General features: G+C 37.3%; 1 protein-coding gene across 2 annotated transcripts; it reads left to right on the forward strand.

The window, feature by feature from the left end:
• The first annotated feature begins 7,479 nt into the window (after positions 1-7,479).
• SLC27A6 (solute carrier family 27 member 6) lies at positions 7,480-50,874 on the forward strand. 2 transcript variants are annotated; one of them, XM_074855580.1, is made up of 10 exons: positions 7,480-8,269; positions 16,988-17,194; positions 19,396-19,554; positions 20,588-20,712; positions 34,811-35,005; positions 43,232-43,322; positions 44,936-45,134; positions 45,719-45,816; positions 47,764-47,894; positions 49,976-50,874. In XM_074855580.1, the coding sequence occupies exons 1-10, from the start codon at positions 7,756-7,758 to the stop codon at positions 50,150-50,152; spliced, it is 1,896 nt and encodes a 631-aa protein (XP_074711681.1). In that variant the 5' UTR covers positions 7,480-7,755; the 3' UTR covers positions 50,153-50,874. The 2 variants fall into 2 exon arrangements, with proteins under 2 accessions (XP_074711681.1, XP_074711682.1); XM_074855581.1 differs by lacking the exon at positions 34,811-35,005.
• Positions 50,875-72,089: the final 21,215 nt, after the last annotated feature.

The raw sequence follows: 72,089 nt of genomic DNA on the forward strand, positions 1-72,089 counted from the left end.
GAACAGAGATTATATTTCTCTACATCCTTGAAAGGTTGACACAAGTCTGTAGTGTTGACATGCTGTAATAAATGACTTGAGACAAGACACTTTATGTAATGTAAGCATTTTAAATGAATGTCCTCACAGAACTACAGAATAAAGAAGCATTCCAAAATATTATAAAAATGATTTTTTGTTTCCTATGGATTTGAGTCCTAAATGCTTTCCAGTGATCAAAAACTTCCATAATGTCCTGCGTCTCTCACCACAACAAATTTAGTCTTTACCTCCTCAGGTCCCTGCAATAACTCTAGTATGTATGACTACACTACTCATTCCCCAAATCCCCCCTGTGACATTATTAATCAAGAGTTAGCTTTGTGTGGCTCTTTCGGTGCTGACTTGCTGACTGGCCACTCAGCCATCCATTCCTGGTTTGCTTATTACTTGTCTAGTTTTAGATTTAAGATTTTAGACTTTGCTAGACATAAATTTCACAGATAAACTGTGGAAATTAATAGACACAATTATTTAGATATAATTATTTTACTTTAAGGGGGATGTAGTTGAATAGTGAGATACAAAGAGCTGGGAACTGCATTTTTAAGGTATGTTTAATTTATAGAGATTTTCTAGATTATATGTTTCTGTTTTTTAAAATATAGAAAGGGATTCAGCACATACTAAGGAATAATTCAATAGTGGGGGACAATCTGCAAGATAATCTTCAGACTGTGAAGCTGTTTTCTTCCTTTTCCATATTACAGCATTCTGACAATCTGAAAAGCTAGCTGTCTATTTTTAGGTCATAGACACTATTTTCTTCTAGGAATTTCTATTTCACCTTTTTCTGCTGTAAAATTCAAAACTTCTATTCCAGAAGAAAAGTCACTACTTTAAAATTACTTTAATAAAAAATGGAAATAAATAGCTGACACTTCAAAATTTTTGCTATTCTTTTGCCTGGGGAAAAAAAAAACTTCATACATATAAAATACCTTATTTAAAACAACTTCCCCCCCCGCCCCTGAACTTGAAGTATCTCACCTTGTTGATGCTTATGGTACTAAAATAGCACAAGCTAATTCCTTTATGCATATTACAAATATACATGCAGCACTATATCGTGTATCTGGATATTAAAAGGCATAATGTATCAAAATGATAATATCAAAACTAATTGTTTTTACACTACAGAAGCATTTTGGTAATTTGTGTATATTTTCTTTCTACACTGAGGTGTTTCAGGGAAATGTTTATCTAATCACATTTTTCAAAAAGAAATTTTTCTTCCATCTGAGTTCCATCAGAATAAAATTAAACTCCTTTAGATTTCATTATTGGGTCATACCATACTCTTGGGCATCAAAACGGTTTCTGTTGAAGGGAAATTGAGCAGAATAATTACAGCTTACTAAATAATTCAGGGCTCAGTGTTTTGTCTGTAGTATGAGTTTATGAGTTCTACATAGCATCAAGAGTAAAACAGATTCTAGCTCATGACAATATAACAAAAAGCCGATCAATGGGTAAATTTTTTGCAATATTTCTAGGGTTTATTTACTTAAAAATAAATATCACTACATTTAAAATATAAGTATTTTTGGAGGTTTTTTTTAGAGTTAAACTTTGGAATAGCCTTAATTAAGGTTTCTTCACGACATTAATTTACCACTGCAAGTATGTGTTGTGTTAGTAATTTTAATCTCATACAATTTTTTCCAGACAATTGCTTTATTCAGGGCACATGGCAGCTTGTATTTACTTAACAGTTCAGTGGTTTATGTCACACTCATTGACCCATGCATACAGAAAATTTCATCTTCACTGCTGATATTAACTAGTTAACATGAAATAAAATTCTTTTCTTTGTGAGCCTTTCAAATAAATACAATGCTATTTCCTTTAAAGAATATTAATAAGTGTGTATACAGCTCCATTAGATAAAAAGCTGAAACTGTAGAGAGCAAAAATACTAAAGGTGAATTTAGCTCTCCTAAGTTTAGGGGCTAGATCAGCTACCTAAACTGAGAATATAAGTGCCACTTGGGATGCATGAGACTGGCAACTATGACTCAAAAGCTTCTGCATAGGCACATTTATTGTCAGGGAATCTAGAACAGCACTAAATCCCTAATCATGATTCAAGCCCAAGGTATAGACAATGCCTGCGTATAAAACCACATTCTTACACTGCTGTTACAGTTAAGTTGAGACCTTGTCAGGATAGACAAGCAAGCAATCCAACTCATCCCAAATTAGACATCAGCATTTGGTCAGACAAGTGACTCTGAATTCCCTTAGTCATACTCAGTCTTCTTTGGTGCAAGCTCCCATTATAACCAATGTAGATACCCATCTACTTCACAGGTACCTATGAGCTGAATCCACCTTAGAAATATTAGTCAACTTTGTCTGATAATTTCTAAAGGTTCAATTTTCCATCATTCCATTTAGCAGAGCATACAAAGAATGACACCCCATGTCTTCACCTATAGTTGAATAACCACCAAATCAAGAGTCTAAGAGGGTCTTAAAGTCTACGGTTAGGCATATAGCTTGGCTAAATCACCCAGTTTGGGGAGGGTGTAAGTGATTAATCCGGTATCACACAGGAATTCTGGCACTGGCAGGGATCAGATCCAATTCCAGTATTGCTTCACCTAAATTCTGTGACTCTTTCACTGTCTACTGAAATTTCTTGCCTCAGCTTATCCATTTTTACAAGAAATAAGAAAATTACTGAAAAACAACTAATACACTATAGAAACTTCTCCTTTCCCTTGGGAAGGATGACAAGGAGTAAATTAATGTTAACTTTACAAAGAAACTTGGATAATGAGTAATGAATAATTGATACAATTTCTGTGCAAAATAGAGAGGAACAGGGACAATTCAGAGATCACATGGCCACAATTTTGCTTTGAAACTAAGTATTTCAGGGTATCAGAGTCTTTATATTAGAAACTTGCTCATCATTTCTGTTCTTTGGGATTAGCAGCACTGATAACATCTAAAGCAAAAAATTCTTCCTCTCTGTTCTCCTGACTAATGTGATTCATGATGTGCTAGTCATTAGTTACCTCAGTAAATGCAATCTCCTGCTCACTTGCCTGTGTGATTTTCAGCTCACAGCACAGTATATCTAAAATACATTTCTCACATTCACAGGCCATTCTGTCTTTATCTTCCTTTTGTTCTCTATCAATTACTTATCACCTATTGCTCTTCCTTTCACTCTCATCAGTATACCCAGAGCTTTTCATAGACCTCTGAGTATTTTTGTTCTCATTTCTTGTACATCTGCACTACACAGCAGAATGCCTCCCTTCTGCTTTCCTTCTGCCTTCTTCAAAGTAAGCTTTGCAAAAAAAATCTTTCAACCTCCACCTTCTTTCAAATCAGCATGTAAGTATATGTCTTCTGTAAAACTCACAGTCTTTCCATTTATTAATTATTTATGCACATTTACGTAGCAGTTAACAACGCTGATCTCTAGTCAATCAAATAAGTGTACAGTGGTTATTTTACATTACTTTAAGCAGAGGTTATTGTAGCATTTAATTTACTTATTATTTATTTTTAAAAAATTTGAAACAGTGACCCATTAAGTCACCTTCATCTACGAAAAGCAAGCTAAAATTCTGTCTCCTCACCAAACATCTTCCTAGAAGAAGTGATGCTCACCAGCTGAAAAACTAAAGACTTCTGTCTTCCTGTAGGTGTACACCTATATAAGATACAACATAGACAGATACCTTCATTACACCTCACAGATAAGAAACTCTACCGTATCAATAAAATACTATGAGCCTACTGCCACTGTCACCTTTAAAGAGCCATGAAATCTATCTGTAATCTAGTTTTGCACTAATTAAATTTGCTTGAATTTATTTCCAATGGATGTCCAGACAGCACTCATATAACAAAGCTGTGTCTGTATATTCTTAATCTAATCAGCTTTCACTCTTAGTAGTAAACCAGAAAATAACAGTACTAGAGCCAGCTGGGAACACAACTCAACTCAAGTGTCTATTCTCCTCCATTCCTTCGGGGCAAAGCCAAATGAGTTAGCCTAGATTAAAAACTTTATGATAAAAATTAGTCAAAACCATGGAGTTTTGAGCTAAACTGACTGTCTCTGCAGTTGGAGCTGACAAAGACCACTCATAATTTAGCATAATTTGACTATGCAACAACTTAAAGGAGAGATGTCCCAGTAGTAAGGAGTATTCTTAGCAATCAAAAGCAGTGTAAGAAGCTGCTGCCTGCCACTTCTGAATGTGTTGCTGCCTCAGTCCACCTTTTTTCCCTGATCCTCTCATTCAATTCTCAGTGCATACAGGACCACAGGAAAGACAGTTCATACGGTTTCCAGGGTTTTAAGGGAAGAGCCAAAAACGTTTTTCAAATTACACAAAGAAATGAGCAAGAAGCTGAGCTTTGGCTTGAGTCAAATGGCCAGAATTAAATTTCCATTATTCCTTGTCTTCCTCAGTTTCAAGGGCAGAAAAAAATCAGAATAAACCAAACTTTTCCTGTCAGGATTACTGGGGCATTGGTACAAATCTAGTTTCAAAAGATCTGGTTGAATCAAGTCTTTTCTCTCAGCAATAAAGTATCGATTCTACAACTGCATGATGCAGAATATATGCCAAAAAGCCTGAGAAACAGATGATCTATTGTTTCTGTTATTACCCTTCCGTAGCCATTTTTTCAAACTCTGAGGAAGGCAGTGTGTGTGCACTGTGATTTAGAGTGATTTACAAATTTTTGAGTTTGTAGAACAGAAGTGTGTATCACATTTACTGTGGACGAAAAGTCTTCTTGTAATAACACGATAATTTGAGGAATGTATTTGCAGCATTTGAATTCCATCTCTTGAGTTCCTCGTTGTTTTCCTGCCACCTATTGGGTAGCAGGAAAGCAATGGCATATGTGATATGCGGCAGCCTTGTTGTGCTGCGACCTTGTTGTCACCCTCCTCTGGTGAGAGGGCAGGTTTGTCCTTTAATGAGTCATTTGTGCTGTGGTTTCATGAGAGTGCAGGCCTCCTGGGTTTGCTGGAAACAATGCATTCCTCAATCTGATTGCCTGGAAGCTGTGTTCTTCATTATCAGTACAGATCATCCTTTCAGCTATTTTGTAGCTGTTGCTTCCTCACCCATAAACATTTCCATTCACACTTCATTGATACCAATTTTCTTGGTTTTGTCACAAGGCTCCAAAAGAGGTTAAGACGATCCTTAGACATAAAGAGGAAGGCTTAGGCAGAAGAGGGGAAGAAGCTGACAGGAGTTTCTTTCTGAGATGACATGGGTTAGCTAAGAAACCCACCAAAGTTAGACAAAACAAGCTTTGCAGGAAAAATGCCATGGTTCAAAATAAAAGTTTTGGTTCAAAAATAAAGTTTTGTAAGGAGGACTTGACAAATTTAGGCCATTTGCTTAATGTATGAAATGTTTAACTGTCACATGTATTTCCAACATTTAAATATTATAAATTGCTATATGCAAACTGCCTCTGCCCTAGAAAGAAAAGCTGTATAGGATGGTTTACAGGCTGAAAGAGTAACTGATACTCAGAGCAGGAGAGAAAAGAAGGGAAAAGAAAGGAAATAAAAAAGAAGAGACACTGTAGACTCATAGCAAAGGAGAATGGCTTAGGGTTTAGCAGAATAGGAGACAGGCCAACAGGCTAGATTTAGGCTGATGAATGGGTTATCAGGTAAGTGTTTTAGAGAAGCAAAGGTCTATCAGGACTGTTACACTCTTGAGTGTGGAAGTGCAAGCAGTGGCCAGAAGACCTGCAGAGCAGAAATGCTGAGACATTGTCTGGATGTAGTAAGGGAGAATTTTAGAAAGAACTAAGTGATGAGTTGCTTTTTCTGTTCAGACTTCACTACTCTGTTCAGGGCTTCTACTAACACTTGTGCTAGACAGTCTCAAGAAGAAGGTCAGTGTATCTTTTCAGATATGGGATTCCCTCCACGCTATTCATAAAACTCAAGATGAGTCTGGAAGAAGTATTCTCTGGTATATAAATTTCTTCCTTGTCCAGAGAAGGAAAACATCCCTCACTGACTCCAAAGTGTACAAATGACACAGCAGGCTGGCTTGGTTTCTGAAGAAGAAAATGGAAACATGGGCTACACTGTCAGCTTTCAGAGCTCACAATTAAGATGCACCATTTTGGGGAGGAAAATGATTTGAATATCAAGTGCCAACTGGATGGATGAGAAGTACTTGAAGATACTGCAGCAACATTCTGGAGCACTAGCCCAGCACATGAGGCAAACAGTAGGACTGGGAGTGGAACATGACAAGAGGCTAGATTATTCTGGTGTGATATTAGCAACAGGCAGACAGAGGAGTTCATACCGTAAACTACCAGTTACTGTCTTATGACTTTAGAAAATTCAGAATTATTCAAAAGCACATTCATATCCTGTAAAAAATTGCATTTGTTGTAGGCTACAGTTTTGAAATAAGTAAGTACTTCCTGATTTTTTGTCACGATGCACTAGTCAGAAATTCAAATTGTGGCCAACACAAGGGCAGAAAATGTGTCACTCAAATTGACCTCAGCTTCCCACAGTCCACATAACTCCAGACTCAGCTGCACTAAAATACTCAAACACCACGTTTGTGTCTGACTAAGGGCAGCGGCAGTGGATGCCTTTGGATGGCAGGGAGCCATTGGTGTGTTGAAGTGCTTGGGGTGACAGACCTCACCAGCAGCAGGAACAGCACCACGCCCAGGTGTGACCGCTTCTTGCCAGCAGTGTCCCTTCAGCACAAAGAAGATATTCGCACAGTGGCCTTGGCCCAGCCCCCAGTTTCCAGGTAGACTGAACTGGTCCTGAAGATATTTCCCGGATCCAGGCTAGTTGCAACGCTGGTCTTCGCTGTCTAAAACCGCTCCTGAGGCCGAGGTGGTGCGTGAGCACGGGCAGCGGGCTGGCCAGGGCCTCTGTGGTGACAGGGCTTGGACGCGGAGCCCTGCTCGAGGCCTCAGCGTGGAGCCGAGCGCCAGGGACCAGCGGTGGTAACTGACTTCCCGGGGCCGAACTGCTCCAACCGCTACAGCAGCTCGGCGGGGAGCGCCTGCCCGCCCCGGCGCGTCCCACCGTCCTCCCAGGAATAGGAGCCCCGGCCCTCGTTCTGCCGCCGTCCGCCGCGGCGAGGGCTATCGCAGGGCGACGCTTCGTCCGCTCGGTCGCCGCTGTACCCAGGAGCCGCCTCCCGGGCTTCCCCCGCCGGGGTGGGGGGATGCCCCAGATCGCGCCTTATGCAACCGGCGCAGGGAGCAGCCGCCGCCGCCCCGCAGCAGCTCGGCGCTGTCCGGGAGTCCGGGGGGCGGGGTGGGGAGTGTCTCTCGCCTCAGCCGTGCGTGGTGAGGGCAGCAGCTCCCGCCCTGCCTGCCCGCGCCTCTCTCGCCGGAGCTTGCCCTCCCGCAGATGCGGAGTCCGACGCAGCGCGGGGAGGCTGGGGCGGGCGGGCGGCTCCGGGCGGCAGCTGTGCCGGGGCTGAGGCGGGTGGCGGGACCGAGGTGTGCGGCGGGCGGCCGCTGTCAGCAGCTCGGCTCCCCCTGCCCTGCTGCTGCCTGACCGGGAGTTGGTGCGGGCTTCCCAGGGCGGCGGCGCACCTCTCTGGTGGAGGAGAGGGCAGGAGAAGCATCAGCCCTTACCGGCTTTCTCTTCGGACTCCGCACCCGTCCTGGCTGCTCGCCACGTCCCGACCCCCCTGTGTCAGGCCGCCTGGCTGTAGGTAAATGAGTGGCTGGGACGACCTCTACCGAATCCCAATGCTGCCCTCCTGGGTGCCGGGCGCTGCCGCCGGGATTTTCTCCTTGCACCTCCTCCAGAAACTCCTCTTCCCCTACTTCTGGGATGACTTGAGATACCTGCTGAAAGTATTGATGTACGGGCTGAGAGTGGAGATGTACCGACTGCAAGGGAAGATTGTCACCGTCCTGGACAAGTTTGTGAAGCTGGCTGAGAAGCAGCCCCACAAGCCGTTCCTCATCTATGAAGGGAAAGTGCACACCTACCAGGACGTGGACAGAAGGAGTAACAGGGTAGCGCAGGTCTTCCTGCGCCACGGGGCGCTGAAGAAGGGTGACACGGTGGCCTTGCTGATGGGCAACGAGCCAGACTTCATCCACGTGTGGTTCGGGCTGGCCAAGCTGGGCTGCGTGGTGGCTTTCCTCAACTTCAATGTCCGCTCCAGATCTCTCCTGCACTGTGTCAGTAGCTGTGAGCCCAAGATACTGGTGGTGGGAGCAGGTAGAGTATACGCCTGATTCGCACATCCAAAGATTTTAATGCCAAATCTCCAGCTCCTTTATTGAAAACCTGATTTTCAGATGTTCACAGAATGAAAGAAACCTTGGGCTAGAAGGGGCTTCAAGAAACCATAAAACTTAAGCCTCTCAGGCAGCATCAAGTACATCCATGCTTTGGGGACATCCATTTAACCTTTTCTTTAAAAATGTGCGTTGTAGGAAAGTTTGGAATATCTAGCATTTAATCGCTTCAGTAGTTGTTTATTGTTTCAGAAAAGGTTAAAATGATCTATTAAGAATAATTTCCCATTCCTTTTTAAATAGTCAATTTTAATCTTAACTCATGTACCTTCTTCTCCTGTACTATCTCCCCATCTTTCTAGTGATCAAAACCACTGCAAACTAAAAGGTCTAAGCTCAGACTGTACAACCTCAGCTGTACAACTATTTGCAGAGGTACAATAGTCTTCCAGGGACTAAAAGTGAGAGGGTTTTTTTATAGGTGAAGCACATAGAGGGTTGATTTGTAATAACCAACTTAGGGTTGGCATTGGATTGTAGAAGAAATTTCTGTATTTGTATAGGAGATAATGGTGTGTGTTGTGTCAGTTTCCAAAGTATTACATTTTTATTAAGTGCTTCAAAAGAATTTAAAATCTTGATGGAGGCATACTGTGCATTTTATATTCAAACTGAGCTTCAATTAGAGAGTTGTATAAACTGAAGACAGATCCAAAACCTCAATTTGCCTCAGCATTTATGATCAGTGCAAGTGAACCTGCAATGCTGAAAGATCACACAGAACCTTGACATTTGGTTGGAGGAGGATATTTCCAAATATTAAAGTTACCCTTCCTCTCCAAAATTATTACTTCACGTCTACTCTGCCATATTTCTGTTTCACAACTTACTGCCTTATTCCTATTACACAGGTTGTGGGGTTTTGCATCCATGACACCTAAATGGTGGAATTTCCTTCCATCTGTTCTCTGCTGCTGCAAATTTGTGCTTTCAAAATGTATTTAAGATTTCTCCCTCGCAAATTTTGTCATTCTGATTGTATATAGTATGCTGGTTTAAGAATGCTTGGTAATTAAAACAAGCTAATGAAACAAAAGCCAATTTAACTATAATCCCAAAACACATCATTCTGAACTGACAGGTTTTAATTTTGCCTTCTTACTTAGTAGAAAAAAAATCTCATTTAACAGTCTCTTGTGAATACGTGCTTTTGAGTTTATGGAACGGAATTAATGTTCAGGAAATTCTTGCTCATCAACTGTGGTGAAGGAGAACTTTGGATCAAAACTTGTATCTAAGAGTAGTCTTTATTAAAATGAGAGGTTAATTAATGAATGAAAAAAGCATTTGCAAATCAGGAACAGGGTCCGTGTTTCTCCACTCTTAAATTTGTTACTAGCAGCTGATAGTGAGAGTGACTGTGTTAAACTAACTTGTTCTAGCAGTCTGCCTCTGCTCACAAAAGAGCTATGTGCAGACAGATAATGCAACAGAGGTACTAACACATTAAGTCTTCTAAGCTGGTCTTTTATGTGTTGGTGTTATTCATGGGTTTTAGTCTCTGAATTAAGTTTGTCAGTCCCTTGAACCTGTAAGGCTTCACAGTATTCCTCTTAGGGACTTAGATGCTTTTTTTTTTTTTTTTTCCCATCAGTATCTATGAAAGAAGTTGAAGTTCTGTTATGTCCTTGTTTGTTTTCCATAATATGGAAAAGGAGCCTCTCTAAAAGAGCCCAGGTTTTGCAACTGAAATTTCGTATACCATTCAGTGACTGTAAGGACTAACTCATACAACTCTTGAAACAAAACCATACTATACATAATTATTGTACATAGTATTTCTCCCTAATGTTTATAAAAATTGTAGGGCAGTATTTAATACTGAGGTTTCACAGTTAGATAATTCTCAGAGATCTGTTAAACATCTTTTTGTCCAGTGTTAGTGTGTGTTTCAAGGGATTCTTCCTTACCCGTAGGCATGACGAACTTGTTTGTGTTTTCCTCTTGTGGCACCATTTTCCACAGGATTATGCATAGCTTGAACATAGTATATTTTTTTGCAAAATATTTACACTAAAAGCAACCTGTGGCCCAGTACCTATTATTGTCATAGCCAGGCATCATGTTTGGCAACTAGCATTGTTTTTTTAATCAGAGATTAGTATGTAATGGTATTATTTCTCGATAGTGGAAATTCTGATTTTCAAAAATATGCAGGTTTTTCACCCTCCACCAACAAATATGAGCTTGACTTAGCAATTTCATTTCTTGTAACAGTTACAAAACTTACCTTTTCAATATTTTGGATGACCTTAAGTCTTGTTCGTATACTGCAGCACAGCAGAAATTATGCCCTTAACAATTTGACCATTAACTATATGTGCTCAGCAAGACCAAATCTTGAAATTCTTGTCTGTAATGGCACATTAGATCAGGAACCTGTACTCAAATCCACTGTAATATTAAGGTTACATTTGTGCTGAAGGGAACCTTCTACCTTCTGTTGGTATTTGGAACAGTTCCCACAGATACTTGTTTATTGCTAAACCTTCCTTGCTCAGAATGGTGGTGTAGCCTTCCTCTGCGTGAGATGATTGCATCTTGCAGCTTCTTTTGGTACATCCTGTAATTTTTCCAAAATGCTTTTATTTTTTCCAAATGTGATCCTCTATCCAGATAGGCTGGGTACTCTTTATGGTTGCATTTTCTTCCACACCTTGTTCAGTCTTTCATGCTCCCTCTTGCACAATCCCTCTCATTTGTACTCAGTAGAATTTTGCTTTATGCCTGCATATTTTTCAGAGGTTGTGGTTTGGTAACCTGGTCCGATTAGTATCATCTTCTCTTTCCTTCAGCACTTGCAGTCAGACTTTCTTCTGGTTTGACAATTCTCTGACATTTTGATTGCTTTTTCTAACTTTAGGTGGGAGTCTTCCAATAGTGCTTAAGTTTTGGGGGTTTGGTTTTGACTTGTGTATTCCATGAACTCACTGCAATTAAATGTTTTACTCTTAAGCCTCAGATATGTTGTTAAAACTTCAAAATTTCTCTCTTGTTGGTTTCTTACATGAAATGGCTATCTCTAAAAGGTTGAATTTTTTCTATTACAGCAATGTTATTTTAATTCATTTAGCACAGTCTAGTGCTGGCTCTAAGGCAAATATAGATTCTCTGATTTGCCAATATTTAGACTTTGTGTTCCTTTCCAGTATTTCCAGTTGCCTTTTGGGCAGAGACAGAATTTTGCTTTAGCTACTTTCATTTGTGTGCTGTGTTCCCAGAGCATTTAGCTCTTGCTTTAATTTGTTATGTAACATTCTCACACTTCCATTCCCAGAAACACTGTCTACCACCACTCCCATTCTGGGGTATATTTGTTGAAATAGATTCAAGAGTTGGAGTTTAAAACTGCATTTTTAATAAAATAGAATTTAATTAACATGTAAGTAAACAAGGAACTTGTAAAGGAGAAAAAAAGAAGCTGTATGCCCCTATCAGACTTACCTGATGACTTACCTGATGATCAGATGCCATCATCAGCTTACTCTTAACAGCAGTCTGACCTGTTTAGAAGGTTATTTGTCCATACTACATTTGTTACCAGATTACGGCACCCTTACTCATTTAAAAAGTACTGGTTAAATAGAGGAGTAAAGTATGGCTTAAAATGAAGGCACCTTTTGAGGCACTGTGTCTTTTCTAGGGAATGTTTCTATTCCTTGGAGTCTTGCTTGAGTATTTTATCTTTTAGGCAGTACCTGTGTAACAGAAATGCTATTAATCAATACTTAGAATCTAGTGACCCATCAGAATGGTACACTGGAATTTGCCGGTGCATTTATAGTGTGTTGCAATGCGAAAGAATTCGGCTCTTAGTAGGAAATCCCAGATTGCCATCATGACTTCTGATGCAAGGATTCAGCTGTGAAAGGATTGCATTACTAAACTCAATGAGGTTGGTGTACATCAGTCCTGATAGCAAAGGCTATTCAGGGAACATACGTGCTGCATGGACACGTGGGCAGCCTGGTCTACATGGGTCTGCTTGAGTAGAGGTGTTGGACCAAGATGACCTCCAAAGGTCCCTTCCAAACACAACCGTTCTGTGATTCTGCAATTCTGTACAAAATTACATCGCCCAGCTGTACAAGTACAGCATTTTCCTGGCCATGATTCTTTACTCTTGAGACACCAGCAGTACTTCCTGCTGCCACTGAGTGTATTCTGAGCTTCCTGCCGTCTGAGCTCAGAACCAGGGTTTATGCTGGCAGGAGTAAAGTTCAGACAGAAGTTTTTCTACATCCTGGAGAAAGAGAGTAAACAAAAGTCTTTTTTCATATTTGTGAGTTAAGGTCATATGGTATTATATACAAGTAGCAGTATCAGCTCTCGTATGTTAGTGAGTGAAACATATGGATTTTATCAAAACCATCTTTTCTTAACTATTTGGAATAAAAACCTATTCAGACCTAAACATTTAGGACAAGAAAACCATGGAAGACCTGCAGAAGACACTCATCTTCTCTGTTAGACACCATATCTCTTGGATCACTTGCTTTTACTCAGTCTGCCTCTCTGTCCCAGATGGCCTTTGAGTGGAAAACAGTGCCAACTGTGATTTCCAGGCTGGTTTCTGTTTTACTACCTTTACTACCTTCAGTGGCGTTTCAAGATACCAACGCTGATTGTAATTTCTGTTATTATTATTTAGTGAGAATAAGTGCTGAGTGTAAAGAGTCACTTGTGGGATCAAGTACAAGTAACAATGATTTTCTGAGGCCGGACAGTGTGGGATAGAGTTTGGACTTGCCCTAGTTTACTGAGCATATCAGCCAGGGTACACATCAAAGTTATGTAAGAACCATTTAATACAGTTTTCCTTCTGAGTAACTTTCTGTTCAGTACAAGTTGGTCTCATAATCTGATGTGTTTCTTTCATCAGTGTAGGCTGTGTCCTTGCCAACAGGCTGCATTGTTTCTTTGATAGAAAATAACATTAAAAACCTTTTATGCAACTTGAAGCCTAGGACAGTAGTTCAAAACCAAAACATACTTTCCTAGCTTTCTCAAAAGGTATAACTGAGTTATGTATTCATGGGAATTTAATGTAACAGTTTTACGAACTTTTTGTTGAATAATGAAATGCTTTAACAGCAAGAGGGGAAGCAAAAAACAAGAACAGTGGAGAAGCGTATTCATCTTGATGGATTACAGATACTTTTTTTTCCTAGTAGAATCCAAATAGTTAGCAAATGGTCCATATTTATATACAAACTATGTAAACAATGCACTCAGAACTGCTGACTACTTTGCCAAATTTTAGATAAGCAGCCATTTCTTCCAAAACAAATAAACCACAACCTGAATATACTTTCATAGTATAAAAAGCAAACAAATACTTGAGAGAAACCACAAGCTTAAATAGCTAAATTGCTTTACTGTAATTGCTTTCCTATATGGTAAAGTACACATACCAGATAGCTCTAGAAATAATGGAACTATAGCTCCTCCAAGAGGACTGTTTTTTCCTGACACATGGACAAGATGATAATGTAAAGACCAATGAGCCCTACACAACGTCTGGCACAAAAGTTCTTTGTTCAGGGAACAGAACATTGGTTGACTATCATCAGGATTATTCTTTGGAAATATGTTAGTACAACTGAGAGTTATCTTCAAATACCCCATGCTCCTGTGTGTTCCAGAATTTTCATTTTCTGGCACTTTGAATACAGCTGTTTTAAATCACCCTTTCTTATTCAGGAAATCACTGTTTCTGCTGTTCTCTGCTATCTAACTAGAAATTTATTTCAAGATAATGTATAATTACAAGCTGTTCACATATTGTGCCAAGTACTAGTTTCCCGACCACAGAAGAAAAATTCTATTGTATATAATTGATTCATAGTTTAATAATAGTTAAAAAAACCCAAGCCTCTGCGCAACAAAAACCATAGGTTTTATGAGTGAGTGTTTAGAGAAACAATATAACAGTGTGTATGCTTAATTTGAAGACTGATCTTAATTGTTTAAATATGTTTCAGTCTACTAAATGGGTGCTATGCCCTCCTGTCGTTCTTGAATCTTAAATGATTGTGTCTGTAGAGTTGAAATTAATGGTTGCCATCTTTCTTCCTTTGAAGGAAGGAAAGAAGGGAAAAAGATAAAGAAGAGGTAAGTCCTCTTCTTTTTGACAGATTTGCACTTCATGTTACTCAACTATCCAAATAACTGGGTGCACATTTTATCTAGAACTTCTGGATACTAAAAAATATTTGTCAATTTCTTCATGTCATGCAGTCCTAAACAAAAAAGGCTTCTGTAGAGAAGTTAAGAGTTGGTAGGTAATACTGTTTCATCTTCATGACTTTCAAAAATATAAAAAGCAAAACAGTTTAGGGAAATGCAAGAAGGAATTAATTTGTCTATGGAAAATAAGGAAATGCTGCAATGATCCCTTTGGTAGCTGCAGTACTTAAAAAGGGTGATACTCATAAAGGGTTTTTTGCCAGGCCTTTTGCAAGAGGATAGTTTCCAATTAAACAATAGGTGAAATTTCATTTACAATTACACTGTAATTACGCAGGACAACTTTGCATGATGACTTATTGGACAGTTTTTCTCATTATCTGTACATCACATTTGTTACCTGGAAATGACACTACACAGGATAGAGAGCTGAATCTGGTTCGAATGATTACTGGAAGCTGGAGGAGCCAAGAAATTCTTAACAATCCTTAATAATTAACAATCTTTAACACTGTAGTTGGAGCCAGTGCACCAGTAAAGTGATATGTATGTAAAGTGACCAATAAGGAGACATATATGTGTATATATGCATAATAGTAAGACAAAAATCAGTATCAGAAGATAATAAGTATATAGTTATTCTGTCACACTTGGTTTATTAATAGCTGGTTTTCATTAGAAATAATACCATTGTATTTTCATATTTATTACTTGAAAAAATATACCCTGATTTTATCATACAACAGCAAAACAGAATTAGTATGCCAGTGAACCTGGACTTTTCAGTGCATCAGTTTCCTGCAGTTAACACTGCTGTCCTTAACATTATTTTTTATTCACATGTTTTCTATTGCTATGCATAGTGGAAGGAGACTGTACTCCAATGATTCAAACAGGAGGCTATGTATCTTTTAGATTTTCATAATTGAATGATTCCTTCCTGAAATCCTTCTGCAGTGCAAGGAAGTTAGAACACAAAAATTTTAATGTCACACTCTATCAGATCTATTTGCTAAACAGTCATAAAATATGTAGAGCTCGTACTCTGTAGGCTTTAGGTTTAAGACATATGTTTAGTTGGCAGCAGTAGGCTATATCTCTGTTTTAGTAATAGAGATTAGTATATCATTAAAATATAGATAGCAGTCTGTCGTGAGCAGTTTTGTGAAAGATTGAAAATCTTCAGTTATTTTGGTATAAAATTTATGCAAAGGGATTCTATTAAAAATATCCATATTTAACATTTGTTAAATGAGCTTGAAGTTAGCATCAAGATTTCAAATGCTGGCTCTAGCAGTGCCTCATTATGAGGTTATGGGTGAGTCATGTCAACTTTGTTTGTTTATTCATCTATAAAAACTGAGATAATAACATAAATTTATACCCACGGGGATATTTGCAAGATTAATTACATAGGCTGAGATCCAGCAAAGCACTTAAGTGTAAATGAGTCTTTAAGTATATGAATAGTTCTATTGAAAGCAGTATTATTCCTATTCTTGAGAATTTTCCTGGATTAGTACTTTAATGCCTGTGCAGTGTTCTGAGAAAAAGACATTGTAAAAATGCTTAGAAACATAAATAGCAAATGTGTTACCTAAGGATTGGCCTCTATTTATATTTTTTAATTTTTGTTTCATCTGGGACTCTCTCTCATGATTTCTTTCCTGATAAGCCAGCAATAGATCTTAGTTATGCTGCTGTTTTTATTTCATAAAAGTGAGTTTATATTCAGGTAAAAGTCAATAGAAGGAATGGCTCAATGAATGAACATGTGATTATAAGAAAATAAAATTGTCTGATGTACCTAAAATCAGATTCATTAAGGTATCTAAAACACCCGAAGTACTATATAAATAGTCACATGGTTCTTTGGCAGTGTCTGAATAAGCCATGTGCCCGTGTCATATTTCTATTCTGTGAAATTCAGGTACCTACATACATGATAATATTTTTTTTTGTTTGTCTGTTTTTTTTTTTAAATCAGTCACTTCTGTGCTTTTGAAAAAAATACTGCTTGGTGAGATTGCTGTTGACGGCATACAGCAAAACCTGCACTGTAATTATCATCTATGTGTATATTTGCTTTTCCTCTTCAACAGGTTTCATTATTTACTTGAAGTTGAAGCTTAGCTACACTTCATTCTGGTCTTAGCAATGACCAAGGGTTATCCAAAATGAGGTGGGAAGCAGAAGCTAGTAATCAAAGCTCACCATTTTACTTTGAGGGATAGTTGACAATTAGACCTTGTGGGGTCAGCATTATTTATACCATATTATATCCTGTTTTCAGTGAATTTTCATTCTAGTTCAAAATTACTGAATTTATGTTCATGCAGGTGACTTAGTTCCTCTTTCTATTATAAAAAGTAAAACTTTCAGAGAAAAAATACTTTATTTGCTAGTTTTGTGAAGACATAAGTAATGTTATTTTATGTTAATTTTTAAGATTTGCTTGGGACACTGGAAGAAATTCTTCCCAACCTCCAAAAAGATGTTAGTGTGTGGATAATGAGCAAAGACTCCAGTTTTCCAAGTGTGCATACCCTTTTAGACAAAATAGAGTCTGCATCTGAAGACCCTGTTCCCGTTAATCATCGCTCTGCCAACAACCTCAAGTCATCTGTTTTATATATATTTACTTCAGGAACAACAGGTACGGATCTGCTAAGGAGTCTATATTTTCCTTCAGCTTTCATCTAAAGCTTGATTTTCTGAAACTCTAATATTTTGGTTCATCTTTTCATAGTAGAATATCATACTTCTTACCTAGAAGCATTATGGTAGAAAATAAGCACGTTTCTTGTCAGTGACTGTTTATATTCAGTGGTTTATGGGATTCTCTTCCTTTTTTTTCCTGCCACATTGTGCAAATACTATGAGAAACTTTACCCTTACTACTTCACAGTTAAGGTGTTTATAAAATGTTTTGCTTTTTTTGTTGGTTTTGCAACGATAATAAATGTTTTGTGATCACATACCACTGTCTAGCTAATATAGCTAACATTGTATCTAGAACTTTGTTTAAAAACAATCTTCAAACAAGCAAATAGGCATTTGTTTTTTCTTCATTAAGTCATGTTCTATGCAGGTTACTGTAGAGACAGAAAATACGATTAAGTTACTAGCCTTTTAGTTTAGAAACAGATGGCTGAATTTATTACCAGTGCTCCAGCAGCTAAGAAGCTAAGACTTTAAAAAACTGATCACTGGCATGAAAAGCAGCATGATGTTAAGCAGATTGGCATTCTCATTCGGCTGAATATAACAGTTTTAGTCATGAGAAGATGTAAAATGGAGATTTGTTTTATGGCTTTGTTCCCCTGTAAAAACAATTATTTATTTACTTCAGGTTCTGGGGAAAAATTAGGAAATAAAAATCTGAGTCTAGAATAAAAAAATCGGGAAGATATAAATACTGTCAAGAGGTCGGGTGTGTTTGTAATACTACAAATATAAATATTGTTGGGCTTGCTGGTTAAAAGTAAGGAGTTTTAGCCAAAAAATATTACAGAATTCTCCAGGTGGGAGGATTTTGTTCCTATAACTGCATTCAGAATATCTGTGTGAAGTCTGAAATTTTAGTTACGTAGAGTTTGAAATATTTCTGAACACTTGTATGTACTACATTAATTTACATTGGATTTCTTTTATGTACTGTGTAAATAAAAGAATAAGATTTGTTTAATCTGATGAGTATGGAGTAACTAATTCAAATCTAAAGTAACTGACCATTTTCATACGTTTTGATAAAGCATGAGCATAGTGTTGCTCCTAAAATCAATGACTGGTAAACTTAGTTAAAAGTAAAAAGTATCTTGCATGGTCTGTAGTCAGCTGTTGGTGAAGGTAGAAGGAAAAAACTCTGTAGAGCACTTCTTGTTATAAGTAGTTCATTGGCAACATAGGCTTTTATTGCCTTTTTTCTTTACTGTGATGGGTTTTGGAATAGCTCTGAGTTGTAGCTAGAATCTCCATAGATTACACTTCCAGTTAACAGCTCTAGTTAAGTCTTCAAATGAACAGTGACTTTGCTAGAATAGGTGAGAAAACTTTCTAAACCATTAAACTTTTTGAAACTTTTAGCAGTTCTCACTGTTCATCATCAGGACTCAACCTGAAATTCATGTGTGTATGTGAGAACATGTATGAAGCAAGAACACATCACCTACTCAAAATAATGGGTAACAGAGTAGTATACCAAGAAGCCCTTGCATGTGAGTCTGCATGTTGCTGAACAGAAATTCTGTGCTAAACCTGAGGAAACTCATTAAGCAGAACCTAACTGGAGTGGATGTTTTGCTGGGTTGTTTTTTTTTTTTTTTAATTCTACATAGTCTTCATAGTGTTATAAAACAAATAGGTAGACTCAGATGTACACATCCTAGATAAGCACCCACTACATGATCTACTTCATGTACATCCCATACTTTTCTTAATTATGTTACAGTCACTATGACTCTTGCCTGAAAGAGATCTCGTGTGATCCTTTTTATGTAAAGGAAGTCCATATGTACAGTAAATGCTTTTGACCCTTTGTTGGCTCTATATAATTTGATAGCATGATAACCATGGAGTTTCTTCGTGTTTCCACCTGTTTGAATTGACTTGACTTCAAATTAAATAACTACCAAATGAGGTTGCAAACTGACATATATCTTTATATGTACAGAACAAACATGCAATACTGTATTAAACAGCCAGTAGTCTATTAACTGTCATCTAAACAGATGGCTGAAAATTTGGTTGCAGAAGAAAGAATTGATTCTTTTATGATTTTAGAGACCTTATACAGGAAAAAAAAAAAGAGTTATCTTTAAGAGAAACTTTATGCACGGTTTTGTGTTTTCATTGCAGGTCTTCCAAAGGCCGCAGTCATCAGTCACATACAAGTTCTTAAAGGAGCTGCTGGACTGTGGGCTTTTGGTGCTACTGCAGAAGACATCATTTATATTACTCTGCCTCTTTATCACAGTGCAGCATCTCTTCTTGGTATTGGTGGATGTGTTGAATTGGGTAGGGCTCATTTCATTTAATTGTGTTGTTAATAGATAATTATTTATTATAAAAATGTGTAAAATACACTTAGGTTCACTGCCATTAGGGAAACTAGTGATTTGCTGAAATCAAATGAATAGTCTTTTTGGAATAGCTTTATATTTCATTATTTTGGGGATGGAGGGGTATTGTAATAGCAAAGGATCTCTTACAAGCTATCTTTGTGGTACTGGAGAAGAATTAATTATAGTCATTTGTGTCACAAATGTTTTTATTTTCTCATATTTAGGTAAAATGGAAATTAGGGTCATGTAATATTTTGGCAGTGTGTATAGTATATGTACAGACTAAGCATTGTACAGTGGAATAGAACTAAGATGTATTTTGGGGAACTTAAAAAGACTGACAAATACATTTATAGTAAAAATTCAGCTTTGTCATATATCATTAGATGATACAGAACTTTTTTTCCATTTAATTTTTGTCCTGTTTTGGCACTGACAATCAAATACATATTTTACTGAGACAAGATAGGTATCCTCAATAACTCTCTTATAATAGATCTATTTGGAACTTGGTGGCAAATATTTCCTGTTTCCTGAAGCATCAAGGAGAAGTCAGAGCAAGGGAAAGATCATTGGATTATGGATTATTCTCTCTGACTCCGCATCGATGAATACTTTCTTTGTGAAAAATAAGGTTTCAGTGATACTCAAATTATTTGCTAATTCAGGCTGACTTTTCTAGATATTTTCAGTTAAACTCTTTTGAATAACGTTACCCTACCAACAAAGAGAAGCTGTCTTCTTGTTTATAACCTCTTATCTATTGGTTTACTGTCTCACCAAGGAGGAGGCCAGGTTCATCTCCCTTCTTTGTCTACCAGGTTTGAACATGTCTTCTAACAAAACAGCTTAAATACCATATAGGTCTCTGAATGAGGCTGTTCTGAGTTCCTCTTATGTTCTATTTTGTAGAAATAGTGACCATAGCTAGCTAAGCTGCCATATAGAGAAAATGCTTCATTTCCTTTTCTACTGTTTCCCTAAAGGTGCAACCTGTGTGTTAAAAAAGAAGTTTTCAGCCAGTCAGTTTTGGAGTGACTGCAAAAAGTACAATGTGACTGTCATCCAGTACATTGGAGAACTTTGCCGTTACCTTTGCAGCCAGCCACTGGTAAGTGAAACCAAAATGATGGCTATTCGTCTGTAAGTGATATGCACTTTTATTGTTCTTATTGTGGTTATGTTAAAAGGGAAATAAAACTGTACTGAACCTGTCTCCCTGCCCTTCTTTTTGTGTGAGGTTCTTAAAATATTTAGTGATCTGTAGACTGCAAAAAAACCAAATGGCTTGAATCAGGAAGACGTTATAGTATTAAAAGAAAAGATTTTGAGACTAAAAACTGATTCAGTGTTATTGGGTGAAAAAATACTATTTCACAGAGTTTCACAATGTGGCTTTAGAAAACCAGGATTGCTGTTCAGTGTCTTTCCAGAAATTTCAAAACTTGGCACATAAGTATATCAGAGGTCTCAACTTTTGTAGGCCATGTTTTAGCACTGTTTTGACTTGTGGAATGTGCTTGTTTTGAGACAATATAAACTGTATTTTAAATTTGGAAGCAGTGTGGTCTAGGTTAGCAGCTGAGGTTGTACCTTTTGTTCCAACTAGAAAGCTATTCCAGACAACAAAGCTAGTTTTGTTAAAGTGACATTCCTCTCTGAAATTGTGATAACATCAACTTGAAAAGACTTCTTTTCCCTTGGCAGTAAGTGGTGTGGTGGTCTATCTACATGGTATCAAGTACAAAGTATGCTGAACCTGTTGTAATTACCAAGTATAGCTGACTCAGGTTAACTGAATTAACTTTTGATCTGGCTAGTTTCCGGTATGTTTCTGTATCTATCTGTTGATGATAGAGAGACACCAAGATGTTTAGGCTAAGCTAAATGCCTAAAATTCATTGGAATTAATTCAAGATGTATAGAATAATATAGATGGAATGGATTTAATCTGTTGCATAGCAAACCCAACTGACTTTCTATCCTCAAATGCTTGTGCTAAATGTGTCACAATGAATATGAAACAAACATCCATAGCCCAGTATAAACTAAAATTCATCTTGCTAATGCTGGCAACTTCCATCCATTTATGACCTGCAGGTTGCCCTATTGTGTTTTAATCCTAAATGTTGCATCATACATTATTTTACCTGGTTAAGCATTTTAATAAATTACTTTACACATTTATGATCATAAACAGCTTTTATATATACATAACTATAAATTACATCTTCCAAGTACCTGTATAAAATTAAGCAAAAAAGAACTGTATCCTCTTTTAATTTAACAAAATGTTTAGGAGAACACAATGACATTTGTGAAAATGTACCAAAGTTGTATGCAGTGCAACTATTATGTCTTTGAACATTCTGCCTTTGCCTCTACCATAATTTCATTTTGTGATTTCAAAAAAATAATTGGTGATTTATTTCTGTTTCAGTTAATTTTATTGAAATGACTCATCTCTTCAGAAATGGTGCCAATGATTCAAATTAATTAATCTGAAAATTCTTTTCTAATCCAAGTCCTTATTTTATGATTTTCCAGAATAACCTCCTCCTTAAGCAGTGTTCTGATAATTTGAAGAGAGTGCTAATCAGCCTTGTTTTCCAGCAGAATAACAATTTGCATTAATATCTCAAGTTGCTGACCAAAGAATAAAAAAAGTCAGTGACCACAATCCACAAGACATTAGATTTTTCTTTTCTCCTGAAAATTTTCTGATGTTTAAGTAATGTAGAAGTGCACTATCCATGCATACCTCAGCAAAGAGAATGTTCTTGAATTAAAGAGGGCATGGCTGGTATCCCAGTGACCACTGCTGACTGTGATGTGAAACCAGAATAGAATCATAGAATCATAGAATCATTCAGGTTGGAAAAGACCCTTGGGATCATCGAGTCCAACCATCAGCCCTACTCTACAAAGTTCTCCCCTACACCATATCCACCAACATCTCATCTAAACGACCCTTAAACACATCCAGGGATGGTGGCTCCACCACCTCCCTGGGCAGCCTATTCCACTGTCTGACCACTCTTTCTGTGAAAAATTTTTTCCTAATGTCCAGTCTAAACCTCCCCTGTTGCAGTTTAAAACCATTCCCTCTTGTTCTGTCACTAATCACCTGTGAGAAGAGACCAGCACCAACAATGTCCTTTCAGGTAGTTGTAGAGAGTGATGAGGTCTCCCCTCAGCCTTCTCCTCCTCAAACTGAACAGTCCCAGCTCCTTCAATCGCTCCTCATAGGATTTGTTCTCCAGGCCCTTCACCAGCTTCGTTACCCTTCTCTGCACTCGTTCCAGCACCTCGATATCTCCCTCGTATTGAGGTGCCCAAAACTGGACACAATACTCCAGGTGTGGCCTCACCAGTGCAGAGCACAGGGGGACTATCACCTCCCTACTTCTGCTGGTCACACTGTTTCTAATACAAGCCAGGATGCCGTTGGCTTTCTTGGCACCTGGGCACACTGCTGGCTCATGTTCAGCTGTTTGTCAATTAGAACCCCCAGATCCTTCTCTTCCACACAGCTCTCCAGCCACACCTCCCCAAGCCTGTAGCGATGCATGGGGTTGTTGTGGCCCAAGTGCAGGACCAGGCACTTGGCCTTGTTGAAGCTCATCCCGTTGACGTTGGCCCACTGATCCAATCTATCCAAGTCTCTCTGTAGAGCCTCCTTATCCTCATGCAGATCAACACTCCTGCTTAACTTGGTGTCATCTGTGAATTTACTGATGATACACTCTATGTCCTTATCAAGATCATAAATGGTCAGAAATGGTCCCAACACCGAGCCCTGAGGAACACCACTTGTGACCGGCCACCATCTGGATTTAAATCCATTGACCACCACTCTGTGGGACCGTCCAGCCAGCCAGTGCTTGACCCAGCAGACTGTTCGCTCATCCAGGCCATGGGCAGCCAGTTTTTCTATGAGAATCCTATGGGGAACTGTGTCGAATGCTTTTTGAAAATCCAGGTAGATAATATCCACAGCTTTTCCCTCGTCCAATAGTCGGCTCATCTTGACATAGAAGGAGATCAGGTTTGTCAGGCAGGACCTGCCTTTCATAAACCCACGCTGACTAGGCCTGATCCCCTGGTTGTCCATTATATGACTTTTAATGGCACTCGAGATGACCTGCTCCATGACCTTCCCTGGCACCGAGGTCAGATTGACAGGTCTATAGTTTCCTGGATCCCCCTTTCTGCCTCTCTTGTAGATGGGTGTCACATTTGCCACCCTCCAGTCCAATGGGACCTCCCCAGTTAGCCATGACTTCAGGTAAATAGTGGAAGGTGGCTTGGCGAGCACATCTGTCAACTCCCTCAGCACCCTTGGGTGTAACCCATCCAGTCCCACAGACTTGTGTGCATCCAAGTGGTGTAGCAGGTCTCTGACCACCTCCTCTTTAATTGTGCTGACCTCATTCTGCTTCCCCTCCCCATCTCCCAGCTCATGAGGCTGGGTGTCCAGGGAACAGCCAGTTCCACTGCTAAAGACTGAGGCAAAGTAGGCGTTGAGCACCTCAGCCTTTTCCTTATCCTTGGCTACCACGTTTCCCTCTGCATCAAATAAGGGAGGGAGATTTTCCCTAATCCTCCTTTTGCTGTTAATGAATTTATAGAAACATTTTTTATTATCCTTAACAGCTGTAGCCAAGTTGAGCTCTAGCTGTGCTTTGGCTCTCCTAATGTTCTCCCTGCATAACTTCACTACATCTTTATAGTCTTCATGAGAGACCTGGCCCCTCTTCCAAAGGTCATAGATTCTCCTTTTGTTCTTGAGATCCAGCCAAAGGTCCCTGTTTAGCCAGGCTGGTCTCCTTCCCCGCCTGCTTGTTTTTCGGCATACGGGAACAGCCTGCTCCTGTGCCTTTAAGACTTCTCTCTTGAAGTATGTCCAGCCTTCCTGGACTCCCACGTCCTTCAAGGCAGCCTCCCAAGGGATTTTGTTAATCAGTCTTTTGAACAGCTCAAAGTTTGCCCTCCGGAAGTCTAAGGTGGCAGTTTTACTAACCCCAAGGATCGAAAGTTTCTCCAAGGATCGAAAACTCAATCATCTCATGATCACTGCACCCTAGACGGCCTCCAACCTTTACCTCCCCCACAAGCTCTTCCCTGTTCACAAGAAGCAGGTCCAGGAGGGCACCTCCCCTGGTCGGCTCACTCACCAGCTGTGTGAGGAAGTTATCCTCCACACATTCCAGGAACCTCCTGGATTGTTCCCTCTCTGCTGTGTTGTGATCCCAGCAGATACCCAGGAGGTTAAAGTCCCCCACAAGAACAACGGCAAGTGACCGCGAGATTTCTCCCAACGGTTTATAGAAAGCTTCATCCACCTCACTGCTTTGGTTGGGAGGTCTATAGCAGCCTCCCACAGCAAGATCTGCTTTATTGGCCCTTAACCTAATCCAAACACTCTCAACCTCGTTACCACTATACTTGATTTCTGAGCTCTCATAGCATTCTCTAACATGCAGCGCCACTCCACCACCTCTCCTTCCCTGTCTATCCCTCCTGAAGAGCTTGTAGCCATCGATTGCAGCACTCCAGTAGTGTGAGGCATCCCACCACATTTCTGTTATAGCTACTATGTCACAGTTCTCATACTGCATCATGGCTTCAAGCTCCCCCTGTTTGTTGCTCATACTGCGTGCATTGGTATAGATGCACTTGAGATGAGCTAATGAATCCAACACCTTTTTGTGAGTGTGGGCCTCATTTCCCACCAGACCCTTCTCAGGTGCTTCCACGGTTCCTAAACATCTTTCCCTTCTCTCAAATGAAGTGGTTTTCCCTTCCACTTGAGGGATTGATGAAAACATGACCTGAGCTCCCGAGCCTTCAGTTAGCCACCCCAGTGCCTTGAAGTCCTTTTTGAGTGACTTAAGACTTCTCTCTACCACCTCATCGTCACCTGCCTGGATAACCAACAAGGGGTAGTAATCAGAGGGCTGCACCAGAGCAGTAACCCTCCTTTTAATGTCTCTAACCCGAGCCCCAGGGAGGCAGCAGACCTCTCTGTGGTATGGGTCTGGTTGACATATGGGCCCCTCTGTACCCCTCAGAACAGAGTTACCCACTACAATTATTCTCCTTTCCTTCTTAACTGAAGAAATCGCAAGTCATGGGGCTGAGGGACAAGCGGTGGATGACTCACCAGATGGGTCCTCATGTCCATCTTCATTCGGCTGGCCGTCTAGTTCCAAAGCCTCATACCTATTGTATAATGACAACTGGGAAGGTGAGGAATAGTGATACCTTTGTCTCTCTGTTTCTTTTTTTGTGTGTGTGTGTGTGAGTTTTTTAATTTTTAGATGTTTGTTTTTTAACTTTATAATAAACAAAAAGTTATAGGATAATGAAAAATCCAGTTAAAAGACTATAAGGAAAATCAAAACGTATGAAGGGTCGAGCTTTTATCAATTGTGATTTTTCTTCATTGTGAGCTAACATAATTTCTCCAGAGTCATCTCCCGTCTTTCCAACACTTCACAACATTTGCTGTGTTTGCAGCCTGAGACATTAATTGTTCCCCTTTTCTGTCCTTTAAATGTACAGTTAGAGCATAGCATTTTGTTATACCCCTTCTATCCTGTTCAGTATCTTAAAGCAGGAATGGTAGATTAATATACTTAATTTCTAAAACAAACTCTCATTTTTAAATCCTTACAAAACCATCATAAAGTTAAAGGAGTTTTAAGTTTTGGAAATAAATTATTTGTGCAATCATTAACTGTTTATATACTGTATACTTTACATAACCATTAACTATAGAACTACTCTATTTCTTTTATGTGCATACTTTCTAGGACCTGACATGTCTAAACACGTTGCTCTGTGAGGTTATGGGGTTTTTTGGGTTTGTTTTTTTTTTTTTTTTGCTAGCTGGCTGAAGAGAAACATGAAGAAAAATTGAAATTATCAAATGAATCGGTTGGACAGCTAGGTACTTGAAGAAAAATAATGAGTATTTTTCATGTTAAAACTGGAAGAGATACATGTTCACACAAATAAGTGGAAGGATTTTAAATATGTTATGCAATCCATTATTATTTTTCAAGTACGTGAAATAATTTGCCAAGTTGTTATCTCTCTTTAAGTTTCATTAACTTAGAAGTACTATATACTGGCAGCATGAGAAAGATAAAGCTAATACAATTTTTAAAGCTATTTGAAGATATGTGGGCAGTGTTCTCAAGGTTAGAGTACTATAAAGCTCCTCTAATGAACATAGTTTTAAAGCATAGCAATTAGGTGCTTCATTTGTTTCTTTAACACTAAACTTGAAATAAACGGTATATTTCTAATAGTTGGAATCTCATTTCATAGATTTTGAACTGAACTTCTGTCAAGTCTCTGTGGTAGCCTATAGACTCTTGTCTTAGCTTTCCTTATTAGTTTTGTCTTGTTTGATCTTTCTGCCTCCCACTCACATCTGCAACAGCTCTTGAAGACTCTTTTGCAGTAGAATTTTTCTGCAGTAGAATCTCTTCTGCATCCAGTTTGGTTTAGTAATCTGTTGTCTGGAAAGAACATTTGTTAGAAAATGAAGTTGTCTTTTTTTCGTTAATTACAAAGACCTTGCATTATGTGATCACAGATTTTGCTGGGCTCCTAAGTAAGTGAGTAATCCTCGTGACTGCCCTCTTCCAAGCTCTTTTTCTGCAGTCCTTTGGTCATAATGAAAGTACAAGAGCCAGCATTGATGGCTAGTAGTCATCAGAAGCTACAAAATGTTCTAAGATATTAGCATGACTACTCCCGTGAAATAGAATATTCAGCAAATTAATAACTTGGTCTTGTTGACTGACATCACTCCCAGTCTCTATTAACAGTGATCTATGAAATTTCAGAAGTATGGCATAGCAAAAGCTCCCTACATCCTGTCTAAGCAAAGGCCTTGGAAATACTTCTCTACTAATCTGTGGACATATTTTCCTTAGTGGTGTGCAACACATTTAAAATTTAACATTTAAAGTGTATACAAAATCTTCCTAATGCACTTGCAGATTTATTTCAAATCTGAAGTAATTTGAAGCTATTTATATAACACATTGTGTCCTGAAGCTTTTGGAAAGGTATGAATGGTAATGCAGCATCTCTTTCCTGCTTTTCTGTAAAGGAGACCTGAATCCTGAAGTAGTTTACAAACAGAGGCTAGAAATCAGTTTTCTTGATCATTATGTCCTGTCTTCTACTTTCATAAGCTGTCATATGTTATGACATTAATTGTATGATTTATGATACCTTGCATGAACTTGGTAAGCTCTCTGTTAAAACCAGAGTTCACTTCTGCTTGTATTCAAAGTCTATTTCACAGTTAATTATATCATTAGAAATTTTCTCTCAATATCTGTCCTGTTTTATGTTCATTTGGTATTGAGCCAGTGTTATCCTTGGCATCAGTAACATTTCCTATTTCCTTGGGGTTACCTCAAGTGTATAAGACCATGTATATCAGCTTTCAGACTTTATTTTGTTAAGATGAAGCAAGCCAATCTCTCTACTAGATCCAGTTTGGCCAAGGTTTCTTTGGATGGGATTAAGCTCTCTGAAGGGTCTTTAGAAAAGATTTATTTTATTGAAACTCTCCTGTGTTAGAACAATAGTAATTTAGAGAGAAAACAAGGAATTCAATGTTGCTGGGATAAGCAAACAGAATGAAGACTTATTTTCCTGCTGTTGACTCAGATGTTGTGGGAAGGGGTGTAAGAATGGGGTTTATATATGTCGGATAGCACTGTCTCCGACCTAGAAACAGGTCTCTGAAGGAAGGGAATTTGATAGTCAGGTAAGGAAGGGAAAAGTGAGTCAGCAGGCACTTCTCTACAATTCAGGTTTTACTTGACATCACATTTTTTTCCCCATTAAAGTTTAGTTCAGTTTATGTTCAGTACTGGAAGTTTTTCTTTCTCTTATCATTAAAATGTGGAGTGGAAATTTGTCAAGCCCCTTGCAGGTTTTCAGCATAAACATTTCATTAAACATCCCAAACCAGTAATGTGTCACAGTTACAGACAACCACATCTGTACCTTCCATTTGAAGTCTCTGAATAATCTCTATATGTCATTACAATTTTATTTACTGGGGGGGAATTTTGCAGTTTATTTACTCTTCTAGTAACCTGATTTTTTTTAAAAAAATCTGCAACCACTTGCATATGTCGTAAGGAGACATCATTCTTAATCCAAGTTGTTACTGATTTACTACAGTATTAACAGTGCCTAAAAGGAGAATTGAACACTATTTGTACATGCAGTTAGAGAAAATAGACTTTTTAGACTACGAACGTATTCAGCATATCTGAAATGGAACTTAGAAATGGACCTGGGATTTGGAAGCTTGTATTTTTTCCCTCCAGACTGTATCAGTTGAGCTAATAAAAAATATACTGTATATCACAACAAACTTGGTCTGTGCTTTAAACTACCATTACTACAACAACAGTATTATTTTTAAAAAGTGGATTTAAAAGCAGGTTATAATCCTGTCCATTTAGGCTACTGCCTTCTGATATTTATATGTACTGGCATATCTCTCTTGGACTCCATCCACATGATGAATCTGTGTCTCATTCTTCCCACTAATAATTGTAAGGGTTTTCAGGTTTTCTTCCTGAAAAAGTCTTCTGTAATGTTCATAGAGTTCTTTTGACCTTAGGAAACATTAGTTTTCCATACCCAAAACAGCACTGAAGGCTAGTTTCAGATATGGAAACTTCATATTGCTCACAGAATACTGTGTGTGATAAGGAATGCAAGAAATAATCTGTGTGCACTTTAATTCTTTGAATTGATCTTTGGAAAGTTTTGTGTAATTTGTTTTGAATTGTGGGCTTCTGGGACAATCACCAAAAATACAGTAATCTACTTTGTATTACTGTGTGGAACAAAAGTGCCTTTTTTTTGTTGGTAGGTATTTCTGAGGAAGTAGAAGTACAGCTAAAGAAAACCTTTCCATTAGAAGAGCTAAAAGAAGAGAACTCCTGTTAGAATCTAATCCTGTTAAATTAACAGGAGATTGATTAATGAAAGCATGGTGAGAGTGAGCTATACTACATAGCAAACAACCAGTTCCTGAACTGGAAGGATGTGTCCTGTTGCTAGAATTCCTGTTCCTTTCTTATAGTTCATCTGTTCAGTATCCTTCCTGTTTTCTTTTACTTGTATTTTAAAATTTGTGTATGTATTTTTCTTGAAAAATCTAGGTGTGATTTATAATTAGGCATTACTGAAAAGTGAGTGTAAGCATGCATCTTGAGGAATTTATTACATCTGTCATCATAATGGCAGTAGGATATCTCTCATCTTATAGTCTCTCTACTAACTACCTGATGCCCCTTTTTTCAGGGCTAATGTGTCAATACAGAACCGGTGAATGTGTTGTTACATGCATTCCTTGTAAATACATTAATGTAAATCCCGTGTGATCTGTCCAATCATATTTTATATTTAACAAATGTTTGCATTTTTCAGGCCCCGAGATTGCTTTTAGTTTCATCAAGGCCATAATACAAGAAACATTTCATGCCTCCTTTGCTTGAAGTTGCCTTTGCTTCTCTCCATTTGGCTTTTCCTGCTGAGGAAATGGTAAAAGTAGAACAATGAACCTGGTTTCTTGTATTCTTTTAAAGCAATGGCTAAGTATATTTTTATATAGGTGCAGTCATGAATCCTTCCTGAACCAATTAATGTACTGTTGATGGCTCTTTAAAAGCCATTTCTTTTATCAACAACTTACTTAATCATGTAGATAGTCCACATAGTTTACAAAGAACACTTACAGAGGAAAGAGTGGCAGATGAAAAATCCCAGGTATGTGGTATTTAGTGTAATAAGGCAGATCTTGACCTGTCCATTAATTACTACACAAATGAAACAAGCACTCAAAATGGAGAAATAGCGTGTCAGAAACTGATTTATGATGTATGCAGATATTTGGTATACGGTTCAAAGATCTTAGCAGAATGAAGAAAAGTCCAGGTGTAAGGTAGGAACAGTTCTTACTAATGCTTCAGAAAGGCATTGGAAAAAATGTTTCACCTTTACTCTTAGAAATAAGTAGATATAGACTGAATCCCCATTTTATTTCAGAATCACTCTGTAAGAAAAGAAAATACAGTGCAGGAAAATAAATAAATAGACTTTTTTAAAAACCTTGGAAAGATGTTCTAACATTCCGTTATTCTAAAATCTGTCTTCCTAATTATCTGTAAAGAACTATTATTTCACATTCAGAAACCCAAAGCTTGAGCAAATTATCACCGGACATACATTATTTGAATCGACTGGTGATAGTTGACCAGGGCAGGGCACCGAATCCTTCATAAATGAGCTATTGTGAGGAAATACAGCTTTCAGTAAAGAAGTGTTAACTAGGTACTGTGTTGTTGCAGCAGGCTAAGAATATGTATGCAGACAATTGCTGTATACCAACTGTTGCATGGTAACTGGCTGACATGCTACAGCTTGTTTGGGTGTCAAGAATGGCACAGGGATAGCAGAGCTTATCTCCCAGAAAAATTGTGTACTAGGTGACTCCTTGGAATTCCTCCTACTCCTGTAATTCTATCTACTGTTCAAAGGGAAGCTAGCTGATGAAATGCCATCTGAATATGGCAGAAATTCAGAGCATGACTGACTAGTGCTAGAGTCTGTTTAAGTTCCTGCATATTTAATTTATTTAGGCTTTCATGCATTAGGACACCCTAAGTATGCATCATTCAAACATGTTTCTAGAATTTGCTGGTATTAGCAAATTATAAGCTAATAAATATATTAGCAAATATATTACCCTTTCCCTTCCCTTCTCTTACTTATGACATTTTATTTACTGCAGAAGTTTTTGGCCACAGCGTCCATGTATACCAATATGCCTGCCTTAGAGCTGGACTCTGACAGCGATCTGGACAATAATACAGATGATGAATATATAGATTGAGTCATGAAAAAGATGTTAAAATGGTTGTTTTATTTACTGTGGTTCATTTTCCACTGAAAGTTAGTTATGAAAGCTAACATGAATCAATGTCATATATTAGTTATACAAAAGTTTAGGTAAAAGTATGTAAAAAATAGCTATATGAATTTATTCACTTGTAAAAATAATGTAAATTGTCACTGTTTAAAGTTTCACTCGTTATAATAATTCTCTTCATACTTATTAAACCTTCTGGAAGATTAAATTATGTATAGTATCCATTCTTATGACTGAAAGACTGCTAAATGTATGACAGTTTTAGTGACTTTTCCCCAGAAAGCCCTGCAGTACTCTTCAGGGAGTCGTATCAACAGATGGGTACAACTGTGATGGAGCTGACTAAATCACAAATACAGCAGTTGCAGCAATGCAGTCTAATGGAAAATTTACTTTAGTTGTGAAGAAGTGAATTACTGCCCTGTCTTTTAAGAAAATTTGCTTTCTGCAATTAGTTCTTCATGACATCATACACCTTTGTATTTTTGCAAAAGGGCTGAATGCCTTAAGAGAATATTTCCTGAAGTGGGATAGTCATATTGTTGATAGGTGTTGACATTGCAAGCATAGTAGAATGCTGACTTGTCAGGTTTACTCTGTGTCTTTTCCACTAGAGAAACAACTTTGTGCTGTATTAATATAAAGCAGCCAAAATAACATGAGGAGTTTAACATATTGAAGTAACTGCACTTATAAATGATGCTGTATTTGTCCTTTTGGAAAAAAACCATAATCCATGTAGGCCATTGTTTTCTGGTTCATCCTAGTTTGTGTCTTTTGAGCAAACAGCCATCAATGCTTTTATTTTTCTTAAAGTATAAATAGTAGAAGCAAACTCACCTGCTTATTAACTTGGTCTCTAGAGATTTTGAATGTTCCTATCCTGATGAATGACCCACTTAATTAGTGTGTGTATGTATATGCACATATTTGTGTCTTCTGTTGATTGTGGCCCAAAGGATTTCTGTGAAAGAATCTTATGTGCTATTTTTCATATTTTAGCAGAGGCAATACATTTGAATAATCTGGTGATGTCAGCAAGGGGTAACTGCAGTTCAGTTACTGACATGTTAATTTCAGTTTAGCAAGAAACTGGAAGGAAAGTAACCCACTTTGAAAAGTTTTAAGTTGAGCTGAGTGGGATATTCTAAAGACAATTTTCTGGGGCAAAAAGAAGAGTTAAAAGGTTTCCTGACAAAGTTCCCCTGAAACACTTTCTCTTTAAAAAATTAATACTTTTGTTGTTCATTCACAGTATAATGATTTTGAATTTGTAATATAACAGATCTTATTATTTCAGATATATGAAAGTCTACACTCACTGTGATATTGCATCTGAAGTTGGAAAAAACAAACCACTCCAAAAATTACATCTATGGGCAATCTTTAGACACTTTGTTCTAGGCTATGTCCATGATCAGTTTCACTGTACTATGTACTGCAGCACTTGTTAATAATGATTTAGCATGAAGTCAGTGAAGTGTGTGCTTGTGTGTTTAGAAATTACTTTTGCATGTAAAGTAATGGAAAGGAGAAAGGAATAGGGAAGAACCGGGTTGTTGTAAAAACAGAATAATTAGGGACTGAGGGATGCTGGTGAGTGATGTAATTTTGAGGTAAAATAGCAGGATAATGCCTCAGACTGTAATGTGCCAAGAGCTATCTGCAGCTAGTGAAATAGGTGAGTTCCTTGCTGAGTCATTCCAGCAAGAGGACTTAAATTTCCAGAAGAAAGACTATGAAGCTCAGTAAAGGGATTTTTTATCTTTCTATGAGTTACTGCTTTGGAAGAGGGAAGAAAAAACTTGGTTGGTCTTTGTGATTTAAAGGAGAAACTTAAAATTTCACCGTGCTTGCAGTTTTTGTTACAGAAGTGAGAATTCATGATCCTCATGAAAAATTGAATTTGGCCAAGACATAAGCCTCTGAGGCACACTCCTGTCTATGTACTCAGTAGAAGCTTCACAGTTTTTAACATCCAAAATTAAGATTCCTGTTTCAGTCAGCTAACCAGATCTCTTCACAGAAATAATTTGCTATACTTTTACAACAGATTAAAGGTGTTAAAATGGATTTTCACTATAAAGACATACCTAATTCATGCTGGATTAGAGATGGGAGGGGAAAAGAAACTAGAATAGAAGAACAGAAAATAGGGACTGTCTGCTTTCTATAGTGTATGTATGTGGATGTGTATATGTACATATATACGCACATACATATATAAACAGTGTGAATAAGTGCATATACGTGCATATGTATATAGAGAGGTGTTTGTATACATTTGTAGAAGTGTACTTCTATAGAGGTATATACAGACAGTGTTGCAGTACTAGAGTGATATGCAGTTCCAAAGGTATGTGGTTACAAACTGTACCTATATTTTGTGCTGTCTCACTTCTAGGGCATTCTGTATTGCCACTTGCAATGATTAAAAAGGGAGTCTTATTTTTAAATAGGGGAAATTAAAAAAAAAACCTACCCAACATTTTAGATCTTTGCCTTCTGATACTTTAACTTAAATCTGATTGTATTTTAAAGATGCCTCAAGCAATCGCAAGATTTGGGAATGTATTCGTAAAATTAGTCTCACTGAACTGGATGAACACATACTATTGTGTTTCCTGTAGTAAAACATGGGAGTTGACAATGGCAAAGACTCAAGATGACCAAAAAATAATGTGTTCAAGTAACATTCAACAAAACTTTGCAGGTCTTAATATTGAAAGAAATGCAGAAGATGACTCATGCAATGTGTGGGGAGGAACAGATACTACAAATGTGTGAAATCTGTTTGTTTCTTATAATCAGTCTGAAGACACAGAAAAGTAACTATTGATCTCTCCTGACTTTAATCCCTTGACAGAAATAATTCCCGCCTTTCTCTGTTCTTCCTAGTTTTCTAATTCCTCTGAGGGGAAACAGACTGAGACGATGCAACTTTTAAAATAGGGAAGCAGTTATACAAATTCATGTAGCCATTATTCAGGGAATAACTTGCTTGTTCAACAAGGTAATAGTTTTTGATTGCAGTTTGCTACATTGTAACTGTAGGCAAGCTATGCCAGCTTTCTTTAACTTCTTAATTGTTGTTTTTCTTTTTTTTGCTGTAATTTATACTTGATGTATTTAAAGAAGGTACATTTTCCCCACAATATATGCAACAATCTAATGCAGTTATCAGTACATTATATTTTAAATTGTTTTTTTTCTTTTTTAACAGAAGGAAGGAGAAAAAAATCACAAAGTCCGACTAGCAGTTGGAAATGGAGTAAGAAATGATGTATGGAGAGAATTTTTAGACAGATTTGGTGCTGTTAAGATCTGTGAGTTTTATGGTGCTACTGAAGGAAACATTTGTTTCATGAACCACACAGGAAAAATTGGTTCTGTTGGACGCACCAATTTCTTTTATAAGGTGACTATTTATTTACATTGTACTTTGTAAAAGGGAGTGCTGAAGGTAAATGTTTCTGTTTGACCACAGAACATGGGGCTGCAGTCATAAGCGCAAGGTAAATTTTCTAACTTAGTTATTGCAAGTTTAATTGACGCTCTATAAAATCTTGTCTGCCAAAGTATAGCAGATAGTGTGTAGTACCGAACCCAGTTATACTATCAGCAGGAACACTCAGGTTTTTCTTAAAGTTCACAAGAGTCAAAAAGGCCTTGCCTCTCTTCTGACAGTTTTGAGTAAATTCTGAGTATCATTTCAAATCTCTATTATATTAAAGGACAAAAGAGGAAGTTGGATTTGTTTTAATACCTAAGTACTCATCATCTGTGAAATAAACATACAGTTGTCCTGTTCTTAGTGTTCTACAGATTATATTTAGAGCTGTTTTCAATGAGTATTTTTATATTGCATGTTGCTATGTAAATATTTGGCGTAAATGGGAATTAGTAGTAATTAAAATAAAGTAATATACAGGCAGATAGAACTTTAAGATCTATTTTACACCTAGGTGCAATTAGCATAAGTAATTCAATTAAACTACATCTAGTCTGTGTCATTATTCAGAAATTTCAAAGGTTATACAGTGCAAACATAATGACTGCTGAGTAATTGTGACAGACAGTACTTGCCAAGGGTATTAATTTAAAAATTCTATGCCCCTTTATCTACCAAGTCAGCTATATTTATTTGGTTTGTTCTAGATCCTAAACCCAGAAAAAACATACTTTTTCTCACTGCTTATTCAGTTTTGTATTTCATAAGCTTTGACAGTGAAAGTTTTATGTCTTAGGGAAAAGGAGTACATATTATTTACATCACACAGAGTGGATTTTCCTTCATGCTTCTGAGTAACTGAAGAATAATTTATTTCAGCTTGAAATTCACAGATAGATTTTTCCCTCTGGGTCCTGTTAATACCATCTCTTAAATGGTCTGAGAAGTCAGTAAGTAACATGTGTCCCAAGCTTTAGCTAATAATATGGAAGATTATTTAGCAAGGCTTTCTAGCAAGGAGACTAGATATTTAACATTATGTTGTTATTTACACCAGTTTTTACTCATGAAATAAATAGGACTACATGCATTGCCTAGAATTTGCAAATTAACTGAGATACCTATCTATACTGAGATGCCTATCTAGATTTAAATCTATATTTAAATCCTGCTGACTTAGGTGGTATTTGTGCTCCTGAGGAGAACTGATAGTAAAATGTCCTGACAAAACTTTTTTTCAGAGAATGATGTAAAAATTTTGTTTTGGAAATATATCAGAGGTATCTTCTGATGACGTGCAAATGGGTTTCTAGGCAGCATATGTTCCAGGGTCCACAGCTTCAATACAACATCACCACGTTACAATCACCGCAGAGGAATTCTTCACTCCTGGGATAGGAACCCAGACAGTAGGGAGGAACCTGGAAACACTCAGAAAAATGCCACAAGAGCTAGTGTGTTCTTCAGAAACTATTGAGTGCTCACGAATTTAAGCAGACCAACTCTGCTGATTCTCTGTTCTACATGACTGATGCTCTGTAATATGCATGGTGGACATCTGGTTCTGACGGATGTCTCTAGAAGGATACAAATCCACTACAGGTAATCAGGAATCTGGAATATAGTGAGTTCTAGGTAGGTGAACTAGGAACCTTAGAGCTGATGTTAATTTTTGTTTCAGACTTTCTTAAGCTGCATGCTTTAATCATTGTAAACCTTTTTTTTTTTTTTTAATCTTATGAAATTTTAAATTTGTTCCAAACCTGAGTAAACTTGTTTTCAATATTTCAGAACTTTTGACAGAGTTTTGTCATAAGTCATTAACCTTTTGGAAATACCATGTAAAGGATACAGCATATAAAGGATTAGACTTGAAATTACATATTCATTGATTTCATTATCTGTATTTTTAATCAAGTGGTGTGGGAGTTTTGCATGTCTTAGTAGTGGCACTTCATATGTCAATAACATATGCTGTTTGTGTTTCCAGAAGGAAGATTAGTATTTTTGGGTTTTTTGCACATGGAACATGCTACTTTTTCCTTTTTAATGATTGGATTTAGGATTTGAGTTAGTCACTGCAGATTAGGAGAAAAAATAGCTCATGCAAACTGCAATTAAAAAATAAATGCACTTGTAACTGAATACTTCACATCACTAAACATCTTTTCTCTAATTTGTGTACTATTCCAAGTTGGAACTGTTATAGTCTATGGAAATATCAGTATAGTCTGCTAAGATAATTATGGATTGTCCCCTTGCTTACTCAGTATGACTATGGAAAGGCCATAAGATATTTTATGAACGAGAAAAAGCCATTCATTCCATTTGGCTTGGCTTGAAATCAATTTTATTCTGTCTTTTTCAACACTCTTATTTCCCTAGAAATAAGTCTTCAGTTATTTTTATAGTTTCTGTCATAAAGAAAGTAGCTAAAGCACATTATTTGTGAGCAGCTTCAATATTTAGCAACTACCATTCTTCAAGGGGCCTGAGGTTATTGGCTCACAACCCTTCCCCCACTGTATATACGTTCGGCATTTAAGGCTGTAAAGTTTGAGGGAAGAATGAAGGTTGTCACTGAAAACCAGATCGAGTGCAGAGATGAACTACCTTGCCTTTGTTGCATGGGCATGGTATATCTAGCCAGGTCAGTGGGTGGATTATATGACCAATTTTATGTGGAAACAGGACTGACCCAGATTTCTTCAAAAGCAAGGAAGTTTCAGAACTCCATCAGGAGCTTTTTAGTAAGTAATATGTTTTGATCCAGTGCATTTATGGTTGTGTGACATAGACGGTCTCTCTCTCTCTGAAAGAATTTGTGTCAGTGGAACAACAGGCCATATCAATAATATTACAATAGTTACATGTCTCAAATTAACAGTTCGGCAGTCTGTTAACTACTGGGGCTCTGCTTCTGTCACTAGTGCAGTTCCTCTGGATGGCAGTTTCTTCAGTCTGTTTCATGACAGTTGTTTGCAGGAGCAGCTAGCTCCCTCATATGCTGAAGCAGAGTAGTGTTGACATGAACATGGGTTTAGGTATAGTGCAGTTTCAGAAAAGCCTGGAAGAGATTGGGAGAGAGAAGGAATGTTGAAAGTACCATGAGATGTACGTTTTAGTGGTTTTCTTTTTTTTTTTTTAAAAAAAAGTACATATTTAAACCAATACTTAAGTTTGGGGACCTTTTATATGTGTTTTTGATTATTCCACAATCTGTGAGTATTGTGACACAAACTATGTAATTTAATGCCATAAATAAGTTCATTTTGACTTATTTTAGGCGTTTGTTGTGGATTTTTTAAAATACATTTTACACAGATTATTAAACAATGAATTCTGAAGTGTAGCTGTTGTGCTTGTTCTACTTCAGTCTGAATGACATCCACTGGACATCTAGCAATATGTAAAAGAGAGCAGCTTTATTTCTGATTTGCTGACCCATGAATGATCTGAAGTTGGAAAGGGAGCCTGTCTCCTGCTGGAAAGCAGAGAATGGCACAGACAAGGCTCAGCCATCCAATTCCTATTCTCTTTTGTTTCTTCAAAGAAATACTACAACAACTTTTGAAACATTATTTTCTTGACACAGTGGACAGTATTAAGAAATACCCTTAGACATAGTTTCTAGGGATTTCCTAAACACCTATTTCTTAAACTGGGAATAGAAAGAAAGAGAACTGAGGAAGGGGAAGAGAGGCTTGTGTGTTTAATATATTGTCATACAGTAAAGGAGAAAGAAGAAACTTACTCTCTTTCTACTGGCATAATTGCGCAGTTGGAATGAAGTAAAGGCACTATAAAAACCCATACATACAGATAGTTATGGGATATGGTGTAGTTGGGAACTGTCAGTGCTAGGTTAACTAGGTTGGACTAGGTGATCTTCAAGGTCCTTTCCAACCTAGATGATTCTGTGATTCTGTGATATTTGAGCGTATAGTGGGAATATTAGCAGGTAGGTTCAAAGTATAAGATTTTTAGCAGGCAATACAGAAAATAAATAGGACGACATTTCTGTTGTAGGTAATGGCAGTGGCACAGTTTCTAAAGGTGAAATGCAGACAAAAGTTACAGCTTTAAAAGACAACTTGAGCTCTCTGAATGAGCAAAGTAACTTTTCTGTCAGTAACTGCCAAGGATTGGGGGCAAATACTTGTGATAAGTACAAGGTTTTACATAACACATTTATTTTCCTATATAATTTTGAAGATGCAAGTTAATAGGAAGAAACAGTTAATGTTACAGTAGTTGCCAGACATCCAAGAAACCACTGTGTGTGAGATGTTAAAGCAGTGCTTTTGTTTGCACTTGCTTATTTTCACACTTTACTCAAGAGAGGTTGGTTCATGTGCTTGAAAGCATCACTGTGGTATATGACTAAATTCTTCAATAAGGATGTTCATATAGAATCAGTAAACAGAACAGTAGAAGCCTCTGAATAACTTTTTAGCTGGTAAAACTTAAAATGTTTTACAAAGAAGATAGTGTATGGATTAATATACTAATAAATTACTGTTTAATATTTACATCCGACATACTTATGTATGTAGTTAATGATTATATATGATATAAATTATATGTGTATTTATATAAATGTGATACGGGAAAAATTTGTAAGATTCTCAGTCATGTCCATCAAATATATATATAAAAATGTCCTTCTTACACTGAAATAAATTCTGAGTGATGACAGAGAACATCAATGAGAGAGTGGCGCTAATGAGATCCAAGGAAGCTTCTAAGAAGGGCTAAAAATAACCCATGGCAAGTACACCTGAAAAAACAGCATGTAAAAAAAAATATTCAAAACTTTATTTATAAATTTATTTCTTCATTATTTTAAGCATAAGTATTCCAACTATTACAGGAATCTAAATCTTTCTTACTTAAAACTGTATGGATCAAAATCAGCTTTGCGCTTAGAAACATTTAAATCTTATAACAAATCATAAATCACCTCAACACATAAAATACTTTGTCTTTTACACAGCAATGCAGAATTAGTATTATGCACACATTTCATACAGTCATAGAACTTAAGTGGCAGAAGAGATACTTTTTAGTTTAAAAGTAAACAAAGTTAGATTTAAGCAAGTCTTAAGACCCTGGAAAAACTGGATTCTCAGCAAAAACATTGGTATGTGTCAATCCAAGCAGTGGAAGCTCCTAAATTCATTGGCCAATGAAAATCAGGTTGTTACTGCTCTTTTGACTAGTTTCAAGCTAAAATAATGTAAGCTACTTCAATTATATTCAAATGTATTTTATTACACTATGTGGCAATTCAGTTAATATCAAGCATGGCTTTACAAGTTTTTTTTTTCTTGGTTTTGTTTACTTTAGCTAATAAAACTATGCAAACAACCTATATTCATACTCTTTATAGCATAAATAAGGCAACACAGGTATATTTTTAAAACATTTAGAAGATATGATGATACTATGGTCCAGAATTTATTCTTTTTTTTCTTACATTTCACTTTTTTAAGCTGTTTGGAACTAAATATAGTAAATGTAATGCTTTAGTTTATAAATACATATTCTCCTAGAGAATTCAACAGTATCTCATCTCTAAAACAAGTAACTTAACTAAAAAGCAATACCTTGTGATCCTTGTACTCTGGTGAATGTTCTGTGAGCATTCACTTTAAGTGGAAACTTTAGGAATTTCAAAACTATTTTTAAAACAGTATTTAAACTCACATATTTCTAGTTAATTAAAAAAAAAAGGGGGTGGTGGTGCTGTTATTAGATAACATCCAGGCAGCATAGTAACCAACAATAATGTTGCAATTTAACTTATTTTAAGGTTCAGATAGATAAATGGTGCTTTTTATTTGGTACATTTCTGTGGTGCTTTAGGGAGTAAAATGTAGATTAAAATGATGAATGCTGCATGCAGTACTCTGTGAAAATAATACGGTAATGCTGCAACAGCTCAGGCCCTCTTTTTAAATAAATTTTAAATAATGAGATAAAACAAATCTAGGCCTGTACCCAGACTAAATGCATTGCTCTGGGGCTTTCGTTTTCTAGTATTTAAGATGAAAAGAAGGCTGTTTGCGCAGAGGCAGCTGTTTGCAGGGAATGTCTATTGGCATAGTTTCATTATGCATGTCTGTTTTCTCCTTTTATGTATTTGCATGATTATTATTTCAAAAAGCTAACTGGCATAGGCACTATACTCTAAAGTTGCAGGCACTAAAAGATGTATGCCACGACATAAATAGTAAAAGTCTCAAGTCTCAACAGTTTTTAGGTGGTCTCGGGTACTAAATTAGTTTCTGAGTGTTTATAACAACAATGCATCATACAGACTAATACGTTGACAAGATGCATTTCTTGAGCTCTGAAGGAATGAACAGATGAAAATGGAACTGAACAGGACACACTGGTGTTCTAATCAAACACAAAAATATCAGAGTAACATTTCATTTTATACCATTTCGTTCTTATTATTTATATTATTCATTGCATTTGGTCTGTCATATGAAACCTATTAAAGTAGTAAATATCAGTGTAATAAAAGAACAGCAATTAAATGTAGACAGCCAAAAGAAAAGACTCTAAGAAAAAATTACTTGTGTTTATTATTAATACCTCCCATTTTGTTCATCAAAAATAATACAGTTATTTTCTACTTAAGGTGAACTTTTTGACTTGAAATTCTTGACTTTGGTAAATGCTATAGTCTGTAGTTATTAAAAAAATACCCTTCACTTTATTCAAAAAGAGTCCAGTTCTTGGATCATGACTTGATTTTGCACAATATTACCTTATATCTTTGATTAACTGTTAAAAATATCTTTTTGTTTCAGACTTAGGGTAGAAGGAAAACACAGTGGTGAATATTGAAAAGACTCAGTGAAACAAGTTTGTCTATATGAGGCTGAAATTGCATGCTTGATGTTTGATTCAATTTGCTATTTATTCAGACTTCCTTGAAAACAAAATTATGTGATATAGCTACAGCAACATTTCAAATTAGGTTAAAATAATTATGCAACTCTTCATCAAAACTAGTTGCAGAAAAGCAAAGGGGTTCATGTTTTAGCATGCTACCCTTTACTTCAGTCACTTTCATAACTCCATCCTTAAATTATCTTGCATTTCTTTATTGTGAAGACTGAAGTTACGTACGTTTTTAAAATTGTTTTCTCTGCTTGCCAGGATTTCTCCAGGAGAAGATAACTGATATCATTGGTTCAACTAATTGTTAAATAGATTGCTGATATATTCCTTTATGAACAGGGAAATCAGAATCCCAGGCTGGGCAAACTGAAGCCTTAGGATAACAACTGCAAAGACAGTGGTCCATATAGTACCAGGCATATGATATCTGTCAATGTCTCTCAAAGGTCTAATTTTGATTTATATCACAGTAGAAAAATGAAGCGAAATAGGAGTCAGACCCTGTACATTGGAGAAAAAAAGAATTGCAATTTCTAGTGTTGATATGAGTATCTTGCCTTCTCCTTCAGCTTACTCAGAGACACATTCTCTGTGATCCTTACACAAGAGGAAGGTCAGCTGTAAAACTTAACTAGGAACTCAGTTAGGTCAGCAGTGTCGGGACTCAAGGGTTCACAGTGTTTCCAAAAAATGCATAACTGTGGAACATGCACTGTATCAAACAACTGTATCCTTCTGCTGGTGCTTGTGGTAAGACTTTCCACCATATACCAGCCTGAGAAAGCCTGAGGGAAGAACTGAGGCTAGTTAAGCAAGAGTAAAACTCAACAGGAAGCAGGTTTCCCTTTGTAAGGAGATTTAGGCCTTTGCTTTGCCAGTTGTTTTAGGTGCCAGAAGACCCCAAGAACACTTTTCATATCAGCCACCACCATTAAATGTCAGTTAAATTCCAATTATGCTTCTATTATCCTGACTTACGTAGGCTCTTCAACTGACAGGTGGATCCCATAACTTATTTGTAAGAAAATTAACAAAATTATGGTTCTATGTCTTCACCAAATATTTCAGAAAGTTAGAAGGTTATAAAAATATTTTGATGTTTCTTACCTCCAGGAAATAGTGTAAGTTTACATTCAGAGTATTTTCAGTTTTAAATGAATCTATGTTCTGCTTTTAGATAAACAAGATTGGAGTAAAGGTTTCCTTGCTTATATTTGCTGCCACCAGATGTCACTGTGTAGATGAATAACTGATGACCCTTTTTCCATTCTTTAGCTTTTTTTCCCATTTGATTTAATCAAGTATGATTTCCAAAAAGATGAACCAATTAGAAATAAGCATGGTTGGTGTGAAAAAGTTAAGAAAGGTAAGTATGTATTTTAATACGATATCATGGCCTTTTGATTGTAAAACAAATCCTCCAGAGAATTTTTTAAAGGAGCCTTGCTGTTGCGTTACTGTACTATGACAACATCTGTGTTTTTGAAAGAAGGTTAACATAGATGATTGCCTAAGAGATCTACAAATTAGACTGGTGGATTAGAGCAAATGTTTTTTGGTGAGAGATTAAGTGTGTCTAAGTGAGTTGATTAAGTTTATAAATTTCTTTATTTAAAAAAAAAGTTTGCTTGATTATAGCTGTCTTCAGTATACTTATCAAATATCTGGTATCTCTTGATTATACCTATTTTAAAAGTGTTTATCAGATACTGAAGCACCTGTGTTGTACTGTAGGAAGGTAACACCTGTAATTAATGCCTGGAAGCTGAAGCAAGAAAAACTCACATTGAAAATCAGGAGGACAGCTTTAACAGGGAGCTGAAGCAGATTTTTCAAAGGAGTTATGAGAGTCTTTAACAGGTCTTAGTCAAAGATGGGCACTTTCAGGAAAATATGGCCCCAAAATACAGAGTTTTATAGGAAGTTATCTGTAGGGATGTCAGACTGACCTGTGAAGGGAACACATTCTGTAATTAGACACGTGGTCTATTTTTTTTTCCAGTTATACCAGTCGGTCTAAAAAATGTATTATCTTTGTCTATAGACTTTGTCTTACCCATGCCCTACGTCTTCAGAGCATAATGCCTGCAGTGATGCTACCAGTGAACTAAATGCTTTCACCTTAAACACTACCAATTTATGGAAAAAAGGCTCAGCTCGCTTATGAGGAGGCATCCTTAAATTAAAAATTGTGCTTACCTTTGGACCCATTTTTATTTTTATGTATTTTCATATTTATAATTCTTGTTTCTGGTACAAAGTAATGTAACTCTTAAGCTTTATTGTTCAGAATGTACTTCCACTTTTAGCAAACTAACACCCTGATCCTCTCTACATGTATAACAGGATAATCCTATCCTCACTTCTCCCTGGTTTTTGAGGGAAAAAAAAAGTATTACAACTTTTATATTTTACTCCAAAAAGAAAGCAGTGAGGCTATATCACATTAATAAAAATCTTTAAGAAGTGTTCTCAGAACTTCTGAAAGGAGACTAAATAGGGATTTAATGCCTGGATCGAACACCTGATTTTTATTAACACTAGTTTTTCGGTAGGAAGCTGATGAAGTTGAGACTTTTATTACTGGAAATTCACTAAGGTGTGGGGGCTGGGACATAATATTCACTTGAAGTGTGCACTCTGATGGGATAGTAAATTTAGTAGTGATCTCACAACTGATAGGTGCAAGGTCTGGGAGAAAACTATTTGATGAGTCATCAGGAAAAAATACAAAAGACTGAGAATTTGAGTGGACATTATTGTACTGTGTCTCTATAGTCACTTTGCATATAGAGGTGACCACAGGAATTGTAAAGCGGTAGAAACAGTAAGTTGTTGTTATTGGGTCTTCGGTACTGAACCCTGACAAACTTGGTTCCTAGTCTTGTAAAATAATATGTACCAAATTAATATTAATTTAAAGGATAAGAAATGTGCAATGATACCCTAGGTTTACATTCTTTCAATTTCTCTGTATAGGTGAGGCTGGTCTTCTCATTTCCAAAGTCAATGCAAAGAACCCCTTCTTTGGTTATGCTGGCAATAAGAGACACACAGAAAATAAATTACTCTGTGAGGTATTTAAGAAGGGAGATCTGTATTTTAATACTGGAGATCTAATGGTTCAAGACCATGAGAATTTTCTTTATTTTTGGGACAGGATTGGAGACACCTTCAGGTATAATCATTGTTTCTTGTCACATTTCTTCATTAAAAACAATACTGTTCTATTAGTTTTCAGCCAGAAGTGTTCAGTTTATTGCTATTGTGATGCAGTTTATAATGATCTTAAAATGGATGATAGGGGCTTAATTTTGTAAAAAGTGTTCCCATGGAGCTGGATAGCTCATTTCCAGAATGTAGGAGTTACTGCTCTTTGAACAGTCCTTCCAATAAGCATAGTAACTAGTGATGGTTTTGCTGTGAGCAAGGAAGTTGGATACTGAAGTGAGAAAAATGTTTCAAATAGTAAAGGCTGGTCACATTTGATATGTTTAGATACATGTCAAAATTTTGAAAACCGTTATATCAGATTATGATGAGCTTTCGTTGTGCTTTATAGTGATAGTTAATATCCAGTACCATTTGAATTGCAAGCGTTGTCTTCTGGTGATCAGATCAATATACCAGCATGACAAGTGGGAAGAAATTTGAGGTGGTATTAATCTGAAATGAATGGAGTTCCTACTAAAGTTAGTATTTTTTAAAGAGGAGATGTCTGTATGTGTTCATGGGATAAAATGATTTTTTCACACATTTTAGATGGAAAGGGGAGAATGTTGCAACTACAGAAGTTTCCGATGTCATTGTAATGTTGGACTTCATACAAGAAGCAAATGTGTATGGTGTATCTGTGCCAGGTAAAAAAGCTTTAGGTGTATGTTTTTCTTCCCCTAGGTTAGTTGTTAAACCTCATAACTCTTTTATTTCATGTTATAAACTTACGAAGCACTTCTGATTGACTCATCTGTTTAATACCTAGCTAAAATGTAGATGTAGATCATGAAAATACCACCAGATTCTGAATGAGCTGGTGTATCATGCATTTTTATGTGTATGCAGTGATGTGTATTTTTGAAAAGTTATTTTCATGAATTTGTGACAGCTACGTAATCTAATAAAGTTTAAAGATTTATTAAATTTGCATCCATGGAAAATCCACACATCCATGTGTCAAAATGAAATGTCAACAAAGTGAGAATTAAAGTAACTAAAGGAAAGCGTATAAAGACATTTTTCTGGTTTATTCCACTTTTCATTTACCCTCATAAACCATTTGTACGGTGAAAAAGAAAACTAAGAGAAAAATAAATTATTAAGAAAATATTTTCATTTCTTCTTAATAATTTTTTTTTTCTTAATTTTCATGAGATCATCTGGGCTTGATTCTCATTCATGCTAAATCTTTTTCTAAAATATGTGTTAAGTCTGGCTGGGATAGAGAGGTTTCTTTATAGGAGTCCGTATGGTGCTATGCTTTGCATTGGCAGCTAAAATAGCGTTGATAACTTAACCAATGCTTGGCTATCGCTAAACAAAGCTTGCGCAGTATCAAGGCTTTCTCCCTGCAGCGGTTTTGCTGGGGTTGGGCAAGAGCTTGGGAGCAGATGTAGACAGGACAGTGGGCCCAAACTGACCAAAGGAATATTCCATATCATATGATGCCATGCTCACTAATAAATCTTGAGGAAAGGAAGATGGTGAGACATTTGTGGTTATGGCATTTGTCTTCCCAAGCAACTACCACATGTGCTGAGTGAGGCCCTGCCCTGCAGAAAGCAGCTGGACATATGTCTGAAGATGGGAAAGAGTAAATGAAGTCCTGGTTTTGTTTTGCTTGTGCATGCAGCTTTTGCTTTCCGTGTTAAACTGCCATTTTCTTGATACATGAGTCTTCTTGCTTTGCTTCTATTCCCTTCCCATCCCATGGGAGAAGGAACTGGATGTTTGGTTGTTGGCCAGGGTGATACACAAAATAATAAGAGTTTAAAATGCGAAAAAGGTGTAACTTACCTCTAGTTTAAAGCCACACAACAAAAAAGATCATAATAAAGAAGACTGACTAAAAAATATGAGTTTCGCATTTCCTATCCAACATTTACCTGCAGATTCCTACCCAGTTTTTGCGTCTGTCTTGATATTTGCAGTTAAACATAAACAAGTCAAGTTCCTTAGAGATTTTGTAGCATTAGCAAAAAAACTATAAAGGAGACAGACGTTAAGGTTGGCAGAATGTCTCTGCTGTTATTACTAACTGATGGTTAAAGTGTGCAATTGTTTTTGATTGCTGAAGTTCATTGCTTTTATATTTCACCCATTTTGGTCTTTCCCACAGGCCCACAGTACTCTGCAGACAAACCAGTAAGAACTTTTAACCTCTCTCTCTCTATTAACAACGTTCAGATCCACAGTTTTGAGACAAGATACTGGCAAGAGAGAAAGGCTAAAACTAAAGAGAAGACATAATTGGCTAATCCAGGGAAGAGGCTCACCACTTCTGGTTTTGAGAGACAAATGGTGTTGATGTTTATCCACATTTATTGATTAATATTGAGCATGGATCTCCATTTACTCTTACCTGCCAAACTCATTTACAGCATTATTGCTTAACTGATCTCTTGAGTCATCTCCAAATATATGTAATTTCGTATAAAATATGAATGTAGTCTTCCAATTTTACTGAAACTCAGAAAACGATATATGACTATCAGTTTATTAATGCACTACAGTTCTTTTTTGTAAGGCTCATCACTAAAATGTCAACTTTATTCTGTTTCAAAATTCTTATCTCACTTCCTTTCTCCCAGATCATGAAGGAAAAGCAGGAATGGCCTCTCTTATTTTAAAGCAGAGTACATCATTAGACTTGGAGCAAATGTATAAGCAAGTAGTGACCTATCTACCAAGTTATGCTTGTCCTCTTTTTTTAAGAGTCCAGGTAAGCTGCATTATTGCACAGTGCATACAAACATCTACGTCATTTGAACACAGAGATGGCTAAATGAATAACAGAAAGTGCTTGCTCATATATCACTTGATTAGTTTTAGAATTGGTCCTATTTGCTGTCTTCATTAATGGAGTCCTGGGAAACAAATTTCACAAAAAGTCAATAAAATTTGCAGATTATGTTAAAACAGGAGGAACTGTACAAATGAGTAAGGATAGAGATCATAGAAAAGGATTTAGGGAGATTAGAAGCATGAACATGGGAAAACAAAGTTTCATATTAGTAAAATGTGAACAATTGCATCTGGAGAAAATAATCTAAAATCCATTTTATTCAGCGGAAATGAGAAAAGAGATGTAGAGCTAAAGCACGAGACTGATTGTACACAATTAATGAAATGTTATTTGTTGTATAACACAACGATAAAAGTTAAAGCATTTGAAAAAGTACTAGGTAAATTGAAAAAGTGAATTAGAAATGTACATTATTATTGTTACCACAATAATCATAAAAGAAATCTGTATTTGTGTACTAGTACTTTGCTGTAGTAACTGTCCCATTTGGGAAAAAAAATAGTCCCTCCCCTAAAGAGTTAAAAATGTGAATGTAATACAACGGATTACATATGACTAGAAAAAAATGGGGGGAGTATAGAAAACATACAATACTGATCATTACAATAAGTGAAGCCTGACGAGCATCTTCATTTTGAAGACATTTTGAAAGTATTTTGAAAACATCATGACAAAGGCAAACAGAAAAATGGTTTTGAAGATGCTTGTGAAGGAAGTCTCCTAAGTCTAAGGAAAAGATGAAAAAAATAATAATTGTTTTAAAAGAGAAGTTACGGCAGTTGGTTCCCTGGGCCGATCAGATACTGAATACTATTTCAGAATAAAGGGGGGAAAAGGAAAGGCTGTGAAGGATCTTGAAATTGAAATATATGTATAGATATATCTATCTCATAAGTCCAAGAAGATACCTTTTGCAGCAGCATTCTGGTACAAACAAGATTACACTTGAGAATGTTGCAGTAGTGAGTTTATGAAACGATGAGAACCTAGTCTAGATTTATCGCTATACAGAGATACAAAAAAGCCTTTATGCTGGGCAGAAGAAATCTGGACCTTGGATGTAGCCTGGATATCAAGCATCTGGAACTTTGATTAAAATTTAAATGCCGACATTACATGTGAATTGCTGTTGGTACTGCTATCATTAACCAAGAAAGAAGGTAGTGGGTGGCACTTTGACGGATCTAAGGTATGATTACATGTCACATCAATCTATTGAGCTTGATCTGACATGCAATCATACCTTAGAACATATCAGAATGTTCCTGAGACCAACAAAAGCAGGTAGATACAATCTAGAGGCAAATCTGTAGTAGATACAGTAGCCCTCCGAGTTGGAGATAATACAATTTTTTGTTTTCAGAGATTGTTTGCATATATATAAAAATGTAAAGTCAGAAGAGAAGATAATGGAGAGAGGTCATAAAGTGGGGCTGAGAAGAGGTAGGGAAGATAGAGAAAAGACTCTCACTAGAGATGCCTCCCACTGCTTCTTCTAAGGAACACAGCAACACTGAAAAGAAGCTTGAAAATGTTATAAAATGTATGGTAAAGATCCGCCATCATTTGGACCTGGCTGAATATGAGTGTGGCTGATATAGTATGTGATTCTTTCAACCTTTTATTTAACGTGACAGTCCTGAGTTTTATCAGTAAGAAGTTGTTGATAATGAAGTTTTTACTCTCTTTATGATGTGTAGTTTTAAAATGTGCACAAATGAAGATGCTATAGATTGTCTTGGGCAAGGCTGGGGCTACACCAAATGAGACACTGTGATGAGACACTGCACAGCGATACAGAAAGCAATGGGCTGTAACTTTTCCCCACCATGTCTCTGGGTGTTGGTCCACAGAAGCACAAAAGTTCTAGTTTTCCAGAGTAATGAGAATAAACAGTATTAACTTTATATCAGGTGAGATTTTCAAAAACAAACATGAATGTTAGCAAAAGAAAATAAGCTCTTCTATTGAATAATAAACCTTTCTCTCTTCTATAGGAAAAAATGGAAATGACTGGAACATTCAAACAACAGAAATTTCGACTGGTGGATGAAGGTTTTAATCCATCTACAGTTACTGATCCTCTTTATTTTTTAGACAGTTCTAAGAAAGCATATGTCTTGTTAACCAAAGAAGTACATGAGATGATCTTATCTGGGAAAATGAAACTTTAATTAACCTAATAATAGGCTATTAAGGGGCAGTCTATATGAGTTACTCTATGAGAAAACAGTAACATTAATTACCAGTATTTATATGTAGTTATGCAAAATAATATTTTATATACTTGATATTTACATTCAGATATGTCTTGTATCTTTCCTCACTTCATCATTATTGTTCACTAATAATTTTTTTACCTCTTGAGACCAATTTCTAAGTAAATGACCAGTAAAACATGACTGAAATCTATTTTATCTTAATTTTGAAGTATAAATGCTGACTCGGATAGTTTTTCTTAGTACTAAATGAACATGAATGATATGTGGTATGAAACACAGTAAAAAAAGATTCAACATATAAAGATATTGTGACAGATGTTGTTGTTCCTAGAGAGAGAAAATATGCCAGTAACACTTTTTTTAATGTAGTTTACATTTCTTATATACTTCTGAATATATATTTTAAGAAATAAAGACTTGACAGTGTTTGGAAGATAGAACAGCTCTTCTGCAGAGGACTTTTCTGATGGAACATTAGATGAAAGGGAGTGAAGAAGCAGCCCTCCAATCAAACTCAAAACTAAGGTTTATACTAACATCACTGCTGAGATTTTTTGTTATAATCCATGCTCTTTCATTTGTTAAAGTGTCTGTTTGGAGAGTCAAATTCTGAATACTGAGCATTAGGAACAGATGAAGAATAGCCAGAGAAAATGTTCACACTTAATGGGGAAAATGACTGCCAGAGATTATTGTATAAAATATAGTAGAATTTTTAAAATTCTAAACCATATGTTCTAATGCATTGCTTTTTGAAAGTTTTAAAATAAAGTGTAAGATTATTTAAACCAAGTTCTGTACTAGCTCTGTTTTATTTAAGTCTGATTGTGTAGAGTTTGTTTTGTAGCCTGTTCTGATACACTAGTTGCACAGTGACCTCCTCTAATGGATTGTGATGCCAGCTTTGATCAACAGGAAGCAATATCATAGAATACTGAAAGGATGACTGTCTTCAATGCTGGGCATCATAAGTCTCTCTTTCTGTCATAACTGTCGTGTGAAACCAGGCTGCCATAAAAGAGTAGGACGTAACATACTTAAAATGTATATTTTTTCTTTCTTCCTACTTTGTTCATCTAACATGATGTTAGAACTTGTGTCAACTTTTGATTCACTAATTATCACTTCCATTGGTTTTTCTTAAAAACCAAAACCAAGGATGCAGTAAAAATATTGAAGATTCATAGCTTGCTTATATTTCTGAATACCATACTCTTTATCAGGCTGCCAGTATAAATAAGCAAGTTTACAATTCTGCAATTTACAAAGCAGCAAGACCAAACAGTACTTACACCAACATTATGCTTTATGGTAGATTGTTAATGTAATTGTTAAATACATAATGGGGAAAGGAAAGAACTGCTGGGTAAGGATGGAAGGGGACACTATGGTCTAGCAACTTCCTGAGCAGTCCCACTTTTTATGTCTCTTTCTTCATGTAGTTCCCAAAATGGCTGTCTATGACAGAATACTGAGGTGGGTGGGGGTTTGCCACTTATTCAGATGAATGGAAGTACCATTACTCAGTTCTGCAGCTAGTTGCGTTTCCCTAGTCCAAAACTGCAAATTTAAGAATCAAGTATTTACCATAAAGTTAAACGCAAGTTTGCAAGTAAGGTTATAATTTTGAGCAAAGGATTGGTTTTTGAAATCAAAATTATTTTATCTCTTACAGCCATCTTACCATAAGTATGTGCTGAATATGCTTCAGGATCCTTTTTCTTCCATTACAACAGTAAAAATTATGCAGTTTCTATGGCAAATAATACAATTTTAAATAATTTTCAAAAAAAATTGTACACTGAGATCCATAGTAGCATGTTTAATCTTATAAGACAATATAAACTAATATAACAAAATAAAATTCTTAGCTTTGGTATCAGATTTACCACTTCTTTGATTTATTTTGCTTTACAATATTTGTAAATAATTGACTGTAAAGATTATGACCAGTGGAAAGGTTCTACCACTTAGATGCAACAGAAATGGGACAGAAAAAAAAAAAGAGATAAGGAAACAAGTAAATACCTTTCTGTTAAAAAAAAAAAAAAAGGAAACAAAAAACTGTGTCACCATTTGGTGGCTTATTTTGTAAAGTATCAAAGATGAAGAAGATTGTTTCTGAGTGAAGTGGATAGGGCAGAGAGAGCATTAGAGGAAGAAAAATGCATGTGTGCTAACTTTCATGCTCTGTCCACTACTAGGGCAGCCAATTGGTTTTCCTGAGCTCTGTGGTATATTTCAGCAGCAGCAGGACTCTTCTAACTTATCTGGCTTGAGCAGCCTATAGGTGTCTGTTTCCCAGGTGTGACCACTGGAGAAATACTGAATTCCAGCTACTCCCCCTGTATTCCCTAGTGTAACCAAGACAGCCTCGGCAATCTGCCTGTTTTCAAATGCTTGTAAAAGAGTCCTGTCCCGTGCACCATCTCAAGAGACAGGATGCTTATGACATCAAGAAAATAATAACAGGAAAATCTACAGAACCATAGGCTCTGTATTTCTTAAGGGGAAGACAGTATTTTATTTTCAATCCAGTAGTTTTCTTTCTTTTAGCCAGTAGGTTAGGTGCCAGCAGATACACTGAAGCATGTTGCAGCAAAATGTCACATTTCCCATGGAATTGTAAACTGTTGAACTGGCACTGAAATTAGGCTAAATGATAATGATGTCCATGTCAAACACCAGGAAGGGCCTTCCTTTCAGATTGAGAAAATATTTGGACCAACCTGTTCGCTTCCCATGCTTATACCCAGATCAATATGTGGAATGGCTTGAGTGTCACTGCAAAATTATGCCCCAGAATTTGCCTGGGAAGTTTCATTTCATATATAGTGGGGGTGAAGAAGCAGTTGAGTGTGGCTGGGTTGTGGATAGAAAGCTGTACCACTAACCTCACATATTAAAGAAGAGGGAGAGATTAAAATAAATAAAGGTAATTATTTTTGAGATTTAGCATATATATCTTGAGGTTTTCCTCTGCGACTGGGGATGGTCAATGATGAGAGAAATGTTTATTTTTAAAAAATGAGATTGGAATTATCATTTAGGGAAGGTAAAATTCTGTGAGGGTAAACATATCCACTCTCTTGTCCTAGTGAATCTGGTACAGTTAATACAGTTATAGTCTGGATTAATTTTCATAAAGCTTTCTCAGGATCCCCAGGAAATGGTAAAAAACCCACAAAGTTCCTAGGCAGATTATGGCCTGAATTTTATCCTCCTCACTCAAGTCAGGTAGATGAAGCTTTTCAAGAGGTGAAACATCTAAACTGTCTCTCACACCCTCACCAGCATTCCCATACCTGTAACAGCCACCATAAAGAATGTACTTCAATTGACCTACAAATTCTCTGCAGATAACATTCAGAAAACATCTTCTACTGTTGGTTTTGCATATTTTTTGTGGAGGAAAAAAGAGTTAAAGGCAGGAGCAGTCTTGTTTGCATTTTTAAAATGAAAAAATACTGGATGGCTATGGGAGGAAAGACAAAAAAGACTCTCTACTTAAAAAAACAAAAAAAGTAATGATTCATTTTCAGTAGCATGTCTCCAGGTAACAATTCAGCTAGTAATCCAATGTGCATTCTCACATACAGCAGAAATTATAAGGCACATACCAGTATTTATGAAACTTATTAAGTCAAAACTAATTTCAAGCAAATAATGTCCTTCTGTTTAAAATTTGCTATCTTGGAAAATGCTCTTTACGGTAAAATCAGAGTAAAATCAGCAAACAGCCAAAGAAAGTTGCATGCAAATAGTAGTAACTTCAGGAATAAATTTAGTGTGATGTATATTATTAGAAGTACTGTCAATAACTGACAGCATTGTCTGACAATTTTGCCATAAGGGTACATCAGAAGATCATCAGATTGTGCCCTGGTATTCAAGACATAATACCTTACACATTATACCATTAATTAGACAAATAGAATATATAATGTAGATGGCAATACTAGTTTTAAATAAACTAAGTCATTAACAGAAATTAAATTCCTCTATCATTAACAAATCTACAAGTTCTTCACAGTCTCAGAATCTTTTACCAAAATAGTCTTCATTCAGTTTCTCCAAAGACTGCATCAGACACAGTTCAAATCAAACACTCAGGAATTGCTTTTGCAATATAACAAAGCAGTCTTCATTGCTGCCTTGCAGCAGGAGATACACTGACCTGTTTCCATCTGGAGCTGTTCCTGGCGCTGTGGGGTTTGCATAGTTCCCATTATTACAGTCCTGCATTAGAAGATGAGGGTTTGGCATTATGTGAGTTGTACCATATACAGGAATGCTTCTTATAAAAAGAGCACCTAGACTGGCAAAAAACCACTTTTTGTTGTTGTTGTTGTCTTCTTTTCTTCAAATAACTGATACTACTATTCTGACAAAACTAATAGTTCTTGCAAGTGTGTATGGAGCAGTATAGGACTGGCCAAGTCTGGTAAATTGCTCTTCGTGGTGGTTCTGGGTTTAGAACTCAACTAAATGGCTCAGCTCACTAAAAAAAAAAAAAACAAATAAATGTTATAATGTTATTATTTGAAGCATATTTTGCAATAAAGGAGTGAATACCTTGATGGGAATTCTAATATGAAAAGAGTCCTGCTAATTAACTGCAACATGCTGAGTACAGGTAAACAGAGTTGTCAGTCTTTTACGGTGCATACTGTATGGAACAACATATCTTTGGCTCTAAAATAGTGTCTAAAAAAGCAGATTTTATCCAAAACCAGACAACTTGTTTTGGTATACAGTTACTTGTCTGGTAAAATTCATTACTCATCTGTTTTTGCTAGGTATTTGTGCATCTTTTTTAACTATATGTGGCCAAAATATACTTGCCAGTTTCCAAATCAGACAAGCTCATTTAATCTAGTTTACATGAAAGATATTTGTAATTGGAAAACTCTGACATTGACACTATTTTTAACTATTATGTTAAAAATAAATTAATCAGATGGTTATATACAGGTTTAAAAATGAAAGTGTTCCTGGGCATTAAGATAATATTTTCTGATTAAAGTTACTCAACCTAAACAAATGGAAATGTAAAAAGCAAAATGTGCCTGTACAGGATGATGGATGGCAGAGAAGCTAACTGATGACTCTGTGAGTAATGACAACTAGAGTGTTACTCGTGATCCAAGAAAAATATGTTGCAGTGATTAGCACAATTTCCATTCAATTTTCTTTTGATTCTTCCTTTCTCATTCATTCTTTTTTCCTTGCTAACAAAAAAATATAATTGCATTCTTAAGTTTTTTAAAAATTGGTAATTGTAAGTTGGGAACAGAACATACTAATACTGAAACCGGCCATGTTACATGGGAATTCTGTTGGACCCAATAATGAGTACTGACTTTAGTAATCTGGACACATTTTTGTACTAGATATGTGAAAATGTACTCACGGGTTTTTTAAAAAAAGTTGGATTACTTTAGTACATGGCCTCACTGAAAGCACAGAAATTAAACATGGAGACTTTACCAGGTAGCTGCCTTTGAAAATCTGGTGGATGACTTAAATTTTTATCCAAATGCAGAACATAATCACATTAATTTAAAAAATTCTGTTGAATGCCAACATAATTAAATAAAATATAGGTAGATATGAGATCATTAAACACTTGCCTAGCTACTCAGTATTTCCAAAATGGGTTTTTTTCCAAAGTCATTGCTATTAGGCACCTTGCAGTACTTTTCTAACACACCTGTCTTCTATTATATGCTAATAGTTTTCTCCGAGTGGCCTGCACTTTAATAATAAAGACTTGTTCTACACTATTGCCTTTCCCCCCCCCCCCCGCCCACTGGACATGCTTTTCTACACAGCTTTTCCAGCTCAGGCAGAAACACCTGTGCTATACCAGTCCTAGCTCATGAGCAGATTATGAAGAGCAATTCATTTGTGTCAAACTGTCCTCTCCATGTGTGAAAGGATTCATTTTTACTGGTATTGTAAAAGCACGAATTCGAACATACATCTTCAGAGAGGAATGCCTGAGCTGTAGCTCATTCTACCAGCTTCTTGTCCTAAAGGATGTAGGGACAGGATGTTACTCATACACATTTGTGTTAGTAAATAAGAGCCCTCTCAGATCTATATCTCAGTTACATTTCAATGATAAGGCTTCTCAGTAAGTTAAGAATATTCATAGACAGCAAAACTGACACGAACATCAAAATTGTCTTCTGACATTTAACTTTTTTTACCACAGAAAACTACCAGCTACTGTCATTGGTGGATGCATAAAAAGCTAATGATGTCATTTCACTCAAATGTCAGAGCTTTAAAATTAAAAGGTATTTATGTCTGTCAGCGTCTAAAAAACAGCATGTAGGAACTGTAGATTGCTTTCCACTTCCCTAACATTACAATTAAATTCAATACTTCTAGAGTATAACTCTATTGTGGTTCTATTTAAATAAACACCATATGTGTACCTGAAAAAGACACCTCTTAAATATCTCCATTAACTGCATTTCATGGTGAAAACTTTTGGTAGCTTTCCTGCATTTTGTAAAATAAATTTGTTAAAGAAACTGCAAATTGGCTATGAACATGGTATTTCCCAAATTAGCCACTACAATTTAGGGAACTGGATGTGATTAAGCCAATCAGATAAAGTGAGGTACATGGAGGAAAGAGAAGGTTTCAAACCCCTTACATTTTCTGGTAGAGACTAGCACTTGTTACTGGCTATGTAAATTTTCATACAAAAGTCCTTAGCCTGTGAAAATTATTTAAAAAACCCCAAGAATCAGAACATCAGCTATGAAAATTTGGACTGTGCTCCAAATTTGTAAGTGGATCCTTATTCTGTAATAATCCAAATCAAAATCGTGGATACAAAGAGACTGACATTATAATTTGGGGAAAATCTGGATTAAATTCCAAGGGTATGGCACATTTTGAAGTCCTACTACTTAGAGCCCTTCCATTTATAACCTTCTACACTTACCACCTTTTTTATTGTTTTAAGCATATCTATATCTTTACACATATATATATCTTTACATATATATATTTATTTATATATTTATATATAAAGCAAGATAGATCTAAGTTCCTGCTTTATTTGAAGTCATCATGCTTTAGAGCAAATGTTGCTAATTTTTGAAGGTGAATAGCTGAAGGAAATGGAGTTGTTAGAGGCATTGTTTTCAGTGCCCTAACTCAAGAGCTCAGATGCTTAGTGAAATTCACAGACATCATGTTGGATGACAGCACCTTAAAACATGTAAGGGGAGAGTTATATGCCTGAGAATAGGATCCACAAAAGTCAGCTCAAAGAACAAGACTTGCCTAAATCAACTAGTAGGGAACAGTGAGAGGAGGATTATGTCCTAAATCCATCTCCTGCCAGCACAGAGGAATCTAATTCTCATTTGCTGGGAGCACAGAAATATTTGAGCTCTCTCCTGGAATTACGCAAAAACAATTTTTTTTGCAAATGCTTGTAATTCTACAGATTGTCAGCAAAAAGACAACCATATGCATTCAGCTCAGTTTCTATCCAAGCATTTAATTAGAATTATAAATTAATGGTAGGAAATGAAATTATGTATTGATAGCATGTGAAAGCACTGTAATCAGTCATACATTGCTGCAGTAACAAAGCCATATTCTGTCATAAGATGAGGAAAACCTCTCTTGGAGTATAAGCAACATGACTGCATTTCCATTTTGCTGGCCACAAAAATCCATTTTTTGTGAAGAGAAGCTTACATCTACCCAAATACCTGTAATCTGCTATTAACAAACTGGTTTTGTTGGGAAATTCATAGTTCAAAACAACAGTAAGTATGATTTACCATTGTCTTAGTCTGTTTTCATACAGACATATGTCTACTACAGTGAGGAGTCCTTACGCCATTTGTTAGGTATATTCTGAACTAGCTTTAGGTAGTAAGTTTTCTCCAAATGTAAAGGCTATTTTAAAAAACCTCTTGGCTTCCTCTTGTGCTATATCAAAACTAAATTTCTTTAAAGAAATGTGGCTTACAAGAAAGAAAAACATTGTCAAGTATTTTTGACATCACTCTCTTTGTTCAGCTAGGTCATAACATTAAACAAAAAGAAGCCTTCCCTAACTAAAATGTTCATTCTATAGCCTGTCTTTTTTCTTGAAGTCCTCTGTACGATACACGGTACAAGTATTGTTCTTAGACAACATGTGATCTGGTTAAAATAATCTCTGCCTTGCTTTGGTAGACAAAGACCAGCTTCTGAAAACTGTTTCTAGAGAAAAACAGTTTCCAGGACTGAATGAGGACCATCAGTACATTACCAGCAGCTTTTTCAGATGAATCTTTATTTACACAGCAGGCAGTGGATGACAAATACCCTCATGTTAGCTGCACTGTACTTGTTCTGTTGGCAATTCCCACTACTACATTCAGAACCTGTATATTCAGGGATCTGCAGAATATAAATGGCAATCATTCTTTCTGCATCCCATAAATCACAGTATCTTGCTTTGTGTCACCGCCATCCTGTCTCTGTTTAATAAATAAAACTGTTACATATTCTCAGTACAGGAGCCAGCAAGACCTTGAATCTGTACAGTGAAATCAACAAAAGCAATAGACTAGATAGCATGGGTCCTGCTGCATTTAATAAAATATTAAAACACAAATGTATGACTCATTTGGATGTCATTCAGTTGAAAAAATAGTTCTACATAGATGTTTCTAGAACTGAAAGAGAATTATATATTTGCTGTGACATTAAGACTGGAATCACCCAGAAGCAGTTACTCAAAAAAATTATGTCCGGTTTCCAAAACTGCAGTGTTTTTTAACCTTACTACAAGTTTTTCTGAACAATTAGAATTTCTATTACAACTGCTAATTCACACACCTGGCAGCTGCTGGTCATCACGGAGCTTCTCTCACTGTACATTCTTACAGAAGATTGTGCCTAGCAACACAGACAGCTCTAAGCCATAATCCTGCAGTTGCCACTGGAGTTCTGCTTTCCCCTTCCTTTTCTAAACCCCAAATAATGCATATGGTCGTTCACTTTGAAGTAACCCTCAAGGATTATTACAAAAAAGGGAAAGGATTTCAGCTACTGAAACTCTTAGTAACACTGCCAATGGCATTCAGCTGAACCCACTGAAAACACACAGGGAATAATTTTGGCCCTGCATGTTCCATTGCATCATTCTTTATTAATAAAACGCTGTTCAAATTACTGATCTTTTAGCCCTAGCTTTCAACAACTACTCATTTCACAGCCCATCATTGAATAAACAGTCCCACAAACCCTACTCCTAATAGTAGAAATACCTGAAAAGACAAAGAGCTTTAAGGAAAAGAAAAAGCACCTTTTTTACTTGCTTCAGCTTTTTTTCATCTTTCTCTTTTCTTTGGATGCTACAGCACTAAAGCCTGACTCAAGAAACATTTTTGTAACTGCTTAATGTCTCAGACACATTTATGTATTTATTTGCAAAATGAGTCAAATGCCACTCAGCCTTGCTGTTATGAATATAATCTATTAATTGTGCAGGTGTCGTCAAACCTGGAGTGACAATGAGGCAATTCATTTTGGTCTCTCAAAGATACTGACAATAGATTCTAGCTAAAAATATCTGTGCTCTGGACCTCTTCTTTCTCCTCTGTTCTGTTACTCCCTTTAAAAAAAAAAAAAAAAAAAGTTAATTTAAGGAAACAGGAGGCAAGAGAAAATTCTTTAGTGCAAAATCACTCATGGATTAAGGATTCCTTGAATTAAACCTATGAATCTCCTGAAGAACAAAAACCACATTTCATTCAGTAGCTGCTAATGCAGAAGTTTGTCAGGCAGATGTTTCAAATGACAGTAATCAAGTTAGAAAGCTTTTGAAAGAGCTCTTGAGTTAGTAAATTACATCCTCAAAATAAAAAATTTAGAACTGGGAAACTAAGGACTGGGGTGATTGGTTTAAAAATAGATACAATGGAGATGAATGCTGACAGTGAAAGAGCAGCAGAAGATACTTCTTTTCTCCTTAAAAACCTTTAATAGGCTCCTGTGTTACAGTTTGCTGATACACCTCATAAGAGTGGAACTATACTTTCCAATGTAGGTCAGAAAGCATGCCTAAGAGGAAAGTGTGTCAAAAGAAAATGCAAAGGCAAAATGTGATAGAAGCACCTTATTGATTCGGGCAGCTATTCACATGGAGAAGGAGCAGAGAGGGCAAGAATTTGGTCATATCTAAATTAACACTACAGAGTTTAGCTCTAAATAATCTATTCATATTTTTAAAGGTTAAACACCAACTTGTTCAGCTGATGATATACCTGCCAAAGCTAGGCTTCATACTTCATGCTGCAGCATTACAGATCTCATGTCAAAATCCTGCATGCACCAACAGGCTCTGCAAGCTGCCCTGTCAGGGGTCCACAAGCTGTCTGTGCTGCCAGGGCTTGCACTAGGCTGCAGGGGAAGAGCTGTAAGGTGCTTCACCAGGGCCCTTCCCACCTTTGCCAGTGAGCTGCTTCTAACTGCAGGCCTTTCAGCTATGTTATGGGTGTCACTGAGCCCAGAAAGATAACTTGCTAATCCTAACCCTGACCTGCTCTCCCAAACTTCCTGGCTCAGCCTTGGGTCTGCCTCATTGCTAGAGACTTGGCTGTTCCTGAAGTGCTCTGCTTTTCTGGTCTGACTGCTGCAGGACTGTGTCTTTGATGGTGAGAGCATTGCCTCTGACTGGCTTGTCACCACTCCCAGGTCCCAGGCAATATTTTCATGGTGGAATAGCCCACTTGTACAGAGCAAACCCTTCAGACACGTTCAGTTATTTCTAGGATCCTGAAACAGACAGCTCAGAGGGTTTTGCAGCCCATAGACAGATGCATTATGAAAAATAATGTTAGCTACTATTCCTTGAGGCTTCTTTTAATTTGAATATTGCCATTGGCTGAATTTAATGTTTTCAAGCAGACAACTAAGTAGAACTATGTAAAACTTGTGAGAAAAACGGCAGTTATTGCAAGCTCAGTTCCATTCTCAGAATGAGACAACAGGGATGATTTCAACTCATCTTCGATAGCTGAAGAAGTGTTTCATTGTCCTGTTGAAATGAATCAAATGCTTTCCTTTTTTATCTGTAAATGCAAACTACTGCTTTAGTTATTACAAAAAGGTCACATAGTTTACAATTAGAAGCAAAGTAGGTCTTGACATAATAAAATAGTGATAGTCTGAGAAAATGAATAGTATTTGTGATTCCATGCACATTAGTTACAAAGAACAAACCAGTACAGTTCAAAAATTGAACTACTCCATTTGCGGAAGTGTCACATCCTACCAAAAGTCCTTGAGCACCAATGTACATCTTCCAGTATGGAAAAGGCTGTCACAGTGTACTGATGGGGAGAGGCCAGTCCTTGGGCAGGGAACCAGGCATCTCACCATAACTCTTCCACCCCTAAATGTGACCTGCTCTCTCTGCAATCCTTCCTCTTGACAGGGGAAGCCCTTCCTCCAGGGTGATGCTTTAGCACCCCTGAGAGTCACAGGTGAACTTCCACATGCTCATGGCTCGCACGCTCCACACAAACGACTGCGCAGAAAATCTTGCCCATCCTACCATAGCTACAATCAGCAGCTATATATATACATTACATCAAGTAATATTACATAAGATTATTATACATAAGATATTAGTAATATGAAAACATATGTATACATTTATTACAGTTATTGTGCAAAAAAACAAAAGCCATGATAGCTGGGGACAGAGACTGGATGGCAAAGCATGAAGTCAGAGAATCAGAGTGTAACAGCAGAGATGGCAAGCTGAGTCAACTGGCAGTCACTCATTCATGAATAAACAACTCATTTGCAGGAGAAAAAATGTTCAAACTTTGGAAAGCTCCCTACTCCAATCACTTAGACAAACTGGAAAGGTCCATAACTGCTAACAGCGTGAATGAAGAGAAAAAGGTGCCACTTTAGACATGTGACTACATGAGAAGATATTGCCTGCTGGGTAGTGTATAAACTCTTCCAAGTATGAGCATAAAAGGTTTGTTGAGATTGTGGAAACTCTACGGAACCCCCAAACAAAACTGTTTATAAAAAATTTCTGCCTTATAAACAAATTAAAAAACAAATGAAGTGACTTCTGAATATATGACAGGATTACAGGAACTGGAAGAGTTCTGCCAAACTGCAGAGAAACTGCACAGTCCAAAGAAGGACTAGCATAGAGAATTCTTTCAAACATAGCTTGTGACTAATGCTTGTTTGATCCAAAATGTGCAAGTCACCAAAGATGTAAAAATAAACTGTGGGTTCACCAAAAGGCACAGTACAGACAACACTCAAAACTATCTTCTCTATGGCAACTGGTGTCCCATGTGAACAAACATTATCAATTCAAAGGAAAAATTAAGTAGAAACTTTAAATAACCCACAAAACCTAATGCATATAAAGGTGATGGAAGAGTGACTTCAACAGATGCAGATCAATTATATCATAAAGCAATTGCTATAAGTTTTCAAGTTCATCAACCTTCAGTGAACAAAATGGATTCTACCAGGTATGACCTAACATCTCTACCATTGTCATTAGCCAGCTTGAAGCCAGGAGATGAAAAAAGTCCTCTGTCTGAATGGCAAAGCATATGTTTGTACATTTATATTAACATTTAAAACAAATTTTTATAATAAATCTGTCTCAAAACGAAACAATGGAAATTTTGGACCAACAGCTGGTGTAATTCCAAGTAATTCTGTGCCCTGAAAAGATGTGGTGGCAACACTTGATCTTGAAGAAATAATTGCTAAATGCTGACAACTTTGTCTGTTGTACTTTGTGATTCAGACAAAGGTAAAAGATAGTCACATCATTAAGAATGTGCTTTAACAGAATTACCATACCACATTTAATGTCAGTAACGAAAAAGAATGTAATTATTCATATTGGTAGAAAGGTGAGGGCTACCACATCCAAAAAAAGATCTAAGACATTTTATTTTCACATATCGCAGTGAAAACAATCATATTCATTCAGTAAGCTCTTTATTTTTTTATATTTTATCTTTTTTATTTATATATTTTATCAATATGATTACTATCATAATATTTTACTATCCTTTTACAACTGCTGTTATACATGAAAGGAATTTAGGATATGATTTTGAAGTGACTATTAACAGCAGAGCTTTAAAACACCTATCAAGCTGCAAAATCAGATGGTGGACAGAAATTTGTTCCAATAATACACTTTTTACTTTGAGGCATCATTATGTAGTGGGCAATCTTAAAAATAAAGAAATAAAACAGTCTGCTAATTCTAGATAAAAAGGGTAAAATGGGCAGATGACGATAGAAGTAAAGCTAAAAACATTATCAGTATTAACTGATAAACCTTGCAAGGAAGCAAACCTGACCAGGTTAAGAGTGCTTTATTCTTCCAGGAAATTCCAGGAGCTTTGTGCCAGTCACACCTATTTCCATTCATACTGCTGCAAAAACCTGTCTGTCATTCGAACATACAGCATCAACACAGATGTCACATAATTAGCTACATATTGGCAATGCTTGGGTTGTCTGATCTCAGGGTCAGTTTGATATCCAGAATGCTCAAAGACTCCACTGCTCCATGCACAGATTACCATTATAGGTAACTGCAGCAAAAATACAGACATCTCTTAGAAAGGATTTTATGTGATGTTAATACAATGTTCCTGCAGATGAGATAAATGGAAATGGCTGTGATAAAGTATGGGGTGCTGAGGCAAGTCCACCCTGCAGTTGGCACAACTCAAGTGCAAAGTCCACACCTGCAAAGTCTTCCCCCAGGCAGTATCAGCAAAATTACTACAGAGCCAGTGCAGGGAACACTATCTCAGGTACACAGCATAGACAGCAAGTAAATCTGGCTGTAAACTGTAGTGTAAGGGTAGTTTTAAAATACAATGCAGACCTAGTCAGATATATTAAAGTCAACAGAGAGTTCAGCTGGCACTGCAAAACCAGGACTGCAAAACTAAGCTATCTGTGCTGAACTGCATGATCATATGCTTTCATTGCTACAACAAGGTAGCTTAATGCAGGTTTGCAGGACAAGATGCAAGATCTAACAAAGGTTTCTGTGACAATGCTACTGCTTTAACAATGCAATATGTGACATGCCCTTACAGGGAATAAAAGCAGTAATTTGGGTGTGAAATGAAAATAATTCTGAAATATCACAGGGGAACTGAGTAACACTGAAACAGAAAATCAATGAAACTGCACAGAAAGGCAATCTATTTATGCATGCCAGCTTATGAAGTATAATAGTATGGCTGTTCCCTTTTCCTTGACTTCCTTCTTATCGCAGGTGTGTAAATTTCAGGCAGTTACTATGCCAAATTGGATTTTGAACTACAAGAAATCTGTCAACCTCTCTCAGATTTTAAAGCTACCTGTTCACTTTGGACTTTCAAAGCACAAAACTGTTAACTGCCTCACCATTCAGATTTTTCTCACTGATAGAGGGGGCATCACCAGAGTAGTAAATATTTTCCTCTAGGGCTTACTCTATACATGATTTTACTGTAATTTTCAACGGAGCACTTTGGGGAGTGCATAATTTTAGTAGATTCAGTTCAACATTGTGTTTTGTTCTACAGAAGATTACCATAGAATAGGCTTTCAGGTAAACTGAAATAAAAATGAATCGGGCAGAAAATATACTTCTGAAACTTTGAATTGAGAAAATGACAAACCCTTATCCAAAAGCTAGAATACTGAACTGGTTTTCTCCTACAAAAATGTAAATTCTTTTCTCTACACATACTAAGAAGTTTACATTTTAACGCCCTGAATTCTGACCTTCAATCTGAAACCTAATGCATGCCTCTATTTTTAAAGTGGATGTAGCATGAGCTTCCATCTCTCTCGCCTTATCCATTCTAGCTCTTGACGGAAGTGCTCCTTAACTGCTGAAAACAATGCTTTCCAGATCAGATGACCTTGTTCAGTTCTGTTACAGGAAAGGAAGGTCCCATGTGTCAGGCAGAGCCTTGTGTCTGAGCAGAATGCCAATGGACTTGTTAGTAGGAAAGCTTGATACAGACAGAAATTGGGCTAAGGAAATTTGACCTTCACTTAAAATCTTTGATACTTCAGTAGTTTTCATTAAATTTCTTTATAGTGTGTTGTTGTATGTACCACCCAAGAGGTGTATTCGCTGTGATTATAATCCCCTTTTTTATGACTTCGGCATATGCTGAGCTTGTAAGTGTGAGATTGGCAACATCTTAAAAACCATGGTTGGAGATCAGTAGCACTGACTTTCTAGTAGAAGTTATATTTTTCTTTGCTGTGTACGAGGACCAATTGAAGGGAAGCTGCTACAAGTATATTTGAAATTGCTAATGTACAACGATCTGTAAAGTAGGACATTTAGTTTTAACATTAGACATCTCTTGTGTTTTACTAGCTTTTATTTTTCCTGTGTTTTACTGTAACGTATATAATTTCATTTCTACTTTTTCCTAACTACCCTCTGTAGTCGTTACCCAGTTACCCACTTATAAGATGTTTTAAAACCTTTAACTCCTTGCCTAGTAAAGATAGGACAGACCTTGGACAGTCTGAAAAAACTCCCTGAGTACATCTCTGATAGCAGGAACCTAAAAAACAAGTGTCTAAGAAGGTGCCAGTGTCAAGATAAGTGCTGAATGCTGGAAGAAACAGGAGCTGAAGGACAGATGAGGTAACTCTATGACCATATATGGACACTAGAGACCTAAAGTTCACTAACGGATAGTGTGAGGAAGGCTGTGTGGACCCCTAAGGAGGGAAGACCCTCACTCTATTTTTACTACACATGCTCAGAATATGTAAATGAATTCTAAGAACCCCATTAGCATAAGACTGCCTTTTCTAAGAAATCTAATGCATATGTATGCTTTTTGTGGATATTAGTCAGAGAGTTTTGTTAGTAAGTGCGGCACTTGTGGTGGGGTGATCCCCAGTGCTGCCCAGCGCTGTGAAAAAGAATACCTGCTCAACAGTTATACTCAATTCTGACTGTTGAGTGAAGCTCTTTATTTCAGTATCATCCATAACTTGCAATGTGAAGTGACAAAGGGATGTGTTACAAACACTCTTACACACATCTCTTACTCAAACTGGGTAAAAAGCATACCTTTTTTTTAGGCCAATGTGTTACCCCAAAAGAAGGGCTCTTTCACCCAGTATGCAAGCCAAAACACACAGGGTCAAGGTATTCTTTTTATTTCACGTCTGCGCAGAGATGGGTGCTAGGTGGTAATTCCACAAAGCTAGCACACCACACAAAGGAACTACAGCCTATTTATCTTGTTACATGATTGGTAAAAACCTATCTAAATTTACACTCATTGGTCTGTAATTACCATTCCATCTGCTATTGGTTATATTTTAATTAGCCTCACTTGCTATATAAATTAGCATGCATGCTCCTTACAGGCATGGGCGGTAAGTCTTTTTGGTTTTGATTTGAGTCGGTGGTCTTGATCTCCCCCCTGCTGCCTTTACCTGCCCCCCCAGTTACCACCAATTTTTTTTGACTTCATGATTCTTGGACAATCATCCAGTATTTGGCACCTTCTGGGGCAGGATGTTCCCCTCTTACCAGTCTTTTAGTTCCTCTTCAAGGGTATAGTCGTTAGCAAGGCCTGCATCATTTATACAAAATATCAGGCTTACACAATAGAGCCAATATTTAGTGGTCCTCCTTAGAAGATCAGTGCAGTACATGTGATGCTAAATTAAAGTGTACTATAGCTCAAGCATTAACTCAAACGTATGGTTTTGCTCAGTCTACAAATGTAATGTGGATCATTGGACATTTTCCCTGTGGAGCACATCATACCATTTTTTCTTTCTGTAAGGCAAAAAATCCTATGCTGGATTTTCTAGGTGGGCTAGAGACTCCTATTTCTGATGGTGCCATACCTCTGCAACTTAATTAAAAGCAGCCTGATCTACCACTGACACAGGAGCTGTATGATTAAAAGACATATAAGAGGTCAGTGAATCTAACTTACAACCAGTTGGTGATGGCTTGAAAGTGTCCATTCCTGAGTTTGTGTCTCAGGGTGATTGTCACATCCCAATTTCTCAGGACAATGACTCCAATTTTCTGATTCCCAGGTCAGGATTAAGGTGGAATGACACCAAGGATTCTTCAATTCACACAACTCAATTTTTATGCATTCACCACAGATAATTGGCATGAAATTTTGTCAGTAATCTTTGCACCCTCTGCAACAAGCATTAAACTTACACTGACTAGTGGCAGATCTTATAAGATCTAAGCCTTAAATATGCCCAAACAAGCCTTGTCTTATATGCGGACATGCAGAATAAGAATGGGAGAGAAAAAGGGAAAGAGGAGAAGAGAGAGAGAGAAAGACAAAAAGGAAAAGTTCACCAGTCCTGTTCCATCGGTGGTCCAGCCAGCCTAGGGGTCCAGTTCTGGTGGGATGCAGCCACCTGGGGCTTTCACTTGTGTCCTTTTATAATCCTTTGCCCCTCCTCCAGGTTCATTAGGCTAATTAGGCATCATGCGCAGTTTATGCTTTCAGATTCTTCTGGAAATGAATCGGTGGGCTTGGGGGTTGTTGGAGAGTTTCTCCCCCCTCCCTGCAGGTATGTCCATTGTTTGAGCTTTCCTTTTGCACATGCATCATGAAAACGGTCTTTCTATTGGCTCTTCATAGAGTCACTCAAGATAGGGGAGTTCAGTCTCAGAAAAGTGTGGTCCCACCTCCGCAGGACACCCTCCTCTTGCTGCGCCTCCCTGCCATTACCTGCACAGCCCCAGCATTCCCATAGAAACCATTTCCTTTGCCAAAGTTGTTTACCAGATGGTTGAGACATTAACTATGGTTTCATCAGACTGTCACAGTGATACTTTGAAAACTCAAGATGGCCAGAGGTAGGGAAGGAAAAATTCATAGTCTGAGATCTTCTTCCATCAGAAGTGTTGTGCTGGGTTTGTGTGGTGGGATTTTTGGTAGCAGGGGAGTGGGCTATAGTGGTGGCCCCCTGTGAGAAGCTTCTTGTAAGCTCATGCCAGCTCCAAGTTGGACCCATCTCTGGCCAAGGCTGAGCCAACTAGTGATGGTGGCTGCGCCTCTGCAATAACATATTTAAGAAGGAGAACCTAGGAGGGGGTTGGGACTTGTGAGCAAGAGTTACCAGAAAGACACCTATGTAAACATTGACATCAGTGGGAGGAAGGAAGGTGAAGGGGGGGAGGTGCATCGGAGCAGAGAGCCCCCCTGTATCCCAGGGTGAGACAGCAGGGCCACCCATCCTGCTATCATGGAGGTCGCCAGTGGAGCAGAGATCTGCATGCGGCCTGTGGAGGACTCCACACGCTGGAGTAGGCGGCTGCACCCAAAGAAGCCCCCACTGTGGTAGTGCAGTGCTGGGAGGACTGCAGCACGAAGGGATGACCCACACCAGAGCATCTTGAGAAGAATGCATCCTGTGAGGAGGACTCATGATGGAGAAAGTTTGTGGAGAACTGTCTCCTGTGAGAGGGGAACCACATGGAGTAAGGGAGTGCTTCCCCCTCCCTTGGAGGATGTGGTGGACTGACCGAAACTCCCCTGTTACCATAAATTTGGTCTCAAAAGAACCCCCTAAGACTTAGTTTGAAGTTTTAGAAGGCAGGCATTCTTTATTGCAGCACTGGAAGCATGGGGGATCATTCCACCTAACATGCATGCTGAAAGACAAAAGCACACTTCTTATATACAATAAAAGAAATGAATATTCATGTAATTTCCGAGAAGTACACACCTATTTCCAGAGGATCTAATGCATATGTTAATACATTGCGCAAGGGTACTAAAATTTGGGGAAGGGTCTCTGAGGGGTTTCCATGGGGGTTTTCAGTGGTCTGTGGTGGTCCCTAGTGGTTGTTGAAGAGGTGTCTTAGTGTCCTTTCCATGAACTCTGAGGTTTTTTTCATATAAGGCCCCGTCTTGGCTCATTGCTCTGTCTGTAAAGTTTCTCAGCTTTGTTATCTTTGACTGCCACAGGTGTCTGTTGGTTTCTCTGCCCTCCCCAGGATGTACCCATCACAGCTGCAAAAATTATGTCCTCAGGTGTATTCTTATCTGAGGTCCCTTACAGCAATTATGTCCTTGGGTGCTCCTTACAGCAATTAGCACCAACTCTTCACAGGCATCAGCTAGCAGGCATCACCCCCATTCCCTGCCTCTGCGCTGTTGAGGGGAGGAGGTAGAGATGCAGAGAACAAAATTCAGCCTGGAAAGAAGGGAGAGGTGGGGGAAGGTGTTTTTAAAATGTAGTAACACTTCTCATTGTCTCATTCTGTCTGTTAAGTGTTGTTGCTGTTAGTGTTTTGACCTAAAGCAAAGTTCTTTTTTCTTCCTCTAATGAGTCTTGTCTTTTGCCTGTGACCATAATAGGTGAGCCACCCATCCCTGTCCTAATCTGGATTCCTGAGCCTTTTGATTCATTTTCTCCCTCCCAGCACTGGGGGGGGTAAGGAGTGGGTGAACAGCTGCGTGGTGCTCAGTTGTCGTCTGGGCTCAAACCATGACAAGTGCCTTCCTCTATGGGACAGTACCATCCAAGCACAGGCAGCTACTCAAAAAGACTTAGGTGCTTTCAGAAATAAAATTAAACTACATGTGAAAAGACTGACTGTGGAGTTGCTGGGGAAAGAGAGTATTCAAAATGAAAAAAGATCCATGCCAGCATAGTATGATAGGAGTTAAGACACAGATAAAGGTCAAGGTTAGGTGTAACTTGGTAAGGACAGATGGGCTGCATGATAAAGAAAGCAGCTATCAGCCGCCTTTACCTTCACATGTGTGCAGGGATCTGGCGGTTGTGCTCCTCTGCCTGTGAGACCTTGCACAGGGAGGGAGGGAGGGAAGAGAGTGGAGAGAGGGAGAGAGGGAGGAGCAGTCCCCGCTCTGTATGTCTGGGTCCATGTGCCTGCTTGTTCCCTGACCTGAGATAGAGTGGGTAATGGCCAGCTGTGGTACAGGTGTCCCTCCCTCATCCAGATTTTGGATGAATCTGAGTACTTCCTTGCCATTGCATAAATCTAACCCTGTTAGCAAAAACTTTTCCTGTTATTTAAATAAGCTTGAATCTGGCTAACTTACCAAAATATGAGTTATGTATTCTGCATAATAACTGAGTAATTTGTATTCAAATGTATTCATTGTAGACAGCAATTGTAGAAAGGTAAGAACTTGCTACAGTGTATTTTGCTAATACAGATAGCTCTGTCTTGATATAATGGAAAAAGGAAGCCCATTTAAGACACCATTCATCAACAAAACCACTACCCATGCTATGTTTTAAAAATCTATTGAATTTTAGAACTGCACTCAATTAAAATAAACTACAAATTAAGAACTGGAAACCAATTTAAGTCACAGAAAATAAATGGAATTCACTGAGTATTCAGTTTGTCATCCTTTCTTTTGGAAAACTGGCCTGATTCAAGTCAGCTAACAACTGGGCCATAATATTGTTCACCTGTATGCCTCTACCGTAACAGCATTAATGACTGGCTGTATTCATAAATTAAATCAGCAGAACAGTAAACATGGACAAATAACTAAAATAACCCCTGAACCCTGGCTGCTGCATATATTTGTAGCTGGCAGATGGTATAGAGTTGTATATTCTTCACTGAACATTCTTATATATGTATTTCTAGAGGTGAAAATTGCTTTTTTCCTCAGCTAAATATTGTCATACAAGGGCCAGGATCAATTGTTTAAACAGAACCCAGAGGGACAGGATCTCTTGCATTTTCACTCATTACAATTATTTTTTAATTACAGAGATGTGTTCAGTTAGACTGAATACAATCATACTGACACTGACTTTCCTTTGGAAAGAAGGTGCAAACTCTGCATGAATCTACTGAATTCACTGTCAGTAAAAGAAGGCTGAATCAATGTATATTTTAGACTTGCAATTGAATCCTTTTAAAACCTTAATTTGTGTAGTCTTCCTAGACACAGTAAAATCTGCACGTCCTCCCAGTAACGTGCAGAAGCCATTGCACCTTTGCTTCTTGGGTAGCATATCAAATGCTCGATCACTCAGGCTGCTTCAGTGCCTAGTGAGTATATGAGCATGTAAATATGTAATTGCAAAAGACTCCTTACGCTTGCAATTTTTAAATCAGTTAATATCAGCAATGTATTTTCTGAAAAAAAAAATAGTGAAAATATAATATTGTCATTTGACATGACAGGTCCAGATTTCCGACATCAGTAAAGCACGAGAACAACTTTGAGCTTCAGCCTGTTGGTATTTAGCAGACATCCATTACCCTTGCTGGTGGTGCCACTGCATTGGATAGCGCATGAAAACATCCACTTGGTTTTAACGGAGAGTATTTTCTTTCTACGTGTGTAACACGCTACTTGTACCCCTCTCCCCCAAGCACACTGAAGTGCAACAGAAATATCTGGTAATTACGGCAAAAACATGGGCACCACTTCCAGCTGCCAGTCACTTCTGGAAAAAAAAAAAAAAAGTTAATGAATCAGGAAATTTTGTGAAGAATGCCAAGCTGGAAAGGATAAAATGCGGGGATGCATTGCATCCTGCTCGCGTCTCATCTGTGGATGCAATAGAAGGTTCAGAGCCTCACCGTGCAGCAGCCCGTGTACCTCCCGCTGTTCAGAAACTAACATTTCTGAAGAAAGCCTCGTGTTACACTCAACAACCGGTTTCCGTACCGGGAGAGCGAACAACCGATCCCCATCTAGATCTAGGATCAGGCTGGATCATGCCTGAAAGAAAGCGGGCATTTTCCAGCCTCTATCAACAGGTCCCTCCTCAGTTCCGCGGGTCGCGGCCGCGCCCGTCCCCGCCACGGAGCCCGGCAGCCCTC

The sequence above is a fragment of the Strix uralensis genome, chromosome Z (assembly GCF_047716275.1).
Source record: "Strix uralensis isolate ZFMK-TIS-50842 chromosome Z, bStrUra1, whole genome shotgun sequence".
Classification (NCBI taxonomy): Eukaryota; Metazoa; Chordata; class Aves; order Strigiformes; family Strigidae; genus Strix; species Strix uralensis.

Excerpts from the sequence above, each read along its gene's own strand:
- SLC27A6 (XM_074855580.1), top strand. The coding sequence starts at position 7,756 with ATGAGTGGCTGGGACGACCTCTACCGAATCCCAATGCTGCCCTCCTGG. Across the intron at positions 19,555-20,587 it reads TGGTGGATGTGTTGAATTGG|GTGCAACCTGTGTGTTAAAA; the intron begins GTAGGGCTCATT and ends GTTTCCCTAAAG. Across the intron at positions 45,135-45,718 it reads AGGATTGGAGACACCTTCAG|ATGGAAAGGGGAGAATGTTG; the intron begins GTATAATCATTG and ends CACACATTTTAG.